Source organism: Manis javanica, chromosome 4, assembly GCF_040802235.1.
Source record: "Manis javanica isolate MJ-LG chromosome 4, MJ_LKY, whole genome shotgun sequence".
In the NCBI taxonomy this organism is placed as follows: Eukaryota; Metazoa; Chordata; class Mammalia; order Pholidota; family Manidae; genus Manis; species Manis javanica.
Genome location: NC_133159.1, coordinates 123,603,918 through 123,675,323, shown reverse-complemented (window position 1 = coordinate 123,675,323; position 71,406 = coordinate 123,603,918). Strand labels below are relative to the sequence as shown.

The 71,406-nt window shown below is 43.9% G+C and overlaps 1 protein-coding gene and 1 long non-coding RNA gene across 4 annotated transcripts; one reads left to right on the top strand and one right to left on the bottom strand.

Annotated features, from left to right (window-relative positions):
- The first annotated feature begins 31,969 nt into the window (after positions 1–31,969).
- LOC118974040 (uncharacterized) lies at positions 31,970–50,707 on the top strand. 2 transcript variants are annotated; one of them, XR_005063618.2, is made up of 5 exons: positions 31,970–32,271; positions 34,688–34,760; positions 34,873–34,974; positions 40,436–40,607; positions 50,596–50,707. It is a non-coding gene; the product is annotated as an uncharacterized lncRNA (long non-coding RNA). The 2 variants fall into 2 exon arrangements; XR_012130471.1 differs by having other exon boundaries at positions 50,546–50,651.
- On the bottom strand, positions 49,925–70,094 carry LOC108392716 (myosin-3). 2 transcript variants are annotated; one of them, XM_037027020.2, is made up of 41 exons: positions 70,002–70,094; positions 69,306–69,364; positions 68,411–68,622; positions 67,605–67,748; positions 67,097–67,253; positions 66,574–66,601; positions 66,098–66,206; positions 65,455–65,547; positions 64,646–64,709; positions 64,468–64,566; positions 63,519–63,622; positions 63,296–63,434; positions 62,755–62,873; positions 62,523–62,672; positions 61,639–61,809; positions 61,245–61,551; positions 61,068–61,138; positions 60,444–60,531; positions 60,240–60,357; positions 59,738–59,861; positions 59,519–59,655; positions 59,178–59,433; positions 58,753–58,995; positions 58,487–58,663; positions 58,231–58,376; positions 58,061–58,151; positions 57,242–57,631; positions 57,014–57,140; positions 55,841–55,959; positions 55,472–55,668; positions 54,918–55,101; positions 54,057–54,222; positions 53,647–53,771; positions 52,839–53,147; positions 52,527–52,730; positions 52,330–52,455; positions 51,319–51,489; positions 51,121–51,225; positions 50,862–50,957; positions 50,616–50,753; positions 49,925–50,068 (listed from the first exon to the last, which is right to left on the bottom strand). In XM_037027020.2, the coding sequence occupies exons 3-41, from the start codon at positions 68,612–68,614 to the stop codon at positions 50,042–50,044; spliced, it is 5,823 nt and encodes a 1,940-aa protein (XP_036882915.2). In that variant the 5' UTR covers positions 68,615–68,622; positions 69,306–69,364; positions 70,002–70,094; the 3' UTR covers positions 49,925–50,041. The 2 variants fall into 2 exon arrangements, with proteins under 2 accessions (XP_036882915.2, XP_036882914.2); XM_037027019.2 differs by having other exon boundaries at positions 63,296–63,622.
- Positions 70,095–71,406: the final 1,312 nt, after the last annotated feature.

The following is a 71,406-nucleotide window of genomic DNA, read 5'->3' as shown; positions in this document are numbered from 1 at the left end:
GAGCTGGTGAAACAAATGCGTGACTTGTTTAATCTTTACAACAACCCTGTGGGTAGGTATTGTTGTAATCTCGATTTTACAGTATTGTAAAGGAAAGCGAGACCCAGCAGATTTAGTGCCTTCCCCAAAGTCACACACCCACTGATTGGTAGTGCTGAATTTAAGCCCAGGGAGTGTGGTTCAGGGCCTGCGTCCTCATCCCCTGTGCCGCCCACTGTACACTCTCTCAAGGGAACCTGAGATGCAGACTGCCCCCGGGCGGCCTTCTGTTTTTCCCAACTCCTAGGGTGGCTTTCCTGCCTTAGGGGGCTTGGGCATTTCTTCCCAAGCTCCTTCACCTCCAGTTGTCTTCATGCAAAATGTGCACAACTTTCCTTTGGGAAACCCCATCATGTCTAGCAGGAAGAGACCCTGCCCCATATATCTTTGTCTGTTCACCACACATTATCCCAAAAGTGAGCTCTGTGAGCTCCACGCAAATAGAAAGTGATGCGTGTTAATGCCTAGGCTTTAGGAGGGGGCATTCCAGCCTCATGGATGAAGGTGGACATAGATCTCCTCCCCTCCATCTCCCCAACCAAATTTCCCTTTCATGGAGGCCTGCTAGTTCCTTTACTAAATGATTTAATAAAAGCAGACACATCTCCCAAAATTGTACATTAATTTAAAAATAAAAAATAAAACAAATTAATAATAAACTTTATTTTTAGAGAAGTTTTATATTACAGAAAACTGAGCAAGAAAGCTCAGAGTCCCCTTATGGCCTCCCCCACCCCGACCCCACAGTTTCTTCTATTTGCATTAGCATGGAACACTGATTACAACTGATGAACTAATATGAAGCCATAATATTAAATGCCAGCTGAAGTCCATAGTTTACATTAGGATTTACTTTTTGTGTTGTACAGTTCTGTGGGTTTTGACAAATGAATAATGTCATACATTCACCATTACCGTGTCGTACAGACATTAACTTCTTTTTCAGAAACAGGGTAGATTAATGCCATATTGATGAAGGAATTTTCCTTGACCACCAAGGTATCTGTCCTTGTCCCAATTTAATGGGACCCAACTGTTTTGCTGAGGAGTTCTGAATGTTCTTTCAAGGTGTTTTCAAGGTGGATTCCACTGGCATCCCTAAAGAATTACTGCATGTTACATAATGTTCCTCACAGGGCAGTAAATGTTATGTATGCTGTAAAACTTTCCTAAAATCATAAGAACACTGAATTACAAACACACCTGGCCCCACAGTTTGACAGTTCGAATTTGGAGTTGTGGACCTGTATGACCTCACAACCCCAGCAGGATTGGCAATGGCACATTGGGTCGGAATCAAGCACCTTAACATTTCTGCAGTGAAATAATCAGTGCACATAAATATTCACACTGAGTGGTAAAATAGAGACAAATATCTCTATATTGGTTTGTTTGTAACAAACGTTGTTGCAAAGTGCAGATCAGTCTGTTATCTATCATCATCTAAAAGCTTCTGTCTCTTCAATGCATTCTGGATTTCAGAACTGCAGATAAAGGATGGTGGACCTAGATACCACACAACAAAGGGGAGTGAATGCCGTGGAGGGTGCCTGAACCCCTTAGCTGAATCTGATTTCAGGGAGGAAGTGATAAGGGAATGGAGTGGGTGGATATTGACTATTTGTATAAGAAATTTCTTAAAGTATATGGATATGTTTTTCTTAAAAGTAACAGAATTTCTACCTCAAAGAAGCTGAAACAACAAATGTGTCAACTAATATATTTGCAAAAACCAGAGAGAGGAGTAGTATAAGTCAAGGCTTGATCCAGAAACTTAGTGATATTATGAAGGACTCAGGTTCTTTGGTCTCCCTGCTTTCCCGAGTTGTTTGTCCTCCAAGGTTGGCTGTCCTCATGGTTCCAAAATGGCTGCCAACAGCCTGAAAGTCTACATGTTTCTCCACTCAAGTCCAGGGGAAAGAGAAAGCCTTTCTCTCTTAGACAAGCTTAAGTCACATACTCATCTCTGGGGTCAGAGGATGGGAATGCAGAGATTGGTTTAACCTAGGTTATCTGGTTTCAAAGTAGCTATGCACATCCTTGAGGATAAATGAAGCCTTTCAAAAAGGTACACAGGCTTGGCTAGATTTAAGCAATCAATTTCCATAGATTCACTTTCCATATTCACTCTTGCCTAAAATTGATCTACCTGAGAACCTGTCTGTAGGTGAGGCACTGGGCCATTCTTTACATTCCCCATTTTGCAATCACTTCTACTCTACCAAAAAAGGGGGCATCCCTTACCCATCTATACTATGGTACATTGATCAGGGGTATAAAAACCTCTGGGGCACACTCAAAAAGGACAGTTTTGAAATGTTGCTGTTAAACAAGCTCCTTTAATCAAAGCTTTATTACTTTTCTTGTCTTACATGTATATCTGTTGAGAGTGAAGCATGACTTAGAAAGCAAGTAGTAGACCACCTTGGGCTGTTCTGAATTCAGATATAATGTAGAGTGGGATGATGAGACAATTTCCATTTAAAGCCCTCACATCTTGTCTCCAAGAAAACATCATTTAAAGAAAGCATCATTCCAGAAGGAGAAGTTCATGAGAACAAAGTAAAGGGAAATGGACAACAAAGATTAAAAATGGTGATGACTGATTTCCTGTTGCTTCTTCTAGCAGTCTAGAATTTAGAAGTGAGATGATTCCCATGAATAACATTTCTGTTTGAATTGCAAGATGAAGAGAGACTTTTCTGACAGAAAGTAAGTCTATTTGACTTTTGTCTTGACAGCAAGGTCTGGATTTGCCAACACAATCATATGACAGACATTTCTATGAATTCAGTGAGTGAAATCTACAGTTCCAAGGTTTCTATAAAGTACATTTAAAGCATGTGATAAACACTGTATTTTAGAAATATATGGGTAATATTTTTGAAATGAGCAAAATTTCTATTTCCACACCCTTTCTGGGAATAATCAGATTAAATTAAATTAAATGTCTCTTAGTGAAAGAATAATAAGTACAATAGTTATTTGTTATCTAGCTAAAACCTTTTTGATATAATTCTTCCAAACTGAAAAGAGTGAATGACTCCAACTGGGAAACAAGTCCATTTTCAAGACATGTGACTTCCAAATCTTTGTTTCCAATAAAATTAAAAAATAACCTTAACTGACTTACTAACTGATCATTAAAAATAATTTTTATGGACCAATGGACCACTGTGTGACTTTATAACTTATGTGCATAATAATTAAATATTAACTTTTTTGATAAAATTTTTTCTCATCTCTATTTATGATAATGAGGTCTCAGCACTTACATTTATGAAAAGAAAAAATAACAACAGCATTAATACTGGAAACTATTTGTCAAAATTAGTATGATTTATGTACAGATTTATAAACTAATTTAAATATAAAAGGAGCCATATCCATCTTATTAAGAAATGCTTTTCCAATACAATTTTACTACTTATGTTTGGTTATTATTTATGAAAATCTGTCATATGTTTAGATTTTTTTTAATCAAATTTTTTACTAGCAATAATTATAATAATAACTCAATGCAGAAAAAGTTAACATCTAGGACCTTATGGTCACAAGAAGTAAAAATCTCAAATAATGGACACATTTTTATTGTGCAGAGGAATAATAGCTTGCTTAATAAAAGTAAAAAGAACATCACATTATAATCAAATTTTGGGGAGGAAATAGAATGGAAATACAAGTTCTAAGTATTAAAAACGAACAATGGAAAATTTGGCCTGTTATAGAAGAGTTTGTTATTGTATTTTAGATATTGGGAACCAATTGCCATGGTATTTATATTCTGTTGTGTACATCTAAAAGAGTGAATTAACAGTTTTATTTTTTAATGTCATAAGTTACAAACACATGCAGAACAAAGCTGGGGAGATTAGGCTCCCTGACTTAAAGCTCTACTGCAAAGCTACAGTAATCAAAACAATCTACTACTGGCACAAGAACAGATCCATAGATCAGTGGAACAGAATAGAGAGCCCAGATATAAACCCACACAATAAGGGAGCCATGAATATACAGTAGAGAAAAGACAGCCTCTTTAACAACTGGTGTTGGGAAAGCTGGGCAGCCACGTGTAAGAGAATGAAACTGGATCATTGTCTAACTCTGTACACAAAAGTAAACTCAGAATTCATCAAAGACTGAGTGTAAGTCACAAAACCATAAAGCTCTTAGAAAAAAACATAGGCAAAAATCTCTTGATTTCCTGGATACATCTCCTCAGGCAAGGGAACCAAATAAAAAATGAACAATGGGACTACATCAAACTAAAAAGCTTCTGTACAGCAAAGGACACAGTCACCAGAACAAAAAGGCACCCTACAGTATGGAGAATATATTTGTAAACAATTCATCTGATAAGGGGTTGACATAAAAAATATATAAAGAACTCATATATGTCTCAAAACCCAAAAAACAAATAACCCGATTAAGAAGTGGATAGAGGACCTGAACAGACATTTCTCCAAAGAAGAAATACAAATGACCAACAGCCAAATGAAAAGATGTTCCACATTACTAATCATCAAGGAAATACAAATTAAAACCACAATGAGATATCACCTCATACCAGTTGAAATGGCCACTATCCAAAAGACAAGAAACAACAAATGCTGGTGAGGATGCAGAAAAATAGGAACCCTCTAACACTGTTGGTGGGAATGTAAAGTGGTACAATCACTGTGGAGAGCAATATGGAGGTTCCTCAAAAAGCTAAAAGTACAAATAACATTTGACCCAGTAATTCCACTTACAGGAACTTACCCAAAGAAAACAAAATCCCTGATTCAAAAAGATATATGCACCGTTATGTTTATCGCTGCACCATTTGCAATAGCCAAGACGTGGAAGTAACCTAAGTGTATCAGTAGATGAAAGGATGAAGATGTGGTACATATATACAATGGAATATTATTCAGCCTTAAAAAGAAAATAAATCCTGCCATTTGCAACAACATGGATAGATCTAGAGGGTATTATGCTCAGTGAAATAAGCCAGGTGGAGAAAGGCAAATACCATATGATTTCACTTATTTGTGGAGTATTAAAACAAAGAAAAACAGAAGGAACAAAATAGCAGTAGACTCATAGACACTGTGAAGTGACTAGTGATTACCGGGGGTGGGTGAAGAGGGATGGGGATAAATGGACACAATAATTCACAATCACAGTATAAGTTGATCATGGGGACTGTTGAATCACTGTGATGCACATTTGAAACCAACATAAGATTGTATATTAACTATACTTTAATTTAAAAAAGTTACAAACACAAGATTACTTCTTTTACAACCATTTAAAACTGATAACAAAGGATTTTAGATTTCAACCTAAAAATGTGCAAGGCACACATGGTTTTTCAAAATTCTTCTAGGTGTACACTAACAATAACAAAAAAATTGAGTGATGTGGGGACAATTTCCATTTAAAGCCCTCACATCTTGTCCCCAGCTTCAATTAAAGAAAGCATCATTAAAGCACAAATAAAAATGTGCTTCTGAGAAGACTGGGTCTCTTTCCTCTGAATCTCTGGCTTGGGACACATGCCCTATCTATCCCTGGAAGTAGCAAGGAGGGATTATCTAGATACCCAAACAGAAACTGGAGAATACTGGGAAGGGATAAAAGGGATTAGTTTAAGCAGAGACAAGCAATCAACTATAAGGCCAAAAGCCATTCAAAGGCCCATAGAGTCAAGATAAGTGCTTTACCCCCTTTGATATGGTGTAAAGGTGCTTGTTTGAAGGCAAAAGAGAGGAACCAGTGGTGAAATGGGGTCTAGAGGTTCAGTGAAGATGTCCTGGGGGATGAGGGGCGAAGAAGGAATTTAGACAGAGAGACAGTCTAAATAGGTTGTAAATAGGTTGTGGCAACTGGCTCTGACATTCCTGAACTTGAACTGTCTGATAGATGGACAGGGACATCTGGTTACTGCTGGGAGGAGTCTTGGGGAATGCTGTGGTCACAGAGCAGTTTTTCCTTCAAGGTCTAGCCACAGCCCTTCCCCCAAGCCGCCTGAGAGCAAAACCCATCTATTTAATCATAAAGGGTACTGTTCAAAGGGTGCAAGCTTCCAGTTTTAAGGTGAATAAATTATGGATCTAGTGTACTGCATAGTGATTATTATATACTTGGAATTTGCTATGAAAGTAGATCTTACATGTTCTCACCACAAAAAAGAAATGGTAATTATGTGACATGCTGGAGGTGTTAGCTAATGCTATGATGGTAATCATTTTGCAATAGTGTATCAAACCAACATGTTGTACACTTTAAATTTATACAATGTTATTTGCCAATTGTATCTCAATAAAGCTGGGGAGAAAGAAGATATTTGTTGTTGATCATGTTCAGACATAACCCCAAATAAAAATGTGCTTCTGAGCAGAAGATTGGGTCTCTAAACCTACCCTTTTGGTTTCAAGCAGCAACCATTACAGTAGTTTTAACAGACAGACTGTTGGATATGTCCGGGTCTCCTGTACCTTTATATGAAGATAGCATGTTTTTTTAAAGCTATTTGTTGAAATACAATCTAAATACAAAAAAGGTTGTTAAAAAAACAAAATCCAGCTAAGTGAATTTGAAGATCTAGTTGGCCATATTCAGTGATTCATGAGTTAGGCAGCATCCCATCCAAAGAGCAGACAAGAGCTCTGAGAAGCTGTACACAATGGAAGGCTTTTGTAGACAGAAGGGGGCAGGGACAACGAAGTCATAAACAAGAGAAAGGATTATTTAAGGCAAGGTCACCTTCCTTTGGGGGAAGGGCAGGGATCCCTCCTGCAGATTACTTAAGCAATGTTGATCAGGAAATTCCAGGCCGATTGGTTTAAAATTCCACTCCTTGGAGAGGCTAAAACTACAATTAGGGTAGGTATTGAATCCTGGTTTGCTTATGTGAGGCTTAGCTAGCATAAGGGACTCCATTTTGGTAGTGTTGTTTCCTTCTTAATAACAATTTTCCCTTTTTGATCATACTTGCAGGCTGAAAAATAACATCAAAGATTTAAGGCATATGTACCACTCTTAGCTCCTGCTTTGCATTTCTCATAGCTTTTACTGTCCTCTGTGTGACATTCAGAGGTCATGATTTTTTTTCCCTCTGAATCTCTGGTATTCACAGGTCATGACTTCAGGCTAACAGTTTTTTAGTCAGCTATTTTCTTTATTCCTTTTATAATGTTCCAGTCTTAGGGAGATCATTTGCTTGGTGACTAGCAGCTGCAAATTTACATTTCAAGCTTTTAAGAGAATATAATGCATCTGGGAGATTATTACAATTATTAGAAACAGGATAATTCTCAATGTCTGGCATGCACTTTGGAGCCTTGGTCCCCAAGACCCAAACCAATCAAAATCAGATCAAAAGCCAGAGACCCCATTGAAGGAGACCTCTTTTTAAGCCAAGTGTCTTATGTAATTGAGTTTCAGCTTCCCCAGAAGTGTTAATACAGGTGCAGCAGGTGGTGTTGGCCACAGCATAGATACCTCCTCACTCAGCTTTAAAAGATAACCAAGGAATATCTTATTATGAAGAACAACTTGGGACAGTCTAAGGATTTTTGTTGGGCAGCTACTACGTTAGCAGCAGATTCTACAGGATTTTCAAGACCTAAGGAGACGTTCCTGATGATAGATTCATCTACATTTACTCTTAAGTAGGGAAGGGAGCCCTACCAGAAGAAGTGAGTCCAGGGTCATGAGTGCCTCCTGGTAGTCCCCATTTCAATGTGTGGCTCAGGGCTGGGAAGGTAACGGGCATGGAGGCCAGTAATATTGTAAGGGTCTGTAGACCACACAGGCACTTTTACTCTGGTTACCCTTGCCTTGTGTCCATTTCTTTGCATAGAGCCTAGACACAAAGTGCCCCAAGTTTGCAGTTGTTAACCAGAGACAGGGAAACAGACTAAGGGGGGGTGGGGTGTCTAGTATCATGGGCAGATCAGAGATATCATGACAAATCTAGCAGGCTGGATTTGAAAGGTTGCCCTCCTTGGCAGTGGCTTAAGAGATACAAATGATGGCATTATCTTTCCAGTCCAATGCCAGAGTAAAGGAAAGAGTGAAAAGAAAAAAGGGTTTCATGTTTGGGTAAAGTCTTGACCTGGCATCTGGGGTGGAAGCAGTCCACAGTGATGTCAGCTACCTCTCCTTCTATTTGGAGTTATCCAGTATTTGTACTGGCCAGGTGTCCAATGCAGCCTTGTTCAGTCAGCTGTGAGACGTGCACCCAAGGTTCAAGTCCCTGAAGTTCGGTTATGACCTGGGTGGTGAGGTGGACCTGGAGTAGTCCCTCCTGAGAAGATTTAAGGGACATCTTTGTTCTTGAGAATTCCAAATATAGAAGAGTGGGAGAAAATTTGAAGGAGCTTGGTGAATCATAACCAGATTTTTGAGGAAACTAGAAGAATTCAGGATCCAATCTAATTTAGAGGTGTGCCATAAAATTATAATCATCTTCACAGTTCTTTTAGTCCCATGTCATTAAGTCTCATTATGTTTGCATCCAGTTTTTCCCTTAGTTCTGGAAATTCTTACCCAGTTCAGTTTTATGATCTTAAATTTATCAGAAACCCTACTTTTAGAGTACTTTCCATGAGTCCCCTTGGAGATGAGGCACTTTTGCAGTAACACTTTTGTGAAAAACATCAGAGTAAAACAGTAAATGACAAAGACAAACACTTCCACTGTTAAAAGTCTGGCAGGAGTTCATTATAGTGGAACTCACAAGGAAGTTTGGTTATTTTGGTGACACACAATGTGGTTGACCCTTGAAGAACATGCATTTGAACTCCAAGGTCCAGTTATATGTGGGTTTTTTTCAATAAATATATTGGAAAAAATTTTGGATATCTGCAACAATGTGAAAAAACATTTTCTTTCCATTAGCTCACTTTATTGTAAGGATATGGTATATAATATGTTTTACATACAAAATATGTATTAACTGACTGTTTATAGTATTGGTAAAGCTTCCAGTCAACAGTAGGCTACTAGTAGTTAAGTTTTTGGGGAGACAAAAGTTATATATGGATTTTTGACTGTTCAAGGGTTGGCACCCAGACAACCATGTCATTCAAAGATCAGCTGTATTTTAAAATGGTAACGGGAATTATGATGGTAGCATACATGGACACATCTCACTTTAGGAATTTCATACAATTTCTGGAACTTTTATACATATACCTATACAAATTCAACATAAAGAAGGCTTAATATTACTTCTTATGGAACAGTGCTTTCCATGTAATTTAGCATATCAAATTGGCCTAATTAGTTAAATCTCCCTCCCTCTCTCTCTCTCTCTCTCTCTCTGTCTCTCTCTCTCTCTCTCTCTCTCTCTCTTTATCTCTCTCTTTTTAAAGAAGAGAGAACAAATCTTTTGAGATGGTTTCCAAGGACCCTCTAGAAAATCCCAGTTACTTCAAGGTCAAAAAAACTTCATTTAGAACTTTGTTTTTTTCTGGTTTGTCAAAAATATCAAAAGGTTTTAAAACAGTCAAATGGGCTCATAGATCACTGTGAAACAATACTTAATATCAATTCAACTGAAGTGACAAAGACTTCACAGGCAAATATAGAAGGTTACATAGTTCTGAGCAAAACATAGCTCTTTTACTATGAAAAGTAGTAGGTTTACATAAACAGATGAAGATAGGAAACAGGAAATTATTTTGATAAAAAGATCACTTCTCTGTGGCATCTTACTACACTGATGGACAGTGACTGCAATGGGGTTTGAGGGGGGACTTGATAATATGGTGAATATAGTACCACATTGTTTTTCATGTGAAACCTTCATAACAGTGTATATCATTAATACCTTAATAAAAAAAATTTTTAATCACTTAAGAGGCAAAGAAAACCCTTTGTTTACAGTTTCTTAAAAGTGGACCAACAATCCAAGAAAACTTGTCCTTTCAGCAGATAAAAGAAAACTAAGATTTAGTTTTACATAATACACACTATATTAAAGCTTGAAAAGAAACTTTAGATTCTTTTAGCTTGACTGCACATAAAATTTCTTTCCCAAGATTTCTTTCCACAAAGCTTCTACAACTTTTATCTTTTTACATTCAAATTTGTCCTGTTTTTCCTCTTTAAACTAGTCTTAGCCCCAATGTGAATGTATGTGGAGATAGGGCCTTTTTGGAACTAAGATTAAATAAGGTCATAAGGGTAAGGCTCTGATCTCAAATAGTGACCTTATAACAAGGACAAGAGAGACCAGAGCTCTCAGGAAAGGCCCTGTGAGGACACGGCATGAAGGCAGGGCCCTGGTGTTCAAGCCCAGAGAGTTTTCACCAGAAACTCGAACTTCCATCTCCCAGAACTGTGAGAAATAGACTCTGCTACTGAAGCCACAGTGTCTATAGGATTTTGTTATGGCAGCCCTAGCTGACTCAGACAGATGGCATTTCAATAAATAAAATTTCCAGTTCAAGGCTAGTTAATAAATGATGTAATGATTTAGAAAATTATGCCTGATTCATAAAAGCTGTACGTCCAAGTAGACAATGCAGTATAGTTAACATATGTATTTTTAGCATATAATAATGTGTGTGTGATACACACACACACACATCATTATGTGACATGAGATCTACTCAGCAAATTTTTAAGTGCATAATACAGTATTGTTAACTATAGACATGATGCTATATGGCAGATATCTAGGACTTATGAATCATCTTTCAAAACTGAAACTTTCCATCTGTTGAATAGCAACTCCTCATTTCCCCCTCTCTTCAGCCCCTGGCAACCATAATTTTACTCCCTGCCTGTGTGAGCTTGACAGATTCTTTATGTAAGTGGAACTGGGCAGTATTTGTCCTCGTGTGACTGGCTTGCTTCACTTAGCATCACTAAGTCTTCAAGGCTCACCCATGCTGTTGCTTATAACAGGACTGCCTTCTTTTTTAAAGATGAATAGTTTTCCAGTGTGTGTATATGCCATGTCTTCTTTATCCACCCACTCATCTGTCAGTGGACATTGAGGATGTTTCTACATCTTGACTATTGTGAATAATGCCACAGTGATCCTGAGAATGCAAAGACCTCTCTGAGATCCTGATTTCAGTGCTTTTGGAAAGATACCCGGAAGTGGGATTGCTGGGTCATAAGGTAGTTCTATTTTCAATTTTTTGAGGGCACGCCATACTCTTTTCCATAATGACTATACCATTTGTGAATATGTGATATGTTTACTTAAGTTACTTAAGTAACTATCTCATTGCAGTGGTGCCTTGTCCACAATTTCTGCTTCCCAAGATATACCCACACCAGTGGTTGTGACATTCAAAGTGTTTACCTTTCGATAAGGAAAGAACTTGGATATAAGAAAGGAATTTGAATATTGGGGAGATCTTGCTCTTTGATTCTCACAAAATGATTTTTTTCTGTGAAAGACAGTTTAAATCTACCTTTTTCTTTTTCCTTCCCAACGTGTTTTAAATTCAACACTTCAGTTTTATTACTTTTTGCCTTCACTTAAACTCCCATTCAAAGTAACTGAAATGTAATGGATGGTCCTTGACCCTCTGCCACTCTCTGTCAAATGGACTATTGGAAATACAGCACTTCAAGGGATGAAGTTTGCGTTAGTACTCTGTAAAATAGAAACAGCAATTTGGAAGCTCAGAATTATAGGTTACTGAACATGTAGAGATCCAGAAAGTTACAAATCTGTTTCTGTTAATGGAAAAGTGTAAGGGTGACTGGTGATTGGAGACCCAGTAAAACACAGAGGGAGGAGTTAAGGCAGCTGACTGGAGAAGTTAGAGGGAAGAGGCCAGAGTAGATCTGTGGAGTGAGAACGCCTGTGGTGGGAGTGTAGGGCTTTGAGAGCTCAAGGGGGAGGAGGAGGAGGCAGGCAGGAATAAATTAGAGAGAGGACAATCAAGATGAAAAGTGGTCCCTGGAGACAAGAGGACCTCATGATACTGTAGTATGCAGGGATAGAAGAGGAGCTGCAGCCAGGGATGGCAGGATAGAGAGAAGAGGGGTAAGGGGGCAGTGACATGAGTTTCCATCAAACCCACCAGCCTGTAGAGTTACAGTCTTGAAATAGCTCCCATGGAAAGTTAGCATGTCTAGAAAAGTAATTGGATACAGAGCATCTGTCTGTTGACTGAACTCGGGAAAGGCAAGAGTTTGATTTCTTGACTTGTGAATAAACATTTACTCTACTAAGAAAAATTAAGGAACTCTGTCTCATCGCTTGTCTAAATCAGAGAACTGAATGCATGGTCTTGCTCCAAAGCAAAGTGAGTCCTTTTTTTTTTTTTTTGATCAGTTTGAAGGAGTTTTTTCATTTGTCAAGTGTTTCAGAAGTAGTACATAAGAGCATTGGTATTGTGTGTATTTTGCTTACACCTAGTAATAAATATATTAGCAACCACCTCAATAGAATACCATATCCTGTGCAGAGATTTCTTCATTAATCAAGTCACCAAAATACAAGGGTCTTAGCCAAAGACTTAAAATATAGCAGCTGAAATGTCCGCTCTGCTACCTCCCTGAAAGAATGAAACAGATTCTTATGAAAGAGAAATACCTCACTTTCAGAATGACATAGATCTGCTAATAATGAAAGGAAGATGTCCTTGTTTATTCTGGGGCTTTATGGTGTCCAGGCATGTCTGAGCACAGAAGTGCTAAGTAGAGTGTTGCCCTTGGGAGTCTCACGATCAACCTGGTGAAAGATGATTTGTGTTGAAAGACAAGCCACCTTCATCTGGAACTTTGTAAATTTGAGCTGCAGACGTATTTGTCGCATAGCAACCTTAAAGTAAACAGGATGGCTGTTCCCCTCAGAAATAGGATTTTCATTTGTGAGGGAGTTGGATTAGGTGATCTTTCTGGTCTGGGACAGCTAGAGTCTGTGGCCCATTCTGCCTTTTACATATGCCTGAGCTGAGGTATACTCAACTCATCTTGGTGGCAGCATACATGGAGGCAATATCTTTAAAAGGGCAATTTGGGACTATCGATACTTAGAATGCACAAATTCATTGCCCAAGCAGTTCTACTTCCAAAAATGTAATTTGTGCACTTAGTTGCACGGGTGCATCAATATATAACCACAAGATTCATTGTAGCAATTTCTATAATAGAACAAAAAAAGTGGGAGAAAAACCCCTATATACCCATCAATGGGTACCTAAATGAATACACATCATGAATACCCATTCAATGAAATACTAAACAATATTTAAAAGTGTGAGACAAATCTATATATGTTCATCTGTCTGTGTTCTTACCTCCATGAGTGTATATATTTGGTCTTCTTTTTTTTTCCTCCACCACTTAACACAGTACCTGAAACATAATAGGTGCGACTGCATTTTTAAGTGAATAAAGGGATGATGAATGAGCTTTTAAAATGAGTTTAAAGATGCCTATTATAAATGCCCAAGGAGCACTCTTATTTGCCAAGGCATTTCATAACTGGGTTCTTGGTCTCTCCCAGCTGCAGCCACAGGAGCTATGAATATTTTATACCACCCTGTCCTTGAAGACTAGATGGTTTTGCTAAGTAGTGATAAGCCTTAACCCCAAATCTGGATGACATCTCCTGGGGTTGTGGAGGTGGAAGTGGGGAAAGAGCCACTGAAGAGCCATTGCAAACTCTTATTCACTGCTCAGAGCATTCTACAGGCGAAGTTCATGGCTGCAGGTGGCTTTGGCTATGCTTGAAAACTGAAAAAGAAAGAAATTGCCAGCTGTTCTATTTGAAACATTTTACTTGATTCCTTGTTAGTTTTAACACAAACTCTTTAGCTCAGCAAAGTTCACTCCTTAAATGAAACAAAATATTTCAAAAGAATATGTGTTTGCAATGAGCATGACAGAGTAATACTTCTACATATCAAGGAACTTGAAGATACATACTTAGTGAAAAAAGAGTAATTTTGTTCTTTTCCTGAAAAAATAATGTAAGAGACTTAAAAATCTAACATTAAACTGATTGTTACCTGTATTTTGATAGGTTGGAAAGCATGACTCCATACCCCTTTATTTTAATTTATTATTTTATTTTATACTATATATTTTTTGCCCCATGTTTATTTATTTATTTATTTTCTTTCTGTCTATCTCAATAAAATGCCTGAGGATATACTCTTTTAGGAACTTGAAACAACCTCACACTCCCAAATCCCTTCTAGGAGAAATTGTAAAGCCTAATGAATACAAGGACACTTGTTGGTAAAAGGTACATGCTACAGAAAATAAAACTGCTGCTCATTTTCCTCTGCATGTTCATGAGAGCATTTAAGGATTTGTTTCAAAAGAACTGCTGAAAATATGGAAACTTGACATCATCATAAAACTTGCTGAGATGCTGGGTGCCGGATTTACACGTACGTCCACTCCCTCAGCACCCTCGTTGCAGTAGATAAGCCGAGTCCTGGCTGTCTGTCGTATGACTTTCATACAGTCCGACTCAGGAACTCAGCAGAGTAGATCTTCTGACCGACAACTATAGGGCTTTCAGGGCCATGGAACAAATGTTGGACAGCCTTCTTATGGTGGGGGGCAGGACTGAAAGAGGCTGGACTCTTTGTTGCTTACCGCTGGCTAGATCCCACTTCCTTCTCTATACTGTCTTAATAGACTAAAGGAGGGATGTGAAGAAAATGTGGACTTCCTCATATAAAAGAAACCAAAGGGCCTGATTGGCAGTTTTTTCTACAGCAACAGTTCCTTTTTTAAAAATGGCTTTCAATCTAACATGTTTAATTTCCTTAGCCAGACTTCATCTTTTTTTAAAGATTTAGATTTACAGAAAAACTGAGAAGATAATACAGAAAGTTTCCATACACCTGTGCTCAGTTTCTCCTATTATTAGTGTCTCATTGTAGTATGGTACACTTACTACAATTAATAAAGCAATGTTAATACATTATTATTGAAGTTCATAGTTTATTCAGATTTCCTTAGTTTTTACCTAATATTCATTTTCTGTTCTAGGATCTCATTCAGGATACTGCGTTTGGTCTGAAAGGTCCTGTCTCTTTATGCTCCTCTCGGCTATGGCAGCGTGTCAGACTACCTTTGCTTTCGATGACCTTACAGTTTTGGGGGAACACTGCTCTGGTATTTTATAGGATGCCCCTCTTCTGTCTGATGTTCTTATTGTGATTAGACTGGGGATATTGGTTTGGGGGATTAAGATCACAGAGGTAAAATATCATTTTCTGTGAATGTTGGCTTTGATCGCCTGGCTTAGGTAGTATTTGTCAGGCTTTCCACTCTGAAGTCACTCTTTTCCCCTCTTTCCATCCTGTATTCTTGGGCAGCAAGTTACTATGGGTGGCCCACTCCCAAGGAGTGGAGAGTTATGCTCCCTGTTTTTGAGGGCAGAGTATCTACTTAAATTACTTGGGATTCTTCCTCATGGGAATTTCGTCTCTTCCTCATTTGTTAATATAATCAATCATTTATTTATATCAGTATGGGTATTTGTTTTATACTTTGACTATAATCGAATACTACTTTATTTTTGCGGCTCAAATTGTTTCAGCTCTGGCCATTCAGAGCTCTTTGAGTTGAATATGGTGTCCCTTTGAATATTCCGATTTGGGGGGATAGTTTCCTTTGTGTTAGCACATCCTTATTTTCTAGCGCCACAAGATGCTCCAAGCTCATCTTCTACATTTCTTTTCCTAATCCCTCATTCAGCTACTCTGCAACAAACTCTGGTTCCTTTAGCTGATTAGAAACCAGTGTCAGCTTTCAGTGTGCTTGTTGTTACTGGAGGGTCATATCTTTTAGAACTTTTCAACTGACTGAGCAAAGAAATGAAAGAGTGAATACTCACCTGTGCATATACACATTATATGACCAACTATGTATTAAGGTAAACATGAGTGAATCCTGATGAACTTTATTCTATTACCACAAGGGTCGTTCTAGCCTCCTTCCTTTACTTCTCTGTAAACTCCCACACCAAGAATGAGAAATATGATCCCAACATTGGCCATTGACTTCATTGTCCTTTTTCAGTATACATGTGTAGCAGTATCAGAATTATACCCTATAGCCCCACAGGAAATATCTTTATCAACCAGAGTGCAGCTCTTATGTGCAGGTCCTTTTTCTCTTAGTCTTGTAACCTCTGTTTATTCCCAAGGTTATTTACATCAGCACCTTTTCTCACCCTACCACCCTTCAATGAGACTGTTCCATACATTTATAATAGTTGTATTTTTCTGTCAGAGTGGGCATTCCTTACTTGGATGGTCTGGTCTCCTAAATGATTTTTAAAATTTGTACTCATTAAGGTTCACTCTTTGTGCTGTAACTTCCATGGGTTCTGACAAATGCATAATGTAATTTATCTGTCACTAGGGTATCCTGCAGAATAGTTTTACCAGCCTAAAAATTCCCTGTGCTTCACCTCTACATTCCACCCTTTCTCCCTAAACCCCTGGCAACCGCTGATCTTTTTTACTGTGTCTATAGTCTTGCTTATTATGAAATGTCATATAAGTGGAATCAGATAGTATGCAGCCTTTTCAGACCGGTTTCATTCACTTAGCAATATGCATTAAGGTTCCTCCATGTTTTGTTTTGTTTTTTGTGTGTGTATGTGTGCTGATAGCTCATTTATTTTTTTTTGCTCAATAATATTCCATTGTATGGATGAACCACAGTTTGTTTATCCATTCATCTACTGAAGGACCTCTTGGGTGCTTCCAGTTCTGGTGGTTTCATATAGCTGTTATAAAACATTCATGCATAGGTTTTTGTGTAGACATAACTTTTCAAATCAATTCCTTTTCACTTGAAACTCAGAGAAATGTGAATGTTTTAAATCTATGATGGGGAAGGAGAAATCACTTTCCAGTGGTTTACTGTTCTATTAGTTTCCATCCAACTCTTAAAATTGCCATGTTATTAACATTTTTCCTATTCTACTCACCACCACCCTTAATCTTAACTATAAGCAGCTGTACTAAAGCATTTAGCATATGATTAGGACTGGGTAGTTTTCATTTACATCTATTTGAGTATGAGTACCTCTACTATGATTGGCATAATGATGGACACAGTGGTCCTTTCCTAGCCACGTCCTAAGCAAAACCTGCATGTTGCAAGAAGATTGAAATGTGGAATTCTCAAGCAGAAATGCAATGGCCTGTTCTCGGTTCCTAGTTAAAGGGTTGGAGGGCTGAATCCTGCCCGCATTTCAAGCTCACCACTGTAGTGTTCCTTTTCCCTGTAGTCCCCAAAGAGTGTTTTCATCATATGAACTCCCAAGCCTCTCTCTAATAACAGACTCCTGTTGTGACTAAAGAAAGAGGGGCAGTTCTTAACGTTTGTTGAATTGTGGTGTCTGCTTAATGCTGGGTATTGGAGAGGGGAGCGTTAGGGCCACCAGATCCATCTGGGGACTTTTCCTATACTCAAAGACAGGAGCCACACATAACAAGATGCCAAGAATTCAAGACAAAGAGAAAGTCACCATACAGACACCCACAGACAAGCACTTCCAAACTGGGGAGTATAGGTCACATTTGTTAAGTTCACTGTCCCTTCCTTTTCTAATATTCCTACTGTTTGTTATAACTAATGATTTGTTATGGTGATGGGGAAAGATGTAACTGGGAATGACTTGTGCAATAATGACATAGGTCATGACTTATATAAACCTCTGTCAAAGTTTACTCCTTCAGTGGGCACTTGGGACATCCCTTGCCTGTTCCCGGGATGCCAGCAGATGTTCTACTGTAAGAAAAGTTTCTGAAAATTCTGTATGTCGAGTTAATTGTGTAATCCTTGGCTGCCTTGGGAGCCAACAGGAGCCACAATTACTAAGAAAAGGTTGGAATTCCTTGTTACTATCATGAAACCCCCAAATCTCTATCAGATTATGATTTCTATTCTGCATTTATAAGCACTTCATTGTCTAATTTCCCTATTTTTAACATATGCATTTATAAAGGTATTTGAAAGCCCTTTTAAAGTGCTATGCATGCCATGAGGTACATGTTTGGTAAATACCAACATCCTTGTTCTGTAGGAAATTGCAACTGGCTCTATTTACAGATTAAATAAGACATTAACCTAAAAACAACAGAACTTCAATCTCTTACCTCCTTACAATGACACCATTTGACTTTTGGAATAATTGTTAGTGTTATGAAATATATCATATACAAGGTAATACATGTGTGGTTAAATAATAATCATAAAAGTTTTCCTCGTCCTTGGGTCATGGTCTTTCCACATGTATGGGAACCTCATCAACTTCATGCTGGTCTACAGGGGTTCCCTGACTCTCCAAGGCAACCCCGCAGCAGGACTGGCGCTTGGTTCTGCAAATCCTTGATCCAGTGGGCTTTCATGTTCACCTATGACACAATATTATATCTTCAAAAGCAAGTGTTTGACATTCATTTTGGATAAGAACCATCTTTCTTGTCAAAAGAGATACTATATTGTTATTACCTACACCTATTCTCTATTATTTTTCTATTATTTTCTATTATCGCTCTACTTGAAGATGCTAAATCAGCATCTGCATTTTGCAAGATCTCCAGCTGAGTCACATGCATGATAAAGCATGCATCCTGGTCCAATGTCCAGGATGCATAGTTACATGGTCACTCAAGTCAGTTAGGGCTCAGAAAATCATTTGCCACATTCTAGAGTCTCCTAAGGAAATAAGAGTAGAATTTTCTAGAATGCATTTATCTCTTAACATACTGTTTCTTATATATGCACAATTATTGTATCCCTTCAAATGAGTAGTCTCTGTACCTTTACCACCTTTCTACTTAGACATTTGAAACTGGAGACAAACACCAAAGAGGAAGAGTCAGTCTTGTCTCTCGCCTCTGCACGGGGGAGGGATTGATAGCCTATGAAATTGCAGATAACATCAAATAAGCTTGAGTCGACTTCATTCAGTGTCATTGTTAATGACAGTTTTGAGGACACAGTGATAAAATAAGGAAACCTTTTGAGCCAGCAGTGCAGGTTTCACAAATGAAATGCTATAGCATATAACAGAAAATATGAATCTCTTAAAGTAATTCTTATGTCTGGATTTTTGATTGCCTATCATATTTTAAACCCTGAGCTATAAATCATGAGTTGGATGGATAATGGCCTGTCAGCAGATTGAGTGGAGTAACAACTGAAATACATTTCAATTTATTTTAAACATATTTGTACAAGATGCTACTGCAGGGTAGACAAAACACCTTTGTTCTCCTTATTCCAGGATCTCAACCTCTGCCCTGACAAGGTAATTCTTTGTTGTGGGAGAAGACCTGTGCATTGTAGGATTGAGCAGCATCTCTGGCCTTTCCCCACTAGATATACCTATAGCACCTCCCCTCCTCTGAGATGTATATCCCCAGACACCACCAAATGTCCCCGAGGGGGCACAATTTCCCCCAGTTGAGAACCACTGACCCATTGCAATTTAATATTCACCAAAAAAAGGTTATGTCTGTTTCTTGGAAGTTCTGCTGAGATCATAGCCACAATGTATCAGTCAATGAGGCTTCCGCACAGTGGCTGGGAATATCTAGAAGGCTGAATTTTGAAGATGAGGTCACTTAGCTAGTGGGCTTTCTGTCTGATAACATTAGTGTTCTTGGATGTTCTGTTCTACCCTTGGCCTGAAGTTACGGTTTACATGACAACTTTTTACAGAAGATCTATGCAAGCCTTTATTGCTTTTGGAATTGGAAGACCCTGGGAGATACAGTCATGACCCATACAGAGCAGGTTGAATACACAGGGCAAATAGTTCTCAAAAAAATGGTGACTCCTCGAGAGCTTTACAAGCACGGCAACCCTTGGTCTTGTCCTGTTTGACCAGAGCCCTGTACTCCCAGTGATCCTTTTAAGAATGTCTCAGTCAGTTCAGGCTGCTATAACAAAATACCAGACAGGAAGCTCACAGACAACAGTTCTGGGAGCTGGGAAGTCCAAGATCAAGGCAGTGGCAGAGTCAGTGTCTGGTGAGAGTCCACTTCCACTTCCTGGGTGATAGACATCTTCTTGCTGTATCCTCATGAGGTAGAAGGACAGGGAGTTCCCTGGGGTCTTTTTTATAAGGCCCATTCATGAGGGCTCCACTCTTATGACCTACTCCCCTTCAAAGGCTCTTCTTCCAAATACCATCACACTGGGGAGAAGTTTCATCATGAGAACTTGGGGAGGACATAAACATTCAGCTTGCTGCAGAGAGATAGGATCAGAAAGTTAATGTGCTCTCCCAGCTGTGTTTAAGCGAAGCCCTCCTATTGGGTGCTGCAGGAAGAGGACAGTGTTAGATTGGAATTGAATCCAATCATTCTAAAATCCTCCCAACCATAAGATTCTACTTCCTACCCAAATAGTCTCTCTTCCACAGAGCTTCAAGGATGACTGATAACAGCAACAGCCCCTACAGCAATTTCTGGAAACTTAGCTGTTCTTAAACAGGGCTGCTGTGGCCCCTGGAGTTTCCTTAGGCACAGGCTCAGAGACAATTAAGGCTGTTTTCTTATCTCCAGCCCAGACTTTGAACATTTTTTTGCATGAGTGATGATGTTTAGACTTCAACTTTTCTTCTTAGACCGTAGTTGGATCACTAAGGTCCCCCCACTAGTCCCTTTGCTCCACCACGGACCCCTCCAGTTCTCCCAGGTCACAGCTATGCCCTACTTCCTTTTCCTGCTCGCTGCTTCTGTCCCTTCCCTGCCTTTCACATCCCACTCCCACTCCTTCCCAAGCTGCTCACGTGGAAGGAGACACTATGACCACCACTGCCGGAGCTGCCTGGTGTTCCGACTGTGAACGTTGACGTTATGCACTCCTTCCTAGAATTCTGTGCTTCGAGGGCGGGGACTGCTCCTAAGTGCATCTCTCCACCCTCAGCACACTGATCATCTTTCTTAATTATAGCTTTCATCATTTTAGAATAGGGAAAAAGTATATCTCTTTAGTGACTGGTGTGTACGCTGAGCCTCACTATTCAATGATTTCGTATTTTCTAATTTGCCTAGGTGCTAACATTCATTTGCAACCCCAAAATCAGTATTCAGACTCTGGTGGTCATTCATGGACGTGCTCAGAGCAGTGGACATTTTGGGTCACGTAACTTGCATGTCCGCAGCTCGGGCCTAACAAGGCGGCACTCTGCCTTCTTTTATCAGCTCTTGTGCTGTAAATAAGTGTCCTTTTCCTGGTCTGTTTGGTGCCATCCTTTTTGCATTTTTATGCTTTCTGTTTGTAATTTTGCTGTTTCAAATGGCCCCCAACACTAGTGATAACATTCTTTTTAACATTCCAAAGTGCAAGAAGGCTGTGATGTACCTTTTGAAGAAAATATGCACATTAGATAAGTTTCCTCAGGCACAAGTTACAGTGCTATTGGCCAGGAGCTCAGTGCTAATGAATCAATGGTATATATGAAATAAACAGTAAAACGCATCAAGCAATGTGGAGTATTGATAAATTGGTAAAAATATTGTGACCAGAGGCACACAGGAATTGAATCCTCTATTTCCCCTAGGAACAATAATTCAGTATATGCTAGTCTAGCATTCACAGCAGTGACTCTATTGTGCTTTTATTTTATAACTATTGAGATGAGAATCAGCTGTCTGCCTGCCTATCTATCTATCATCTACCTACCTATCACCTATCATCTAGCTATCTTTCTATTATTCCAGAGAGCAAACAAAGGAGCAGAGGAACTCGGGCGGGAGGAGACTTTTTACTATAACACCTTTGTGTTTTGTACTATATAATTAGACCCACCAAAAAAATTAAAGTAAGTTTTTTAAAAAGCAAATAATACAATGAAAAAAAATAGTTTAATCATACTTCTCTTCAATTTTGGGGAAACAAAGCAACTCTTACTAACAATCCAGTCTATCAAATGACACCAAACACCCCTACCCCAACCAGTCTTTAGGGTCTGGCACGAGCTACCCCCAGCACTCTGCCTTCTCAACTCTGCTTCTCACCAACCACCTCATGAATAGCTCAGGTTACCCACCTGGTCTCCTTACCACTCCTGAAAATCGCTATGACTTTGCTGTTGTTTACTCCGCATTTCTTGTCAGAAACACTTCTCTCCCTTCCACCTGGCAAGAGTGTGCTTTTCCTTCAAAGTATTTGAAGATTTTCCTGACAACCCCTCTCACAAAGATCTTTCTCTTTTCCTTGTTGGAGCTCCTCAGAGTTCACTGTTACCATCTCCTACCTGATTTTGTTAGTTGTCTTTAATCTGCAATTCTCCCCAAATCCATTGCAAGTTCTTGAGATGGGATTGGCAATCTTATTCATTTTGAACTCCTTCAGTGCCTTGCATGTAATAGATGCTCAATAATATTGATTGGTTGGTTGTCCTTTATCATTCGGTACCAAGACTATTTTTATTGAAGCCTTTGTTTCTAAGTAAATTCCTACCCAGTTATGTAGCATTGAAGCAGCGGGGCTGATTATGTTTCTCGAGTGCATGAGAATTTTGTTTAGAGGCCTGGGAATGACTTGCAGTTGATCTACAAGATGGATGAAAGCAGGACTGTTCCCTCTGTGAGGAGGAGATCTAGAATCAGATTTTCACCTTAAACAAGTCACAAAGTGGAAAGGGATCTGAGGGCAGTTTTGTTGAATTCTTGCTGCACTAGGCACGGTCCTTGACATCTAACATAGCTCATTTTATTTGTGTAAGCCTGTCAGGCAGCTGTACCAAAGCCCATTTCATATATGAACAAACAGTAGCTTAGTTATTACTCTGAGCATTATGTAGCTGGGAAACTGCAGAATTGGGATAAGAAATCAGGTCTGAATGTCTACCACCTTGAGATGCCCTCAAACAGAACAAAAATAAACATTGTGAACAAATGTTAGTAAAAGTATTATTTTTGCTGTAAACTTACAGAATTGAGCCTTTGGGTAAAACAAAGGGCAAGAGCATTTTGAGGTGGTCCCAGGCAAAGCATTGTGCAAATATGATATATACCCTAAGTGGGGAATAGAATGAAGGACTGTACCCTTGTATCAGCCAACAGTGGTTCTCAGTCCTGGTTGAACATCAGACTCAAATGGAGATCTTTAAAAGATACAGATGGGGAGGACATTCTGACCTAATTAGTTTGGGGTGGTACTCAGGCGCTGGTATTAGTGTAATGCTCTCCAGATGATTCTCGTGTGCACCAGGGTTGAGAAACACTGAGATCAAAGAATCGAGAGGTACAAGATGGTTTCTTGTTTACTGGTTTTAAGGTCGGGTCCTGGGACCAGCTGCATTAGCATGGGAACATGTTAGAAATGCACATTCACATTCCCTCAGTGAAACAGCAGCTCTGGGGATGGTGCCCCACCATACAGTTTTCAGTCCTCAGGATGATACTGATGGGTGTCGTAAGGTGTGACTATCACTGCTCTTCAAACAGTCCATTCATGGGAAAGGAAATACATATAGGGAACATCTGTGAGGTATTCAACCTCACAGTTAAGGAAATGGCAATGAAAATTACAAGGAAATACAGTTTTTATTGTTCAAGTTGGTAAAAGGAAAAAGATTGATGCTATGTAGTGTGGCAGGAGAGGACAGGAACCAATACCCTCGTGTGAAACTAGTGGGGAGAACAGTACAGCTGATCTTTAGAGCAGAGTTCAGCAGTCAAATTTAAAATTTTAAATATGCATATCTCATGACCAAGCAACTTCCCCTTTTAGCCTCCCTGCTAGGGAAATGCTTGTACCTGTGCATAGAGACATACAAAGATGTTGCTAGTGCTGCTGTGGGCAATGGAGGGAAACCAGAAACAACTTAAATGCCCATCAGCAGAAGAATGGCTGAGTACACCAAGTACAGCCTTAGTACGGAATCCTATGCAGCAAGGGAAAGGAGGAGATGACTCTACCTGTACACATGTGGGACTCTCCCCGAGATATTGCAGAATGCAAAGGCAAGTTGCAGAAATATATATAAAACATGGTACCAATTGAAGTTAAGAAAAACATACCCAAATGCTCTGAATTTTCTCTGTGAGTGCATAATTATGAAAATGCTTAGAAAGATAGAACAGTTATTACCTCTGTAGGGGGCAAAAGGAGAAAGATCTGGAATAGAAATGTGAAAGAGACTTCAGACTTCTCTATCATAAAAATTTCCTGTAAGATTTATGTGTTCAAGTATTCCTTGAGCAATGGAAAACCATTTTTGAGGGGGAAGAAAATGCCTATGGACAAATACTATAATAATTTGATGGTTCTTAATTATTTTTTAGTCTTGACTTCTGAGCATTTGATGAAAATTTTACCCCCTCAAATTCCACGAAGTTTTTGTTCAATACTGGATATCCTAAAGTCCACCCATACACTTCCCTGGGATTCCAGACCCCAGGTTGAGAGTTTCCCACCTGCCTCATCTTTGAGGATTCTAAGTAGCTTTGCTTTTCTACTGTGGGCTCCATGACCCTTTCTTCATCCTACGTGTCCCAGAGGAGTCAGAATGTCTGACATCTATTTTTATGAGTGTCAGCAGCGCTCCTCTGGCAGATTAAATTTCCTCAGAAGGTAGATTTTTGCTGACATCTTAATACTTGGAAAGGAGCAGATGATCCTTGAGGAGTGAATGAATAGAGCATATGGTTTGCTGAGCTGCAAACAGAAGCTGATCTGTGTCAAGGAAGCTTCAAGTGTTATGCATTTGCTGTTAGACATCATCAGGTTCTTTTTATAAGTTCTGCAGTGTCATTCTCCTTCACAGGCACACAGACCCTTTTTCACTGTTTTCCACTTGGCTGTAAGAAGAGATTTCTTTTTTTTTTATTTTTATTTTTTGCTTTTATGTTTTTAAAGAAGAAAGGGGCAAGAAAAATATCTTTTCACTCCTAAAGTTTTTAATCAATTTTCCTTCTGCTATACCAAAATGGTTGCAGAATGAAAGTGTTTATTTTTAGTCTCCTCTAAGCTGTCTCAAATGGCAAAGTCAGTCTTCATAAGAGGGAAGCTTCTTGGTAACCTACTTCTTCTTAAGTCCTTGAGCTGCCAATAGATTTATGGTCCTAAGTACGGGGTCTGATATTCAATGTGCTGTATGTTACTTTGCTATGAATGCGTTTCCCAAGCTTCCCTCAGAAGCACTTGGGACCCTCCCTCTCTCTGTGGCCACCCCAGCTCCCCGTTGCCCTTCACACCATGGCAGGTTTGGGAGAGCCCTGGAGGAGTTAGGTCTGAATGGATTTATTTATCCTTTTTCTAGCTTTCCATTGATTGACTTACATACTAAGGAGATGAGAGGTCTAAACAGTGTATAGCATTTTCTAAGAAATGTCATCCTTTCAAATAATAACAAGCCTTGGGCTTTTGTCAGAAGGGATGCAACTGCATATTCTTGAGTCCTTTCTCCTCTTGGAGAATATTTTCCACAACTGGTATGAAGCCTGTCCCCAGGCTGGTCCATCCTGTCTTTCCAGGCTCCCTGTTTGTGTCCATGAACTTTTGGGTCCAGCCACTCTAAAACCCCATCCTGCTTCCGAGTCCTTGGCTCAGGCCCTTCTAACTCACCCTCATATGGCCCCAGCCGCATGTGTCTGTTCTTTATTCCTTATAATCCAGATCCCAGGGTTAATTCTTCAAACAGAATTTGCTGATTGACCCAGTAGGCTATTTTCATTCTCCTTCGAGTGTTTACAAAACTTCATCTCTTCTACTCATAGGGTACTTCTGGGGAATGCTGCACTGTGCCTGCCCCCAAATAAACATGCACTGAGCACTTAATATATGCCAGATGCTCTTTGGGTTCTAGAGATACAAGATTCTTTTCCTGTGGAGCGTATATTCAAGTATGTGAAGCAGAATAAACAAGTACACAGGTAAATGAAATAATTTCAGAGCACAGAGAAAATTAAATAAAGGGATATGATACAGTGACTGAGGAGGAGAGAAGGATAACATTAGATAAGATGCTTGGGGAAGGATTCTGTGAGGAGAAAGCATTTAAGCTGAAATCTGTATGACAGGAGAAACTAGTCTTGTGAAAAATCAGAAAAGAGCATCAGGCAGAAGGAATAGCAAATGCAAAGGCCCTGAAGCGAGGAGTGTGGCATGTGGTGATCATAAGTTTCCTTTAAAAAAAGGATTTTAAGATGATGACTGCATTTCCTTTCCAGCATGTGGCACGTAAGAAGACAATCTGCAGCTGGACCATCGTCTCCACGAGGGATGTTCCATGCTTCTCTTGCTTTCCAGAATTAGCATAGTTATTAGCACATACTAGACACTGATGAATGCATGGAAGGATGCTCGGTGGGTAACTGAATGATTTATCTCTGGTCTGATAGCAATTTTGCAGCAGAGCCAGAATGGACAAAACAACTTTTTCATTTCCTAAGTGTTAGTCTGTGCCTAGCCAGCTCCCTTCAAATCTCTGGCGCTATTCACTCAATGTGGTAAGCACAGGCCACTCACTTCCTTGGTGAGGATCACTGTCCATGTGAAAGAGTGAGATATCCTATACGACATATTTGGAACTTTTGGAAGCTGCTCAGTGATTTCAGGCAATTCCTACAGTTAAGGCTCAGCAGGTGTGGGCCAGAAGTCACTGTATATTAAGCTTTACCCAAGCAGCAGTGGGAATCGGTGTGGCCAGTCCCTGCCCTGACCACTGTAGGATTCCAGAGCTGCCACCTCTTTTAAGCTTTTGGAATGTGAATAAAGCATTCCATCATGTTAGCGGGCACTGTTTTACCTTCCCGGCTGCTGACTTTATTGTTGTAGTAATCCCAGGACTCCCGTCTGGCCCTCTCCTGCATGCTCTCATGCAGAAGGCTGCGCTACAATCATGCACAGTAATTCCTAGTGGAGTGGTGTTTTACTGTATTGAGGGGGCTGTCCATTCAAAGAAGTAATAATGTAGTAAGATCACTTTTCAAGAGCATCCAGTCTAATAGAGAATATGATCATAAGTTTTGTTAAAATAATGAGCCTCCGCAAAACCTCCCCCTCTCAAACAGCAGTAGTTAAAACTACAGGCCTCCTTCAGCTTTCAATGGAAGCTTAAGAAACAGAAACTACTCTCACCATCTTTGAAATGGTTAAGTATAACTTATTCTTTCAGTGTTATGCTTCTTGCCAGTATTATGATTCAGGATCATAACAGAGTAGAGATTGTGGCCACTCATTCATACCAGAAAGAGGAGGAAGAGCTCTCTCTGATGTTCCTTGTCCAGGGAAACCAAAACATGCCAGTTCACCCTGCCAAGGGATCCAATTTTTTTCTAAATAAGAAAAAGTAGGCACTTTAGGAGTTTCCCAGGAAGAAATCTCAGCCTACACCTATTTCATAAACTCACTCTGCAGCCATTACCATTGCTGATGGCAGTCCAGACCTGAATATGTGTTCAGAGAGCATCCATATGCTAACAACCTGGCATGCGATCTGTGAGCCAAGCTGAACCCACAGCTAAGCTTTCCTTCTGCATTGCCACAGATAACCTGGGCTGATCATTCTTAGCACACAACCTAGTTTTTACCAGTCAACCTGAAATATCAACAGTGACCTGGGATAGGAGCCAGAGTTTATGTTGTGTGTATAATAATATATAACTGATGAAGGTCAAAGAAGAGACAGAGGATGAAATGGCAGGGTCCATATCTCCTGGCTTAGCCCCTTTCTACCACTTTGCACTTACTCTCTGGGATGCAGTTTGAGTTAGACACAGACACATGTTAGTGCTGGACCTAATGACTTCACATACCCTTTCACCAGTGGAATTGGGGGCCATCTGAGATCCCTAAGTCTTCCCTGCTTTATAAATCACACCTCTGAAGCATTGTGTAGCCTCGAGTACATAGAGGGCCTCTAACTACCCAGGACCTGTAGTCCAGACGGCTTCTAGGCTAGGCAACCAACCGCCCTGGGGTAAGCACATCGGTCCCCCTGACTGATGCAGAACCCAGTTTGGAATGACTCTTAGCAGCATGGGACACATCGTAAGGAGCTAGTAGTTGCCACATAGTTATACTAAAACCTATTTCCAGTTTGTTTCTGCTTACTATACCAGAAGGAGCAATTTCCCCTCTTTCTCAAGGAGTCCCAGAAAAGGAAAACTTAGCCATCAATAGATGAAGAAAGTCCTCTGCATCCTTCTGAATAAAAATCCCATTAGATCATTAAGTGTCACCAAATAAATCCAGTTTTCAGGATGTATTTTCCACCTTGGACTACTTGTCATGAGGACACAATTCACAGCAAGGAGGTTACAAGCTAAGACTGAGGGTTTGCTCAGTGAACTAACACTGGTTCTGATGTACCTCTTGCCTTTAATTCTTTTGTGACCCACTAATTGTGGGTCTTAGGGTCTACAAATCCAAATGCAAAACAACGATCTCTGAAGTCCCCATTATATTTTCCAATTAAACTCTTTTCATGTACTCATACAATAGATATTTTGAGCACCCAGTATGCATTTGGTGCAATAGTACTAGGATTTCCTATAAAGACAAGTAAGAAAAAGCAAGGAATGAACAACCGAGTCTAGTGGGAAGAACAGATATGAACACATATAATAAAGAGCAATATGCTAGGGATTTGTTTTGAGAGCCTAACACAATGTGGCGAGAACAGTGGGAAGAGGAAAAGTAATTCTTGCAAGACTAGGAAAAGTTTGGCTGAGGAAGGGACAGCTCTGGAATATTCTTGAAAGGCGTCTCTGCCACACAGAGAATAGAGAAAGTACGTTCCCAGCAGGGAAACCACATGGCAACAAATACCACATGGAGATACAGGAAAGCTTGATGAGTCTGGAAAAATCAAGTTGTATGCGGTGTGGCAGGGAGAGTGAGCATAGACAAGTCTGGGGAGCTGCGTAGGGGTAAAAGACAAAGGGTCTTCAGTTAGTTCAGTTCTGAACACTAGGAAACAAATGTAACCACTACTAAAGGACTCTTCTGCTCATCCTTACACCCGTAATATTACTGAGACCCAGAAAACAGGATTTAGGAAGTAAGAGTGTGGGCTTTGGTAACAGACTTGAGTTTTTTCTTGGCTTTAAAACTTGCTGTAGTTTGAGAGCTAATATCGGAATTCAGCAAAGTTGCAGGATACAAAATTAACACACAGAAATCTGTGGCTTTCCTATACACTTAAAATAAACTAATAAAAAGAGAAATCAGGAAGACAATTCCATTCACAATAGCATCAAAAAGAATAAAATACCTAGAATAAACCTAACCAAGGAAATGAAAGACCTATACCCTGAAAACTATAAGACACTCTTAAGAGAAATTAAAGAGGTCACTAACAAATGGAAACTCATCCCATGCTCCTGGCTAGGAAGAATTAATATCGTCAAAATGGCCATCCTGCCCAAAGCAATATACAGATTCAATGCAATCCCTATCAAACTACCAACAGCATTCTTCAATGAACTGGAACAAATAGTTTAAAAATTCATATGGAAACACCAAAGACCCCAAATAGCTAAAGCAATCCTGAGAAGGAAGAATAAAGTAGTGGGGGATCTCACTCCCCAACTTCAAGCTCTACTACAAAGCCACAGTAATCAAGACAATTTGGTACTGGCACAAGAACAGAGCCACGACCAATGGAACAGAATACAGACTCCACACATTAACTCAAACATATATGGTCAACTAATATTCGATAAAGGGGCCATGGACATACAATGGGGAAATGAAAGTCTCTTCAACAGATGGTGCTGGCAAAACTGGACAGCTACATGTAAGAGAATGAAACTGGATCACTGTCTAACCCCATACACAAAAGTAAATTCGAAATGGATCAAAGACTTGAATGTAAGTCATGAAACCATAAAACTCTTAGAAAAAAACATAGGCAAAAATCTCTTAGACATAAATATGAGTGACCTCTTCTTGAACATATCTCCCCGGGCAAGGGAAACAAAAGCAAAAATGAACAAATGGGACTATATCAAGCTGAAAAGCTTCTGTACAGCAAAGGACACCATCAATAGAACAAAAAGGTATCCTACAGAATGGGAGAATATATTCATAAATGACAGATCCAACAAAGGGTTGACATCCAAAATATATAAAGAGCTCACACACCTCAACAAACAAAAAGCAAATAATCCAATTAAAAAATGGGCAGAGGAGCTGAATAGATAGTTCTCTAAAGAAGAAATTCAGATGGTCAACAGACACATGAAAAGATGCTCCACATTGCTTGTCATCAGAGAAATGCAAATTAAAACCACAATGAGATATCATCTCACATCAGTAAGTATGGCTACCATCCAAAAGACAAACAACAACAAATGTTGGCGAGGTTGTGGAGAAAGGGGAACCCTCCTACACTGCTGGCGGGAATGTAAATTAGTTCAACCATTGTGGAAAGCAGTATGGAAGTTCCTCAAAATGCTCAAAATAGAAATACCATTTGACCCAGGAATTCCACTTCTAGGAATTTACCCTAAAAATGCAGCACTCCAGTTTGAAAAAGACAGATGCACCCCTATGTTTATCGCTGCACTATTTACAATAGCCAAGATATGGAAGCAACCTAAATGTCCATCAGTAGATGAATGGATAAAGAAGATGTGGTACATATACACAATGGAATATTACTCAGCTATAAGAAAAAACAGATCCTACTATTTGCAACATGGATGGAGCTAGAGGGTATTATGCTCAGTGAAATTAGTCAGGCGGAGAAAGACAAGTACCAAATGATTTCACTCATATGTGGAGTATAAGAACAAAAGAAAACTGAAGGAACAAAACAGCAGCAGAAGCACAGAACCCAAGAATGAACTAACAGTTACCAAAGGGAAAGGGACTGGGGAGGACAGGTGGGAAGGGAGGGATAAGGGCAGGAAAAAAGAAAGGGGGCATTACGATTAGCATGTATAGTGTTGGGGGGTCACGGGGAGGGCTGTGCAACACAGAGAAGACAAGCAGTGATTTTACAGCATCTTACTATGTTGATGGACAGTGACTGTGAACGGGTATGTGGGGGGGACTTGGTGAAGGGTGGAACCTAGTAAACATAATGTCCTTCATGTAATTGTAGATTAATGATACCAAAATAAAATTAATTAAAAAAAACTTGTTGTAGTTTGGTTTTTGAAAATTACTAATTCTCCCAAAACCCCAGTTTCATTAACAGTAATGAAACAGCATCTTTTTCTTAACTAGGGACACAAGGAATAGGGAAGAGAATGTAGTGGCGCAGTTAACAAATGGTGAGTAATACACAGTAAGTACTCAACAGAGGTTGAGTTGAAAATAATATATGGTGAATAATAATAACTGATGAATACCATATCATAGATAATAACATTTCCTTGGTCAGGCTCAGTACAGAGGCTCAGGGTCAGGTAGATCAATTAAGGTCAGGTAACTCCATCACTTGGTTTCTGAGAACAGCCCTGGTGGGATTTACAGCTTTGGCCCCATCTCTTGGCCAGAATGCAATGCTGGGAGGACATGCCCAGCAGGCTCATTCTGTCCTCAGATTTCTTCCCCCATGGGGATCAAGGAGAGGGAGCCCAAGCCTTGGATTATGAAGACATTCCTGCATCTCCCTGTGTAAAATGATAATGCCAAACATTCCTGGCATCAAGTAAGGGAATGTGTCCCCCATCCAAGGCTCCTTGTGCCCACACGGTTACTAGGTATCTGTTGATATTAGACCCTGGGGACTGTCTTTAAGATCCTTGTTTTTTCCCATTTGTCCTTTTGTGTTGAACATCTGAGTTATACAGGTGATGCAGGGTGCTTCCACCTCCTGGCAGTGACTGTTGCCTTAAAGGAAAGTTTCTCAGTAGACTTAATTTTTTTAGAGCAGTTTAAGGTTCAAAGCAAAATTGAGCAGAAAGTGCACAGAGTTCCCATTACTGCCAACTGCACCCTCGCCAGCTTTCTCCTCCACTATCAGCACCTCCCAGCAGAGTAACACACTTGTCACAGTTGATGAACCTACACTGACAAGTCATTATCTTCCCAGCTCCACAGTTTGCATTAGGGGTCCCTCCTGGTGTTGTACCTTCCATGGGACTTGATGTTGTACATCAGCAGTTGCCCCAGGGAAGTCTATCCAAATGAAATGGGCAAGGCTGGTGATGCTAACCTATTTCCAAATGACCTGCTTTGGAGAAGAGTGTGTAAGATTGAGGAGAAGTGCAAAAGAAAGAAGGAAAGGCAAGAAGGAAGAAAGGAGAGAGAGAAAAGAGAAAGGACTACCCCCTCGCCCCCAGTTTGTGAAGCTCTTCACAGATGGAGGTTAGTGATGGTTCTTGCCTAAAATGTCCATGCTTTCCTCCTGGTTCCTAAATCTCCTTCTGCCGTCCTGCCTCTGGGCCCTCCTCCTCCCTGAGAAATAACCACCTCTGAAACTTTCCCTTGCAGCTCCTTCTCTCCCACCCTGCATCCTCTAGGGCTACAGGATGAGGCCCCCACACTGTGATGGGGGAAAGTTTTATTTTGAAAAAAAGTCTCAGAAAGGGAGACTGGAGCAATTCTGGAGGGATTTTTTTCAGCACCCAAGACAACTTACTTTAATTGCTCTTGTTAAGTTCTTATAAGGAAATCTAAGCCAGACTCCTGCTCTGACAAATGAAGCCCGATGGGGAGCTGGCTGCCTCTGGAGAGCCCCGGGCAACGCTGAGATGTCCTTCCAAACAGGGACCCAAACAGCTGAAGGGCTCCAGTTACCCAAGAGGGGAGTGACAAGGACACTGTGCCAGTAGGAGAAAGGAAAGGAGTGGGGCTAGGGAAGTGGTAGAGAGAAGGACAGAGGAGAGAGGAGGACAAGGTAGGGGGTGGGCGAGGAATGAGTGACCCAGGATGTGTAGGATGCAATGAGCCACAGCTGTGGATCAGCCTGGGGGCAGGGAGCAGAGCATCCTGTCCCTGTCCATACCCCTTGCTGCACTTTGGGGGACTGAGATGGCACTCACTTTGAGCCTCAGCATACGATTGGTGACTTAACAGCACAAACTACACCCTGCCTGTAGTGGAAACCATTCTGGGCGACCCCCACCACCAGGGTCACTAAGGTCCTTGAATGGCAAGTGGCTCTTATAAACTAAGCTAGCCAACTGTGAGCCAGCACGTGGAGTTTGTCCTAAATCTTTGATTTAGGATTTAAATATGTATTAAGTTTTTTAAAACAGTGAATTAAATGCACGCACATTTAAACATTTTTATTTTACCTTGTTTTTGCTCATTTGCATTTTCTGAGTTTTTCCAAAATGAATATTGCTTATGTTGGCAACAATAAAAATAAATCATTTTCAATTATAAAAATTGAATTGGTTTGAAAAAATTTACAAAACAATTTTTTAAAATTTTGTAGAGAAAGGGATGAAAGGATACAAATCAAACTGTTAAACTTGGTTAACATGTGGGATGGAGGTGGAATTGGACACAAGAGATGTAAACTTGTCAACTTTTTAAACTGTCTCTACATTGTTTGACTTGTTAGAATGAATGTGTATTACCTTTGCCATTTTGAAAGTAAATTCCAGGAGGAAAGAAAAATTTTTTAAATTTTGCCATGTGTTTTTAAAAAGCAAGGCTGTTTCATTAAGTGAAACACTTTGAATTCACTAATTTCTAATTATATAAAATTTTGTTAACTGAACATTATTTTCTTAACTCTTTAGCAGATTATTTCTGCCAATTTTACTTTATGTCATCCTATCTGACCACAGGTGAATTTTGCATTTGTCCCTCGATATCAACCATACAGGTCTTTCTTTCACAAGCATATGTTTCCACCAGATAAACTCATACACGTGCATTTAATTCAGAGCTTCAATAGCTTGACTTTTCTCAACACTGAAATTTCAAGCTGACCGAAAAATCTACAAAATCATTTAACAAATATCTATGATCCACCCTCTGGATTTAACAATTGTCACTTTTCCATATTTGTTTCAGATCCTTAAAAATAATTGCAATAAATAATAATAATAATGAAATATTACATTTCTTTCTTTCCTGCCTTCATCCCAATAGCAACTGTTTCCTGAAAGTTTCCTGTCCTGTGTTTCAGATTTTTATTTTATGTGTATCCATAAACAACGTACACTGTTTAAAAATTTTTAACTGCACCAAAATAGTACAGTGCTATTATATAATTACATATATAATTACTGTTTTGCTATCTTTCAATAACTTTTTTTGGGAGATTTATCCACATTGGTATGTGTGGCTCTGGCTCATTCATTTTCATTGCTGTATATCATTCCACTGTATAATTCCACTGCAATTTACTTATCCATTCTCTTACTAATGGACATTTAAGACTTTTCTCATTTTTCTTATTGTAAAAAATGCTTTACCAAACACCCTTCTCGGTGACTTCCTGTGCTCTTGAATCAGAACCCACCCCAGGGATTGTCCCAGCGGTCCTTGAAACACCTTTTAAAGTTTAAGAGTAAGAGGAAAAAAAATGTACAAAGTTTCAGGTTTTCTTCAGGAAGTTGGGTTGTAATAAGGATTCTGGATCATTTTGTTTCACCTAAGGATGAATTTTCCACTTCCCTCTCACCACTTTCTCCCAACTTTGAAAACTGGGAAACTTCTTAATCAAAGCCCTGATTATGAAGCATTTGTTGGTCAGAATTCAAAGAACTAACTCCTCCTGAAGCAGAACTGATGAATAGGTTGCTTTTTCCCTCCTTCCTCTCAGAATATTGCATATCCATTTCACGTTAAACGACATCTCAAGATCAATGACCTTATTCAAGAAAGAAAATATCTTGGTAAGTAGAGTGACAATGAAAAATCCTGAATCCTTATGAGCCAGACTGACGGATATTCCCACGCTGTTACTTGATGAGCATCCTCTGATGATATTTTTTTCCCTCCTTCGAGGTCAATTTCAGTGTGTGTGTATCAACAGATTCCAGGTGATGGACAGGTCGCTTCATTTTGATCTTCTGTTGGTGTAGAGTGACCTTGGCCTTTCCAGAAGAGGTAAAATAAGTCCTCCTGGTGTTGCCCTCTCCTACCTCCCCTCGGCCCTGTCATATGTCTGTCTTCCCCATCTGAGGGCCACCAAGGATTGACAGAGCCCATGACGATTGGCCGCGGCCTGGGACCTGTGGTCACCTGAGCACCTGCTGCAGAAGCATGCAACACCTGCCCCAAACCTTCCCAAGGCCTCCCAGTGCTGCCCACAGCTCAGACCTGTGCCCCAAAGTGTGCTGGATGCCTAGGAATGGTATGCAGGATAGACCAAGGGGGCCCACTGCTCACAGTCTGTTGCATTTTATCAGTTACTAATTTTGAGGCATATGTCACCAATGTAATTGCTGAGGCAAGGTTAAAATGAGCATTTCAGTTTAAAAAATCATAGTTTTAAAATAAAAATATTAAGTACGGAAAGGTGCATGTGAATTTGGCAGGTATTACTCAGATCACATGGAAATGATTAGATTTGGGGCACGTTACCTGAGCCAGAGCTGCCAGGCTGAATGTACTGTACATCACCGAACTTACATGAGCAGCACACTTAGGTGGGCATGGCTTTGGGGGCCTCCCTTCATTTCTCTGAGTCTCAGTTTACCTACCTGGAAAATCCAGGAATTGGGCTAGATCAGTGATTCACAGCCCTGCCTTCACATTTAATTCACTTAGGGCAAATTATTTAAATACTGATGCCTGCCATCCTCTGCAGACCAACTCAGTGAACGTCACTGTGGGTTAGGCCAGGCATCCGTATTTCAAAAAAGCTTCTCCAGGTGATTATGTTCTGGCAGGATGGACAGGCCCTAGATACAATGAGGTCTGAGTTTCCTCCCAGATCAACGGATTTTCCTGATCCCGTAGGCAGACTACAAATGCAGAGTGGTTGTTGATTCAGTGACAGTGGAGGAGGCTCGTTGCCCCCTGTAGGCTTGGCCACAGCATGTGTGATAGTTAACTACTGTCCAGGCTTGGTCAGCACTGATCTGGAAGCTCCCTAAGGGCGGGGCCTATGTCCTTTATCTGGGTTTTGCCAGTTCTTACCCTGGTACTTAGTAGAGTGTAAGTGCTCCATAAATGTTGGATGAAATAATGAGGGTTGAAGTTCAGTAACATATTTAATCAGGACATCTAGGATTCATCAAGCGGTTGGAAATTAGTAACCAAACTCTTAAGAGACTAGTTTTTATACCGGAATTCCAGTTTGTTTCCAAAGGGAGCCCTCTGGGTCCAAGAAGTGGAACCACTCTTTGTGCCATTGCGGTCCCTTCTTGGTGAATGGATCAGGAGGTTACTTGGTGAGTACAGAACCAAAGCTGGACCTTCTTATGTACTATTCCTATTAAGTTCTGATCATCTGGTGGCCTGGCCTCCACTTCTTTAAGGCTATTTTTATGTAAAGAGTCAGGCTCAGTCATCCAGAACCAGAGCGGCTGGAGGACCTCCTGGTGACACACAGATAGATGCTCATTTTCCAACCTCCCCTTTCCAAATATCCATACAGACCACCACCCTGCCGTTTACACTTGTTACCACAACACACAGTTTCCTAAGTGTCGGATCGTTTTGCACTTGAGTTAGGAGGCTGCCTGCTAATGACATACTTGGGACAGGCACTTTAATCTCCTCAGTAAGGTCACTGCAAATCACTCTGCAAGATGGGTTACTTCAGGAAAGCTGTCCTGTAGACAGCTAATCCCATCCTTCTTGCAAGCTTGACTTACAGAAATGGCATCTGCTGACCTTATGCTTTAGGAGCCATCTTATTTTGAGGCCTGCAGTGCCTCATCCACCGTCTACAGTTACCATAACTAAAAATATTTTGGAAGGTGATGAATCTTCAAGGAGACTTTGCAACCTGAACAGTATTTCTTGTGTTTTGGTGCCATAGTCTCAAGGCACTAGCCCTCGTACTGTGCTAAGTTGTATACTACTTTCTAGACCAATATTTCATGTTATAGTTGATTAGAAGCCAATCTTGATGCTGAACCTTGTGATTATGTCACCTTTTCCCCACCAACGTGGCCAATAATCATGTTGCCTGTGTTTGCCCTCAGAGCACCATCTGCATGTAGCCCACCTTCCGTGGGCATTATTCTCACACTTCATTTTTCCCATCTGTGAGTGTCATGATGCTCCTACATGCCACCTCCATCTCCCACCCCCAGTAGCATAATCTGTGAGCTTCCACATAAGCCTGATGTCAGAGGAACAGAGATGTATTTGTGTTGCCCAGGTACTGGTATGTTTCTACATCCCTGTAAACCATTGATTCAAAGAGCCATGTGAGTGTGGCTCACGGTCACTCACCCGCCGAGTTTGCCAGTGTCTGATTTGGGGCATACATTTTTTTAGGCTCCAACACTTGCTGCCCTCCGGTTTTTAGTGTGCTTAAATAAAAGGAAGTACTTCCACCTTATAAAAATGTAAGAGTAACTCTGAGGACTTGCTCTTATATTAGGGTTGCTCTTCTTTAAGGTTCATGTATATTTTTCCTGCCACACTTACAGTCTAATTGGACCACAGAGGATGGATATACACAAGATTGTGTGTATGTATAGGTACTTGTACACGAATAGAAGATATATGGAAGGATGTACAAGAAATTAGAAACTGATTACTTTAGGAAAGGGGACTGATGAGCTAGGGTAGGAAAGAGATGTTATTTTTTATTTTAAAATCTTTTTGCTATTTTAGACTGCTCCTTCACCCGTTAAACAAGAGGTACTATCTGAATGATCGTAAGATCTTTAGAGTCCCTTTTCTAAGAGTCTATAATAATTCTCTGGAACTGAGGGTATTTCTTGTACTTTATTTCTTTAATGTCTTTATTAAATTCAACTCCGTTGGTTATATTAGAGATACCTCATTTTTCCAGCATTGCCTGAGAATGAAATTTCCCACACAGAGTTCACCAGGTCAATGAATCAAATCCCTTTATATTGTTGAAGTTTGTAATAACTTCTAATGGCATATTAACATGTTGTTTTACATACCTTCCTATCTTCTTTTTTTTTTTTTTACAGCTTTATTGAGATATATTTCACATACCTTAACATTCACCTGTAAGAGTCCGGTGGCGGTTAGTATAGTCACAGAGGTGCAGACACCACCATGATCTAATACTAGAACATTTCACCAAACCCCAAAACCTCCATCCTGTGAAGCAGGCATTCCTCTTAAACTATTTCTGTCTATGGATTTGCCTGTTCTGGGCTTGTCACCTACATGGAATCATATAACATGTGGTCTCTTGTTCTTACTCTCTGAAACAGAGTTGAGTTAATAGTATTGCATGTCCTCTTGACAATTTGGGCTTATTATTGTTGTCAGGATGCTCTTGGCAACCTCAAGAAATTCTGAGGCAGGAAGGCTCTTTGCTTCCAGATTCCATGAGCCGTGCATGACTCTGTCAGGGCTCTGTTGCTCCTTCTCGAATACCTTGCTTTATGACCCTTAACTCTCATTTTAATCATTCCTTTCCCGTCCTCTCATTTTTGCAAAGTTGGACCATTAGTACCTAAAATAGATCAGGCCTGAGGTCTCATGTCTTCCCTTACCCGGCTCTTAATGTGACTTCACTGTGGGCCTGTTTGGTGTGCTTCGCTCCTTCTCCGGGAGTGATGAAACAGGCTGAACTCCTCTTCTTTTATTGCTGTCTTCAGCATCTTGTATCATTCAGTCAGCTAAATTCTATCTTAGAGATAAATCCCCCACAAGGAGTTTATGATCTCTCTAGTTTAAGTAGTGTTAAACCCTTTGATTCCTTCTATCCTTCCTCTCGTCTTTCTTAAAATAGTCTGTGGCTCTCCTGTCAAGGACTTTATTGACTTCCCTTTCTCTAAAATTGCATAATTGTAAAAGAAGTCTTTCTTTTATTTCCCTTGAAGAGCATGCATAATCAAAACATTCTTGGATTGAACCTCCAGGCAGGCTGGGGCAGAGCAGCCCCTAGGTCAACAGGGCGCATGTCTGCCAAGTCCGAGAGCATTTCAATGTGTGGCAGGGAGAGAGGGTTTTTGACATCTAAACTGTCCTGGAAAGCAGAGTCTCTGTAAGTATTTTCTGTACGTTTTGGTAGGAATAAGGTGAAGGGGCAAGAGTCTTGGGCCCGGCTTGGGTCTGGCTCAGGCTCTTACAGGGGTTGTCTGAGGTTTGACTCAGTTTGGCAGGGAGGGAAGTGTCGCCGTCCTGTGTTTGGCTGGAGGAGCGCGGCAGGGTCTGACCAGCAGTAGGTCGCAGGAATTTGAGATTTCAGGGCTTCTCTTATGCTCATGGTCAGGAAAAGCCCAGAAGTTTGGGGCACACTTGCTGAGAGCAGCTCTGTGTGGCTGTGAATATGGAGACCCAAGAAAAGTCAGTCTCTGTCACAGAAACCAGCCCTTCACTGGGCCTGACTTGGGCAGGGAACAGACGGCTAGTAGAAGAGAGCCTGGCCCACAGCAGATGCAGTAAGTATCTGAGGGGCAGTAACACCGCATCGCTGGTGTTTCGGAGCAGTTAGGCACCGTCTGGCATGAGAAGGTGAAGAAGAGCCTGAGGCCCAGCGGGAAATGCTGTAATTTGGGGCTGATCTGCTGTGGGCGCAGGCGAGCCAGGGAGAGCAGCACAGGGCATGCGGAAGTCCTGTTGTGGGAAGTGGGAACAGATGTAAACTTGAAGATGTTGAAGTGGCCCTAAGTTACAGATGGGCTCTGGGGAAGAGTTTGGGTGCATCCATTTCAGGATGACCTGATACCAGAGGCCTCTGCTGAGCTCAGACCTGGGCAGACTAGTGGTCTAGGATGCCCCCAGGCTCAACCCCAAGTAAGCAGAACTGAGGCAGCCTCCACAGCAGCTCTGCTCCATGGGCGCGCGTTTGACTAACCAGGAAGGCATCCCTCCATTAGTGACCCAGGACTGCCCTCTGCTGGCAAATCCCATCAAAGGCACATTGACTAAAAGGATTCCTTGGGGAGCCTGTTTTTATTTACAATTTCTTAGCAGATGCCCTCAGCATTTGGCTTTCAGAGTAATATTACCAATCTACATGAACTCAATCCTGCCATGATATGAGCATAATAATCAGGAACAATAATGTACTTCATGCCTTTGTCTGATTCTGCCAACAGCCTGAGACAATTTAATTAGCCTTTAAGAACTACCACTTAGTAAACATTTAGTATATGATAGGCATTGTGCTAGAACCTTTATTTGTGCCATAACATTAATCTTTAGGAAAGGTGCTATAATTACTCACATTGCCCATAAGAAACAGGCTCAGAGAGGAAGCTTCACTCTTGCTGCAAGAATATAACATTCAGTCCTGGGTGCCACCAACCTGTTAATAACAGTACCCCCACCCCCAGCCCCACCCCAGACAGTGAGAATGAGAGGGGAATGGAGGAAGCAGAGACACTTCTATTTTATGTTTTACAGAAACATTTCCATAATGAATATATATTGCTTCTCTATGTATTTTATAATGTAGACTGCATTCTGGGTGTCACACGTGATGAAGGCATATGCCAGTCAAGCATATCCAGAAGAGGACATCCAAGAAGGAGGGGCAGGCAACAAGAACTGGGACTCTCTCGCCCTGTGAGGCATGGCTTCATAAGAATCTGGTAGCTGCTGTCTGACCCTTGATGAGCCAACAGTGGGTATATTCCATGTCTGTCTCCTGCATGCAGAGCCAGGGCCAGGGCCGTGGGTTGCTCATGGCAGATTTCAGCTGCATGTCAAAGCATTTCGCTGGTGGGACTGTCCCACCAGTGAAAATGACTTGTTGAGGTGTGACATCTTTGGACGGGCATAGATAGGAGGCTGCTGGGAAGTTTATCAGGAGAATCATTGATGGGTACAGGTAGTGGGTAGTAAGTCCTTAAAGCCTCTGATGTCGAGCCTGTGGTACCCACGCCCGCCTGTAGGTGGCAGTCTTGGCTCAGAAGGGACCCAAGCCGTTGGGTGCCGGGATTCTCACTCTTGGCCTGGTATCTTTTCACTGAGGGCATTCACTGGAGGGAAGGATTCTGATTTAATTAGTTGGGTGTGGCCTGGGCCTTGGGATTTTTATAGCTCCCCTGGGCCTAGGGGGAGGGACTGATTGAGTGCCTCCACCCTGCTACTTCTATTGGTTTAGTGCAGCTTGCGGCCGTTCTTGTCTTTCACTGAACTCTGCAGGAGTCCACAGAAAACAACTAGACGCATCAAAAGAAATATCACTAGACGCTTTAAAGAATACTAGCTCATTCAGAGAGGGAAAATAAAAGGTCCCTCCCAAAACAAGGAGAGAGAAACAAGAGCTCAAGCAATGCATGAGGGCGTGATAGGCACTGAATTCCCTCAGGGAAAGAGTCGGACCAAGCCTCACAGAGGGCAGGAGAACATTCCAGAAGGCAGGGTGATCCCTGGGCTGGGGCTGGAGAGCATGCCCCGTAATGCAGAGGCTTTGGCCTGTGGCCAGGTGGAGGCAGTTTGGGATTCAGGACTCTGGGGGTGTAGGCTGGCAGAGGCGGATTCAGGGAGGATGAGAGGCCTCCTGAGGGGAATGGGCACCTGACCGTGACAGTGAGCCGTGGGGCCTACAGCGCCGTCCCCAGGCACGGCTCTGCCTTCAGACATGCCCAGCCCAGCGTCGAGGTCTCACAGGGAGAAGCCGACACAGCTATTCCCATAAAGCTTAAGACACTGGCCACAAACCACGCGGCTCTGGAGCAGGCTGGGACTGGGGTGAGCGGAGTGAGTGCAAAATTTAAGGAGTAACAAAAACTCGGTAATTAATGAGATAATCAACATTTCAATGCAGTATTTTATCAACCAAGATTAATGTAAAAGAATCTATCATGAACAGAATGTCAACATTTTAGATTAAGAAAGGATTTGTAGTGGGTTTTCCTTTTGCCTTGGTTCCAAAATGGCACAAGCACAGCTGTGGATTTTTCTACCAAAGTGCCGGCTCAGGGTGAAGGGGAAGTCTTCTGTCCTTTTCCAGCTGCACTTCACCAGAGCCACCGGTGAGCTCTGGCACCCCGAGAGCTTCAGCACTCTAGTCCCTGGTTGGGGACTGTGGAGGCTGGCAGAGCAGGGGCGCCACCTAGTGGGAGATTCCCATGCCAAGGAGCGACAGGTGATGTCAGGGGAGCGACAGAGATGCCCGGAAGCCGTCCAGGAGATAGGTGTCCTGTGCCTGGGAGACACGATCTGGGGACATTCTCAGGTGGTAGCCGGGGACTATGTTGACAGATGGACCAGGATGTGGTGTCCTGTCACCCTATTTGTTCTGCCAGCCATGTACCCCAGGGCAGGAAGTTCCACGACAGCCTCAGCACTGCTGGGGTGACCTCACAGCAGCCACTTTCCTCCACGTCCTCACTTGGGAAGTGAGAGGGTGGGCATAGACCCTCTCTGTGACTCCCGTGCTCTCCAGGGTTCTCTGCCCAAATTTCTAACTCCGGACGGGTGTGAGAAAACCAGCTCTGGGGGAAGCAAAACGCACTCCTGTCAGGAGCTCCAGGTGACTTCTCAGGGGGCATCCCCACCTCAGCATCTCCGCCAGTCCACGGAGGGGAGGAGGAAAGGGCTCCCTGCGTGGAGGAGTGCAGCCAGTCTCAGGGTGCGGCTCGTGGTTAAAACTTCCGAGCAAATACAGTCTGTATCAAACAGTCTGGCACTATATCATGATTCTTATAACTAATCCATAGAATCTTAGTCAGAGTGGGTGACTAGGAGTTGTGAGTGCCCAAGTAGATTAACAAGAGGGAAATAAGCAAAGATTTACCCAGAGAATTTAGATAAACAGCAACAACAAAAGGCATGTAGAGCTAAAGATTCTGAGAATGCATCCAGGGCAGTGGTTCTCAAAGTGGGGTCCCTGGTCTAGCAGCATCAGGATCTCCTGGGAACTTGTTAGAAATGCAAAGTCCTTGGCTGCACCCTAGACCTGAGAATAGAAAATTGGGGGTCGGGGGGGGGGGTCAGTAATGGGAGTTTTAATAAGCCCTCCCAAGGATTCAGTGGCATGTTAATATTTAAGAACCCCCAATTTGAGCTATACTTCTCAAGCTTTAGCTGCCTACCAATCCCCTGGGGATCATTTTGGAGTCAGTTTGGATTCAGCAGTCTGGGGAAGGGCCTGAGATTCTGCATTTCTCACAGGCTCCCAGGTGGTGGTGGCATTGCTGGTCCTTGGACACTTGGACGGCAGGATCTGGGCCTGTGTTTCCCAGACCGGCTGTGTGGTAGAAATCACCTAGGTGCCTGTTAACCACCCAGGTTACCAGATCTCTCCCCTGGACATCCCTTTAGAAGATCTGGCTTGGGGCCCAGGAATCTGCTTTGCAAAGTAGCTGCTCCAAGAGCTTCCCTTTAGGAAGATCACTAGACTCACCAGGCACGCCTTTAAATGCAGATCCACAGGCTCCAACCTGACCTGCTGGATCAGACTCAAGGTGGAGTCCTAAATCCCGTACTTCTAAAAAGTACACCAGGCAGTTCTGATGTACTAGGTTTTGGAACCCTTGGGACAGCTCAGAGCTCTCATTTTTTTAGGTAAGGACTTGAAACCTGGAGAATGAGCTGCCCAAGATCATGAAACTGGAAGCAAAGTTAAGACTGGAACTCAGACTTTCTCATTCTTAGTTCAGTGTGCTTCCACTAAACTCTCTGTGTATAAGTGTGCAAATTGAAAATCTCATCCTGGATAGGAACTGGGATACAAAGTAAGATTACTGGGATACAGTAAGACCATAAGTCACTACTACTTGGGGAAAGTAGAGGGAAAAGAGATGCATCCCCAGAAATGCACACAAAGGATCAGGAGATGAGTACTAGTGGACGTGGAAGACCAAGAGAACTCACGTGTGTTCGGATTTCGTGGCTGTGGTGGGGGGAGCAAATGAGAGCCACGTCTGAGGGCAGGTGGGATGCCAGGTGAAGGGTCAGTCTCAGGCCTGTACACTCAACCAACAGGCAGAGGGGGCCGTTGATGTGTTTGGGCAGAGTGGTGACAGGGCAGAGCTGTGTTCCAAGTAGGCCCAAAGGAGGACTAAGCTGCATCAACTAATATGAACGCACTTGGCCCTGACGCTGGTTGCCCTGGACGCAGTTCACTCCTTTGGCCAAATGGCTTGTGCAGTGTGTGTGTATTTCAGATCCCCACACCTTCCTATCACCAGGCTTTAAAATCCAAAAAGGGGTTTCAGTGGAACCATGAAAGGTAGGAAAAGACCTGTGAAAATTGCTTCTTCCTTTTGTGTAATAACGAATATTCATTGTCTTTTATCTCAGCAACTCAGCAAGATTTAAAGCCCAGAACTGCTACTTATATTCCCTTACAGAGATGACGAGAGCCCGTGTTCATATTCAATCTCATGTTTCGGACAGTGAAACAAAGGCAGTAGATGGCATTACAAGACAAGAACTTTGAGGAAGTGGGGTGCCGGAACCCAGGTCCAATGAGTGTTAACCGTGTGTCGGTACCCAGCTGCCCAGGCAGCAGAAATGGACCTGGGGTCACAGCCAGAAATTTGAATCCCAGCTTGTGTTGCTGTATGGTGTTCAAAAGTTTGGGGGTCCCTGATTGCTGACAGAAGTATGCCCAAGGGTACACCAGCCCAGCTGCTGCCACTCTGACTCCTACCAAGGGAGACACAGAGGAGGGGGCAGAAACAGGAAGATACCCTCTATTTAAGGCTCCCACTGATGGCAGCAGGATTGAGGTCATAGCTGAACCTCTCAAAAGCAAGAGTGAGCCCCATCGGGCTGCACACGCTAGGCCATGTCAGATTAATGTGGCCACATCAAACCTGAGCATGTGTATTTATCCATCACTCATTACACTACATGTAAGACCCTCTTACGGTCTGGATTTGCTGTGGGACTGAAAGCATGTCGCTGATAAGGTAAAAACTCATGTCCTTCAAATCTACTTTCCAACCAGAAGACCTGCGGCCTGTGCTGCCTCCTGGGGAGGTGGTGGAAACGGCCTTGCTAGTGTGCCCTGGAAGGTGGTCTAATGCCATGTCTGGCAGTGCCCAGGCAAGTCCTCCTGTCAGGCTGCTGGCATCATTCCTTCCTCAGCGCGGTCAGGCACGGGGACTCTGAGCCCTGGTGTGGGTGGTGAGAAGGAGGCAGACTTCCCTCTGCCCTCCTGACTTGACTCTGCTCCGTGGGCTTCTCAGGAGCTGGATGTGAGTTGTGTACCCCCTCCCTCTACAGCCCAGAGAGGAGCACATGTCCCAAACCTGCCCCTTCCCAGAAACCCATGGGTCCCAGAACAAGGCTAGGGGGCTGGGAGGAGATAACCGCAGGCTGGCTGACCCACTAGGGAAATGAAAAAGGTGGATATTTGTGTTCAGCTGAGCACAGTTAATCGAAAGGCTGGCTTTTGCCCCTGAGAATGATGCCATGATACCCTCAAAATAAGCACCCGCATCTCGGGCCTGCCCTTCAGGTCCCAACACCTGTTGCCTGCGGGACAGAGACCCCAGGCCCAAAATAGGCTCAGCTGCTGCGGATGCTGATCTCACCCAGAGCTGAGGCTGAGCCTTGTTTGGAGATGTGTGTCCCTTCACCCCCACCTGCCCTCCCCATTCTGAGCCTTGGGTCCTCAGGACAAGAGTTCTCTGCCTCTCACTAATCCAGCCTTCTTAGGGACGCCTGCTCCTCCTATTCCCCATTCCTGGGCACATGGTAGGCATCAGTAAGTGATAGATGATTGAATACACATGTAGAGAAACACAGAACTGAAGCTTTTAGTGGCAAAGCTCAGGAAAGAAGAGGGTCTGGCGCTGGGGCTGGTCTTCGCACGGCCGCACCTCACCCCCCAGGGCCTCCTCTCTGATACTCAGTTCTCTCTTCAGGCTTCTGAGCTGATGTGAATTGCACACAGCTATGCCCATACACGTTGTTTCAGAAATACAAGGAAACCGAGTTCATGGTCAGGATTGCTCACAAATCTATAGAGAACCACTTCTGGGTCTCACTGTCTCTATTACTGATATGTGGAGGCTGGAAGTCAGCATAAGAATAACTCGTTTTCCCCAAGGGCACGTGGATTCCCCTCTGCTTTATTTTTCCTTCTGGAATTCAGTCCAAATATGCACTGAGCACCTGCTGTGTGCAAAGCACTGCTCATTGCTAAAGGGATGGACTTTCTCTTGGTCTCCGACTATAAAAGTATGTCACCCTGTCACCTTTCCCCACATCCCCCCTCTGTGTTTCATTTTCATCGTTACTATTTGAGTATTTGTATTTCCTTAACTGTCCTCGAGGTTTGAGATTCTGTCCTACTTATCTTTCTGTCCTTGGTCCACTGGGTAACCCTATGTGGATGACAACTGTCCACAGCTGTCCTCATCTGAGCTGCCCTTCTGTCAGCAAGCTGGTGTCAGGGTTCTTGAAGAAGGTACCCTAAGGGTGTCCATCACCCACTCCCCTAAATCTCCTCAGGGCTCCTGAACGAGGGCCATGTCCCATTTGGTAGAGGACAGAGAAGGTCCACAAAGGCCCAGGCCTTGGGGCCTCTTGCTCCTCACTGCCATGGACAGCCCGAAACATCTTAGCCAAAAATAATCATGTTGCCCTGGGGGCCTGAGTCCTGATGGCCTGCTGCCAGGGGCTTGTGAGCCTCCGGAATGTCTCAGCGTTGTTCAGGGTAACCAGATCGCCACACAGCTCCAGCAAGAAGCCTCAGAACCTCTCCACCTCAGCTGTTTTTAGTAGCGGGATTATTGGCAAGGGTGGAAATAGACCTCCGTGTTCTGGACAGCTTCCTCACCCCACATTCCTAGGCACACTTTGCTTTATTAAAGCTTTCAGCTGTCACAGTGATCCAGGCATGGAGAAAGGGAAGGCTGCCCTCACCAGCTGGTGACAGGCTGCAAATGCAACCAGTTTTCACCCCATAAGGGCATGGTACTCTTATTAGAAGCTGTGTCCCTCACATGTCCTTAAGAAGGGGGCCATCTGCCAATCATAAATCAAGATCTCATCTGTTCCAAATAAAGGAGTCTAGCGTCCTAGCTGAGGTCCCTTTATAGCTGACAGATGTTTTTTTTAGTCCTGTGCTTGAACATACGGTCCTTGTGTAATTAAAAATTATAAAAGGTAACAGAAATCTACTGCTAAGAGGTTTGAGGCTAAGTAAGGAATTTAAAAAGTCTGAGGTTTCTGGATAATAAAAGAATTACAGAATTATGGAAGAGGAAAGAAAGGCTATTGAGAAAAAAGGAAAAGTAATCAGCAGTGCCCCTTAATTTGGAGGTAGTGGGATTCCATCTACAGAAGTTAGCCAGAAGAGGAAGGGCCCTTCACCCTTCTTTGCCATCCTGTTCTGGGGATCTTGAGAAAAGAACCAGTAGCTATGACAAATAAGCTGAAGATCATCCAAGTTCCTACTGAATGGTCAAACGGCACGAGGGGAGACTGGATGGGCTGAGGGTGGGCACCAGAAGGGTTAGGTGGAGCTCCTGGAAGAAGCTAACAGAAATAATCAACAGTCGGAAAAGAAAAAGAACGTCTGCTCTGGGTTTTATCAGCACGGTTCCAACACAGCTTTGCCCACGCCCCACGTCCTCAAAGTGTTTCTCATGTCTGTGTTAACAGCTGCTCGGGTAGGCACTGCTTTGTAGTGCAAAAGAGCTCTGGGGTCTAGAGAGAATCCCAGCTCTGTCATTTTGACTTTGAGCAAGTTACTGTGCTCCAGTTTTTTCTTCATCTGTAAAGCAGAATGATGGGCCCATTATGTCATCACTGAGTTGTTACATGGATGACTTGAGGTAGTGCATGCTGACAGCTGTGGTCAGAGGTCAGTGAATAGAGTCTGGTGTCATCTTCCTCTCCGTTCCCAAAGAAGGCTCACCCCCTCTTTGCTTGTGTGGCCATCCGGTCCTCCTCTGGAATGAGACTCATGCTTTTATTTTTCTCTCTACAATAAAAGGGCTTCTATTTTCTAGAGTCATGGGCACCCTTTGCTTTATGGAATAAATTGAACAGTGGCAATGTTGGTAATAATATGAACTCTCAGAAAATTAGTTTTTCCAGTTTATTCTTCAGAAAATCAGAGCCTAATAGTCATGAATAGCTTCCAGAACCCAACTCCTCACCTTCTCCTTTGGGGGAAATACCGTGCTTTGCTGATAAGGGGACATATTAAGTCTTGCAGCCACAGAGGCTTTCGTTTGTGGTCCAGTTCTGCATAAAATGTATGAGGGACCTCTTTTATCAACTTTTTTAAGTCTGAAAGTCTGTAAAACAAGTTCACATCAAAGATGACCCATCTGTGTTTATTTCTTCCTTCCCTCCTTTCTCTTTCTTTCTTCCTTTCTGATCTGTATTTTACTATGTATTTTTCAAAGATAAGAACTATTTTAGAAAATGCAATCACAGTATCACTTTATACTTGAAGATGAATGATAATCCCATAACACTTTCAAATATTCAGTCAATATTCAAATCTTACCAATTGGAGTGTGTATGTGTGTTTGTGTCCTGACAAGGTCATACAGTGCAATTGGGGGATTGGTCTGTTAAGTCCCTTTCAATCTGAGTTCCTCCTTCTACTTCTTTTTTCTCTTCTTCCTTGAAATTTATATATTGAAAAAACTAGATTTTTTTTTCAGTTGAGTTTATTGGTTGTATCTTGAGTCTCTGTTCCCTGTATTTTCATTAAGTTGGTGGTCACATACAGAGGCATGATCAGACCCAAGTTAGGTTGTTGGGCAGGAATTCTTCCCAGGCAGTGATGTGTACATCTATTGGGAGGTATATATGTCTAGTTGTATACATTTTTGTGATACTCGTAGTTGAAACTCATGAAGGGTTCCTAATTCATATCAGAATGGTGATATTCCCATTCTTTCCCCCTGTCTTTATGTATCAGTTTGGATACTCTGCAGCAGGAAACCGCACGCGCTCTCTCTGTCACCCACCTCCCCCAGAAGGCAATCTAGAGAAGTCCTGTAAATTCTGAAAGGCTGTGGACGACTGCAGCCCTTCAGGCTGAAGCCTGGGCCTGTTCTCATGGCTGTGATTTCCTCTCGGCAACAGCCACCACCAGAAAGACGTGCCGATTTTAGTCCCCATGGTGCCTTGAAGTAAGGAGAGCAAGACAAGGAGGGATGGTCTTTGAGACAAAATTATCTGAAAACACTGATAGGCTGAATCTCCTTTCTATATAATGACAAATCCCAGAAGGTTCTGAACTTGGTGCTGGAGATTAAAGAGAACTCTGCACCTTTAATTCCCACAGTCACCTCCTAATCTTCTAGAATCAGATAAAGAAGGCAACTTGTCAACTATTTCTGATAAGTTTAATTATCAGAGCTTACAAATAATTCCAGGTTAGATGACACTCTTTCCAGTAGCAGACCAGCCAGCCAGTTATACTGACTTCCTGCCTAATACAACAACCTGCCATATTACCCAGGGTGAACCTGGGTAAAGGGTAAGATTTTCTCCTGTGTGGCTTTGAAATAGTTCAGACAGAACCAAGGACTTGATGATAGATTTAGACCGAGCTCCTAGAAGGATCTGATGCTATTTTATTCATTTGTGTATTCCTGATAGCACAATGTTTGCATGGAGGGGCTGCCCGACAGACTTCTGCTAGATCCTAGAGATACACCCCTGATCGAACTTAGAGGAGGGGAAACTGTCCCTTGCCCTATAATCCTATTCAACCTGAGGCAGGTTTTCCTGACCTGAACATTTGGGTATTTCCCTCATATCTTATTGAGGGACTGCTCTTTTGACAAACTCCCTCCCTCCCCCACTGCCAAAGCAATGGTTGACCTCAGAGTATTTTTTTCCTTCTGATCTAATCTAAAATTTAACCCAAAAGCCATCTCCGCCTGTTCCCATCACATCAAATGAATTCATCAAGCCACCTGCTTTACTGAATTCCAAATTAGGCATAAAAGTCACCAAACAATGAACTATTTCCACAAAGAGAAGAGAAAACAAATACAATGAAACAGGCCCAAATTGAAAACAAAGTTTAATGCAGGTGAAAAGCAGTCACATGGAAATTGAGCATGATAGGAATCATGAAAATATACATTTTGCATATTTTCTGTCCTGTTCAGAAGAGGATCACTCACTCTTCGCTCTCATGGACCACCATCTGCAGGGAAAGAGGGCATGGTTAGTTATGTCAGATGGCAGGGATGCATTTCTTCCTGCTCTCAGGGAGATTCTTGCTTGTATATTTCAGTAGGACACAGGATGTGTTTTGGATGTCAAGAGAAGAGACAATTGCATATGGGGAGGAAGTCACCCCACAGACTGAAAAACTGGCCCTCAGAGAGTATAAGCCCCATGGGCTGAGACTTTCAGCCTACAGTTATCTACCTGCATGTCTGTGACTGAAGCCGAGTGTGTACAGAGGGTGCTTGGAAGATCTCTGGGAGAAACTTCTTTTTCAGGATGGTGATTGGCTTATTGTGACTTACAGGACCTGGGTTCTAGTGGGACCCTTCTCAGCAAAGTGACGTTAAGCAAATCCTTCCTTTCCTGAGCCTGAGATTGAGCAGGTCTAAAGCAAAGAGTTCCCTAAGGTTCCTTCCAGTTCAAAACATTCTTCACTGTGGGTGCTTCCCAGGTTGGCTCGGGAGCCACGATGCCAGCACACATCTGCTGCTCTCCATCTAGTGCCCACGGGAACTACCTACCCTGCTGGAGGTGAAGTCTCGGGTCTTAGCACGAAGCTTATTGACTTGAGATTCTGCAATATCAGCACGTTCCTCAGCCTCCTCGAGTTCATGCTGGGCTTTTCGGAATTTGGTGAGATGAGCGTTGGCTTGTTCATCCTGAAACCGAAGAGTAAGACCGGTAAGATCAACATACACCTCCCTTGGTGCTCCCATTGAGAAGCAGAGCGGTCTGCTGTTCTAAGACCACAAACATGTCTGACTTACAGCCTCCTCAGCCTGCCTCTTGTAGGACTTGACTTTCACTTGAAGTTTATCCACCAGATCCTGTAATCTCAGCACATTCTTCCTGTCCTCTTCACTCTAAAGGTGAGAACATGGGACTGTAACTGAGCTGGGGGTGGCGTGCATGAGGTCTGGTCAGTTGTCTGGGGATAAAGCGTTTCTTCCTGTATTCTAGGGAGAGACCTAGGTTGGTGTTTGCACTTGACGGAGAAAATGCCTATCCGGTTTTCTTTCCACTTACCTGGTAAGTTAACTCCTTGACCCGCCGCTCGTATTTCCTCAGACCCTTGACAGACTCAGTGTTCTTCTTCTGCTCCCCTTCAAGCTCAAACTCCAGCTCTCGTATCTGGGGAAAATGGTTGGGGAATTGGTCTGGGGTGGGAGCAAGAATGGGGTGACCGGGAAGCTCTGCTTATGCTGGGGTTCATCCCGCAAGTACCCGTGTCTCCAGTTTCTGGATCTGCTTCTTCCCGCCCTTCAGGGCTAGCTGCTCAGCCTCATCCAGACGGAGCTGCAGGTCCTTCACCGTCTGCTCCAGGTTCTTCTTCATCCGCTCCAGGTGGGCGCTGGTGTCCTGCTCCTTCTTCAGCTCCTCGGCCATTATGGCCGCCTGAAAAGCAAATTATACCCACCAAAATGCAGACAAAGATCTAGTGCCTCGGACCTGTCAAAATCTGGCTACCCAGAGGGCCAGAGCCACTAAAGAAAAGATAACAAGTAAGGTAATGACTGAGCCCCCTTTCTGCAGAGGAAGGGGAGAAGAGCTGCACCAGGTGCATAAGAAATGGAACCTCCAAGGACTGGATGGGACATGGCTTTTCCCCTTTCTTAAAGGGGCCTCCCCAGGACCTTCCCCAGCCCCAAGGAAATTCGTTAATTGTTACCATTATCACCAATATATGTTCTCAAAGGAACCTGAGAGGCAGAGAAAATTGAGTTGTTACCTAGTGTCGCAGGTTTGGGAGAAGTTAGGTCAAGGGCTGGGAGGCCTTTACGGAAGGGAGGTATGCGGAAGGGACCGGAGAGCAAAATAGGTCATGTCCTCCCTCGGGCGGCAGGTGGCGCTGTGGGAGCCGGGGCCTCAGGGTTAGGTGAGGAGGAATTTGGTGGGACATGGACATCCGAAGACCTCGTTTTCATATTTGGAATAAGTCACAGGCTGACGGAAAGAAGAGCACACTTCTCCACGGGCATAGGAAACGGAACACAATCCCTTCCAGCCTCTTTTTCCTGTGCTCCATTACTTCGCATACGCACCTTTTAAATGTGCTGGAGGGGACACTGAGTTGGAGGAAAGGTGCGGTGCATTTTTGGAGAGAGCACACCTCCCGTGTGCCCCCAGGGGCCCCCGACCTGTCTAACGGGGACCATCTCAGGGTCGGGAGCGGGGAGGGGGCTTTAATGAAATACAGCCGTGGAGCCACGCAGGAGCAGGGAGCCAGGGCCGTACATCAGTGATGGCCTTCTTTGCTTTCTCTTCAGCATTCCTTGCGTCCCTGCTGGCGTCTTCCACCTCACTCTGGAGCTGCGTGAGATCCGTCTCCAGCTTCTTCTTGGTGTGGATGAGGCTGGTGTTCTAGGGCGAGAGGAGCGGTGTCACCCAGGGGAGTCTGGCGTGGAGGCCGCCCCACCTGGCTCGCTGCTCACCTGGGTGTGCAGCAGCTGCACCCTCTCGTTGGCGTCTAGGAGCTCCTGTTCAGCCAGTTTCCGGGCTCTCTCCGTCTGCTCCAGAGAGGCCCGCAGCTCCTCCACCTCGGCCTGCAGCAGGTTGGCTCTGCGCTCTACGATGGCCAGCTGCTCCTTGAGGTCCTCCTGGCCCCGGAGGGCGTCGTCCAGGTGCAGCTGCGTGTCCTAGCCGGAGAAGGAAGGAAGCGTCTGGTGAACCTGGGGCCTTGGGACCCTGAGCGTAGCCTCTATCTTTGAGCTTCCGAGGACAGCAGAGGCTTCCCGGTGTCAGACCTTCAGCTGGCCCTGGACGCTGCGCAGGTGTTTGAGGGTTTCTGCCGCCTGGCGGTTGGCATGGCTCAGCTGGATCTCAATTTCGTTCAGATCCCCCTCCATCTTCTTCTTGATCCTGATGGCTTCGTTCCTGCTGCGGACCTCAGCATCCAGAGCGCTCTGCATGGTCTCCACCGTTCTCTGGTAGTTCCTCTTTAGCTGCTCAATCTCTTCATCTTTCTCAGCAATCTTTCTGTCGATTTCTGATTTCACTTGTGTCAATTCAAGCTGAATTCGAAGGATCTTGGCCTCTTCATGCTCAAGGGCTGCCTTTAAAGAACAAAAACAAAATAGAAATAGTGCCAGGGAGGGTATGGAGCCTGTTACAGTACCCTTTGGGGTAATAAAGTGTGTAACTCCAACTCTACAATAGGCAGAACTCTCATTTTAAAAAATTCCTAATTTATCTTCAATGCAGGAAAAAAAGTCTGTTGCATTATTTGTTTTTGATTACACTATAAACAGTGATAACATCGAAATCACAATTTTTAGGAGCATAAAGCAATGTATGTATATTTTAAATCATCTAGCTTTTGTAAAATCTCATTTTTAGACTTAACTTTAACAGAATGATTTTCTCCAGTAAAGTCAAGATAATTCACAGTATTGTTTCATTCAAACTCACAGTTAGGCTATTTGATGGGACATTAGGACTGTGACTTTCCAGTGGCAAAACTAAAGACACAGAGTGAGGCCAGCCAGCCTCAAGGCCAGAGCTCCACCTTTATTGCCTCTCTACTTGCTGCTTCCTCCCCAGACCCCAGCTCACCTCTGCTTCCTCAAGAGCCAGCTGGATATCAGCCTTTTCCAGCTCGATCTGCTTTCTTGATTTCTCCAGTTCATGGATGGTTTTACCATTTTCAGCAATTTGTTCTGTGAGATCTGCTATCTCCTCTGCAAAGAAATTAGTTTTGATTGCATTTGAATGCCTCTGCACAGGCTTCCAGGCATGCTAAGCACCAACTAACTGCTTTTAAACTAGTTTATTATAATTCTAAGGACGCTGTTTCCTAGAGAGAAGATATCACACAGAGAGAGACTCAAAAATAACCCTTCAGATGATGTATACTTCCTGTGCATGCATTAAGGGCACGTGTGTAGGGACTTGAGTCCTGAAGTCACAGACACTCCGGCACACGCTCAGGTGATAGAAATTTCAGAGTATTTCAAACTACTTACGCTCCAAGTTCTTATTTTCTCGTTTCACTGTTTCAAGGTGATCTAAGGCTTCTTCGTAGGCATTTTTCAGTTTGAAGAGCTCGGTGCTCAAGGAGCGGGATTCCTTCAGAGATGCTTCCAGCTCCACCTGGCTCTCTTCACACTTTGTTTTCCACTCGGCTAGCACCTGGAACACCGAGATGGAAGCAGTCTCCCTTTACTAGCTCTTCTCCACCCAGGCTTCTAACTCAGTATAACCAACAAGGTAAATATTCTTAGACTTGGGGCTATCCTCAGCAGTGTTCTCTAGCCTAGTTCCTTGTTCTTGATTATTAGACTTACCAAGATTTTGTCCCATAAATTTATTCAAGATCAGTCACTGATCCAAAACAACTGCCATCTCCAAGAAGCAAATGGATCCTTTGAGAAGGAATTAGCTGGGTGGGAATAATTGTCCTTTTCCTAATATGAAAATGACCTTACATTCCTAAGTATTTCATTGAAACTTTGGTTGAAACCAATCGTACCTGCCATACTGAAAGGGGAGTTTCCAGTAAGCCCCTCAGTGGGACCTGAGTTAGATTCCCATATGTCAGCTGCCCAGACAGGCCAGCAGTAAGTGTGGGGAACAAAAGTGTTTGGGACTGAACAGCAGTATAGATATTGTACTGGTTTGTCTCCACTGACAATGCTTGAAAGGGACCTCCACCCCCATCCCATTCCCATTTTGCAGTTGAGGAAACTATAGCCCAGGAAGTTTAGGGACTTGCCCAAGGTCACACTGCTGGTGGGGGAGTCAGGCCTGGACCCCAGGCTCCTCCTCCCATGCCAACTCCCATCCTCACTTCACAGTGTTCAGCCAGCATGGGGCTGACCCTGCACCTTGTCAAAGTTCCTCTGCTTCTTGTCCAGAGCAGCGGCCAGCGAGTTGGCTCTTTCCACATCAACCATCAGATCCTCAACTTCTCCTTGCAGCCTCTGCTTGGTCTTCTCCAAGGAAGCGCATTTCGCATTCACTGCCTCAACCTGTTCCTCGGAATCTTGAAGACGCTGAGCAAGTTTTTTCCTTAAAGAATATGAAAGAGAAGCAGATGCTATTTAGGTTTCACTCCTCTTGAACATCACTGTTCATCAAGTTGGAATCACTTATCTGTGTGATTTAAATACCCATTTGCTTTCATAGCCCAGGAGAATTTCCCAACTGCTAACCATCACTGATGGATAACCTGCCTTGCCTCTAACCAGCATCACAGCGGTCTGTCTTAGAGAAAGGCACCAGGTCCTTCTAATGGCTCAGCACTGCATTGAACACAGATGAGGTGGGGAAACACCCAGTGACAAAACAAATGCATTCCCAAGTAGTTCTAAAGTCAGGGCCCTCTGTCATACGATCATTCAAGAGTTCTAGCTCTTCAAAGGCAAATGGAGTTGGGTACTTGGCCTCCTCCAGCTCCTCTGTGCGCTGGATGGCGTCCGTCTCGTATTTGGTCCTCCACTGGGCCACCTCACTGTTGGCCTTGGACAGGGCCCTCTGCAGCTCGGCCTTGGCTTCCTGCTCCTCCTCGTACTGTTCCCGCAGCAGGTCACAGTCGTGGCGGGAGGACTGCAGGGCGTGCGCCAGGGCGTTCTTGGCCTATAAAAGTCAAGACAGGAGGAGAGCTCCCAGGGGATTAATACTTCAGTGCCACGTGCATGATACAGTCTGAGTATGTTCCTGCTTCCTCACCACCAAGTAAAGTTGCCTTTCTTTCCTGGAGGTGGTACTTGAAAATTAGATCAAGGAAGGGCTCCCTCAGGCCATGTACCTTGCTCTCTTCCTCTAACTGCCTCTTGAGCTCTTCTATTTGCTGGGTAAATGCTTGCTTGCTCCTGGAAAGTTGGGAGACTATGCTTTCCTTTTCTTCCAGTTGACGACTCAGCTCTCCTGTATCCAGAAGGAAACATGTTCATTTTATTCATTCATTCACCAAATTCCTCCTGTGTGTAAGGCACTGCTCTAAGATCTGGGGAGGGAGTAAATGACAAACAACGGTCTTTTCTTGGGGGAGAAGGGCTGTGTCCCTGAAAAGGAAACTCAAAGCACAACCTGCTAAGATGCCATTGTAAATGACTAGAAGCTTGGAGTGACTTCTGTGGATGAAGCCCATGCAGAACAACTGCAAATTTAAACATTACCACCTGAAAACTCCCATTAGACCTCCCAGTGGCTGGTGTTTCCAGCTGTTTGTTGATTTGCCACGATGAGAAATATTGCTTTCTTTAGAGCTTTATATCTAGTAATTTGCAGTTAGACTCAGGCAAATATGGTAAGTTCAGGTTTATATAGAGGTAAGAGGGAAAAAAAAGATTGGGGGAGAGGCCTTATGACTCCAGAGGTGAATTCCCAAGGTATTGGACAAGTAGCAACTAAACTTATTTTCTTTGTCATCTTGGTTATGGCTGCAAGCAAAGAATCAACTCACCTGTAAAAATGGGCTGGAGGACCAGGCTGGGTGGAGCCACATTTTCTAGGTGAAGCCCTAGATCTTGTCCCCTATACTTTTATTACACACTAAGAACCCATGCAAATCGGCCCTATTTCTTTCTTTCTCATCTAAAATACTTGATTGCAGACACTGAATCTGACTTTATGTGCAGCAAGAAGTAGAAAAGCCATAGATAGAACCAGGTTTCTAGTTCTGTTTCTGCCATTCAGGTTTTTTTTCAATGCAAGGAATTAGTTTTGAAAGCTCTTGGACCAGGTGAAACTTGGGTCCCTCCTCGTTTGGGTCTACTTCTCTCTTGTTTTTACTGAGCTCTCAGTGTTTTCCTCTTTCAGGGTATTTTGAATTTTTGGTGAGTAACTCTGATGGCTCCTCTCCTGAAAGTATGCTTTCCTAGAAATTCTCACCCCAAACAAATACTGCCCTTTGGTTCTGACCAGTTGCCGCCTTTTGATGGTCTGGGATCTGTTGCCCCCTACCATTTCCACCGCTCACCAGCCTCAGTCTGAAGACGAGCCTTCTGCGTCGTCAGCTCGCCCATGTTCTTCTGAATTTCCTCATTCTTGCCCCTGGCCTCACTTAGCTGATCCTCCAGGGTCCGGCATATCTTTTCCAGATTTGCCTGAAGGATTGAGAAGGGGGAGAAAAGTAAGTTAATACTCGGATTTGAATGACCCCAGAGGTCTGTTTTACCAAGAGCCTTGGGCCCATCCTGCCCAACACCTTAGATTTCGACACGCTCTCCACGTTGCTGGCCAGGTCGTCGATCTCCAGCTTGAACTCGCTCTTCTCCTTCTCCAGCTTCTGCTTGACCCTCTGCAGGTTGTCAATCTGCTCCCCCAGCTCGGCCATGCTGTCCGCGTGCTTCTTCCTCAGTGCTGCCAGCGTGGCCTCGTGCTGCAGGGTGGCCTCCTCCAGGTCCCTGCGCAGTTTCAGGAACTCAGCCTCGCGCTTCTTGTTGAGCTCGATCTGGGTGGAGGTGACACCCCCCGCCTCCTCCAGCCGCTCACTCAGCTCCTCCAGCTCCCGGGCATAGTCACTCCGCTGTTTCTCTGTCTTTGCGCGGGTCGCCCTCTCGGCCTCAATCTCCTCTTCCAGCTCCTCGATTCGAGCCTGTGGAGGGCAGCCGTTCACCCAGCGGCAGTCTGTCCCCAGAGTGACTCATTTGGAATGTCAAGAACAGGATGGCTGCCATTCCCCACGGATGAACCCACTCGTGGACTTTTCCCAGAGAAACTGAATTGTTGCAAAATTCCTTTAATATGACTTTTTCCTGCCCTAACATGGCAATTGCCCCTCCACTAACCAACCCAGGACATTGTCCTTTCAACCAAATGTTGACCCCAGATATTTTAATTATGTATCTCACTTAAAATTATGAAAAAATTTCTCATCACTGCTGTGTCAGCCTAGCAGAGAGGAAACCAGTGAGGCAGGCAGACCCGCGGTCCTGCCCGTTGGTTCCAAATGGCTTCTGGCGGACCACTCCCAGCCCCCTGTGAGGGATGTACAGGTGAAAGAGAAACCCCAAATGCCTCCTACCTGGAGCTCTTTGATTTTCTTCTGAAACTGGAGGCCCAGAGTCTGCTCATCCTCCACTTTGCTTTGCAGTTGACTATATTCAAAATCCTTCCTGGGAAAGGAAATGTAGAATGTGTGAAGACAAAATTCCCAGCAACTTGGAGAACCAGAATCAGTACTTGAGGGCTTACTTTTTGAGCCTTTCGTCCAGCTGTTGCTTATCATTCTCCAGGTCTAATATGGACTCGTGGGCAAGCTTCAGGTCACCCTCAAGCTTCCTTTTGTTCCTTTCCAGGTCTACACGGAGCTTCTTTTCCTGTTCTAGGGAGCTTTCCAGCTGAAAAAGGCACCATTTCCTTCTGAGAATAAATGCTTTGCACCAGAGGATTCTCGGCGGCTCTCCCAGCCCTGATGTTCTAGGATTCTTGATTAGCATTATTTACTTACATCATCGACTTGCTGCTCCAGTTTGCTCTTGATTTTGCTCAAGGAATTGACTTTGTCTTCTTCAGCTTGAAGGTCATCCAGGGCCTGCTGGTGGGCCTCTTGGAGGGCTTTCTTCTCCCTGGTTAACTTTGCAATAGTCTCATCCAACCCGGCAAGTTCCTCAGTAAGGTTTTTAACCTAAGAAGAAGTCACAAGCCATCATAAGAAGAAATAACGTTTGGCTTGCAATGACTAAATCAAGCTGGAGAGACCCTTTAAGAGAATACCTTGTTCTCGGTGGCATGTTTCTCCTTCTCCACCTTGGCCAGTGTCAGCTCAAGGTCATCTATGTCCTTCTTGAGCTCTGAACATTCGTCCTCCAGCTTCCGCTTCTTGGCCGTCAGCTCGGCGTTGAGCTCCTCCTCATCCTCAGCCCTCTCAGTCACCTCCTTGATTTTGGCCTCCAGCTGGAATTTGGCTTTGATCAATTGATCACATCTTTCCTCTGCATCCAACAAGTTTTCACTTTCCTTAAAACAAGAATCATGGTTTCCTTTAATGAGGTTAGATTTGTGACATTCTAGTATTTTGTTATGTATGAAGTCCTTTACAAAGCCTCCCAACTAAAAAGCAAAACTCCCACCAAAACTCCAGTTTTTCTAAATAATGAAATCTAGAAGGAAAGCAAGGGAAAAGAATCCTAAACACATACAGCTTGTACTTGGAGCTGCAGGTCATTCTTCTCTTGGACCAGAGTCACCAATTTCTCCTCCAGTTCCTTCCTTTTTGCCTCTGACTTGGCCAGTTCATCTTTGGTTTTCTGAAACTCTTCCTTCATGGTGGCCATCTCCTTCTCGGTCTCCGCGCTCTTGAGGAGGGGCTTGATCTTGAAGAAGAGCTTCATCCAGGGCCAGTGCTTGACATTCATGAATGAACGGATGTTGTACTGGATGCAGAAGATGGACTCCCTAGAAACAAAATGTCGGTTACTTCTAATAGAGACTCCCCCACTTCCCACAAAGAGCTCATGTTTGAACAGAGACCCTGCTCGACCTTCTCTGCACCATCTTCTGGAATTCCACACGCATGAGAAACCCTCTGCACACAGCTTGTGTTCGGGTGATCAGTTTGGCCAGGCGGTCATCCCGCATTTCTTCCAGGGTTCCCAGCAAGCCAGCCTTGAAGAACACCTTAGAGGAGAGAAGAACGATGACACGAGTGGGTGTTCTAGAGCAGTCTAAAGGCCAGCATCTGTTGGAATCAATGCATTACCTTGGTATGTCCAAATTTGTACTGAGTGTGGTCAATATCAATAGATGCCAACAGCTTTTCACAAGCTTTCTTGCTGTCAATGAATTGTCCCTCAGGGATCGCACTGGCATTCAGCACTCGGTATCTGCCATTGTAGATGCAGAAACAATCATAGACTATTAGCAAAGACATAACCCTTGGAGACCAACTAGTTCAGGCCTCTCTTCTAGTAGATAAGAGGGCCAAGGTCCAGAGAGGGAAAGAAACTGCTAGATAGTGGCCTGGAATCCAGGCCTCCTGACAGTTAGGTCAGATTGTTTCCTGCCCTGTTGTCTATCAGAGAAGCTCCTGAGGAAGTGTGGAAGAAATATGTATTCGTAGGCTGAGGGGTAGGTTAATTCTTGTACTTAGAAGTCCATAACTGTTCTGTTGAAAGGGGTCTTTTTATACCAGTATTTCTCCCTCTCAGATTCCAGCATTTATGCATCTCACCAAGAAGCAATAGAATGTTTTTACTACACACCTTTGTTTAAAATCCCCATAGAGAATCCTATTTGGGAATCCCTTCCTGCAAATACGGATGCCCTCCAGGACGCCGTTACACCGCAGCTGATGGAGGACAAGGCTATGTTCCATAGCCCCTGAGAAGAGAAACAAGAAACATCAGGAACACACACAGAATGTCTTGAAACCCAAGCACCACCTACAGAGCCAGCAGGCATCTTACCAGGCGTTTTGGTTTCATTGGGGATTATACAGCGCACAAAGTGAGGGTGGGTAGTTCTTAAATTTGACATCAGCTTATTCAGGTTTTCCTAAAAGAAAAAGATTAAATTTGATTGTTAGCCTACTGCAGGCTTTTACAAGACAGAGATACATTGTAATGGAAAATGAGAAATACATTTTAAACTTACCATGAATCCTAAAGAATGATGAAATTACTCGACTGTTTCTTTTAACAGTCCTATAGAGGTGTAGGCAAATAACTGATACAATGGTCTTTTTTCTTTACCACACACTAACCAAGTACAAAATGCTCTCCAGAATCCCCTGGGAGCATGAGATCCTACTGCCTGTGTCCTTCAGCAAGTTGGGAAATTTGTGCTGGGGGCTCACCTCCCAGGCCAGCCCACCCAACTAGCTGAAGCACAAAATGATACTTAAATTCTGGTCTTACCTTTGTTAAACCTCATGTATATATTATCATAGGGCCACTGCTGCCCCTGAAGCAACAGCAATCAGATTAAGACTACATTACTCTTGTTGAAGAAACCAAGTTTAAAGTCTCTACATTGCTTATGTTGAGATGAGTTAAACCAATTACAAGCCAATAAACTTTTATTTATCTTACCCTGAAAAGGGCAGAGACAGTTTGGAAGGAAGAACCCTTCTTCTTGGCAACTTTCTTCTTTCCACTGTCAGCTGAAAGAAAGAAAAGACGTCACACGCTGTTAGCATCTGTAGAGGTTTTTCAGCCCTGTGGCCTCAATAGAGGGAGAAAGTGTGAACTCCAGGTGGAGTCTATTACCGTCTGCTGTAGCGAAGGTGGCATACAGGTGTGCCAAGAGTCTGTTGGAGGACTTCTGGTACAGCCCGACCACGGTCTCATTCAGGGGGTCCTTGTTCTTCTCCAGCCAGCCTGAGACACTGTAGTCTACGGTGCCTGCATAGTGGATCAGCGAGAAGTGGGCCTCGGCCCTGCCCTTGACCACCTTGGGCTTCTGGAAGTTGGCAGACTTGCCCAGGTGCTGGTCATACAGCTTGTTCTTGAAGGAGGTGTCTGTGGCCTTGGGGAACATGCACTCCTCTTCCAGGATGGAGAAGATGCCCATCGGCTAGATTAAGAGAAGGCATAATGCATGTGGGTAAATATGAGCTGCATGGAGGAAGAGCACTGTGTATGAGAAGATACACTAGGACACCTTCTCGATGAGCTCGATACAGGCAGCCAGGTCCATCCCGAAGTCGATGAATGTCCACTCGATGCCCTCCTTCTTGTACTCCTCCTGCTCCAGCACGAACATGTGGTGGTTGAAAAACTGTTGCAGTTTCTCGTTGGTGAAGTTGATGCACAGCTGCTCCAGGCTGTTATACTGACACCAAAACACAATGTTCACAGGCGACGTTAGACCTTTGTCAGACTCAGAGACCCATCGGCCTTCCTCCTCATTGCCGCAGGTTCTTGCCTGCTCATTTACTCTTTCATCTGCTTCAGGGCCTAGCTCAAGTAACATCTTTTCCTTGAGTCTTCTCTAACTTCCAGCTGGAAGGTATTTTTCCCTCTCCTGAGTTCCCGTGCTCCAGGCCCCTCCTGCGTGCTGCCTAATTTTGTAGTTACTCTTCTATATGTTTGTATCCTTCCCATTTTCCTCTACAGACACAAGCTCATCTTCCATTCACCAGCATGTCTTGTATCTGGCAGACACTAAGTATACACTTTGATGAATGGCCATCTGCTTCTATCCCAGAACAAATACGATATTTGTGTAAAATACTGCACAACTGGCTTATCATCAAATTCTCTATATGCCTGGCTCTCCCTAAGTCAATATTCATTTGACTGTTTTTGTTTTATTCACTTAATGATGCCTTTAAAAATTCTACTTGCCACCCATTTTCTCCTCTCTTAAAATAATACAAACCCTCCCCACATGGTACTTCTCTTCTACCTGATCCACCCTACAAGCTTTCCTACAAGATATGATGCTATGACACATGGCCCACCTTGATGTCTTCCCTATAGGGCCGTGATAACTAGTCCCTGCCTCCAAAGGCACATGAAAACATGAATACAAATAACACAAACCTCAAAGATCTCAAAGCCTGCAATGTCCAGAACACCAATGAAGTGTTGTCTTGGTAGTTTCGTGTCCAGCTGTTGGTTGATGCGAGTGACCATCCATAAGAACAGCTTTTCATACACTGATTTGGAAAGGGCATTCACAGCATGGTGAACCTGTTAGGGGAAAAGACCAGCTAATGAGTCAGAGAGCAGTGACTGTGGGAACCCGCATCCCTGACGTGAAGCAGTCGCTTACCTGATCCACAGTTTGACCTTTGGTAACATACTCATTCCCGACTTTCACTCTGGGGAAGCACAGAGCTTTCAGGAGGTCTGAAGAGTTCAGGCCCATCAGGTAGGCTGTCTTGTCAGCCACTGCCGAGAAAAGAAAACGATGACAAATGGAAAACCCCCTGATACTTGGCCAAGTAGAACCGCTTGGAAAACCACCAAGGTGTATCAAAGCTTGGCTAAGTTGCCTCAATGTATTGTACATTCTGTATCTCTAGACTGCGTATATGTGGTCAGGGAAGCTAAGTCACTCAGAAAATGCTAGAATTTATGAAAAGGCACGATTGGGTTCTAGAAAGCCCCGGTCACTTCTCATCAGTGCATCTGAAACAGAAACATTCTAGTGATTCAGCAAATAGGGCTGGTGACAGCGCCTGCAGGCCTCTGAGCCCTGAAGAGGTTCACCTCTAGGTGGAAGCAGGACTAGTTGCTTTCAGAAAAGGCACCTAAGGACCTCAGCTGAACAACTACCAGCTCTGGCCTATGGCTGGTCGTGGTGACTGTACCTTCGGTGCCATCAGGCTCTGCCTGCTCCTCTCGCTGCTTCTGCTTGAACTTCATGTTCCCATAATGCATCACGGCACCTGTCAGCTTGTAGAGTCCAGATTTCTCCTCTGGGGTGAAGCCCAGGATGTCAATGGCACTCTGGCATTCAGAGAACAGCACATCTGTCAGCTGTCCCTTGTGCTGGAGCATGTGTCCCCACACCTTCCTGTACACTGTACTCACATCTGTAGCCAAGAGCTCCTCGGCGTCGTCAATGCTGGCCACCAGGATTTCACCCTGGCTGATGAATGGGTAGTCATAAGGGTTGGTTGTTATGAGTAGCAACTCTGAAATAATAAATTCCATTTGAAATGTGAGGAGGTCACACAGATGCAAAGAAAACATCCACCCATTAGATGTGAGCTACTGTACTCTGGGCTGAGACTGACTTTGACTGCTGGAGCCCAAGTTGAATTCAGAGTTAGAAATCTCTCTTAACATCCTGGAAGTTCTCAGGGTGTAGCTGAAAGTCCAGGAAACCTCAGTGGCCTGTCCATGCAATGTAGATTAAGAACCCTGGAGAGAATATTTAAATTATCTTGCTTTGCACGTGAATGGTGCGTATCCGTGTAGTCTGGGGCAAGTTAACAGGGAAAACTGGCTGACTGTGGACAGAAGCCCACATTGAGAGGGAAGCACAGGTTTTTTGGTATAATGGTCACCTTTTCCAAAACCTGTTGAAAAGCTGCAGCCTATTTCCAGGCTTTGGGGCCAGAAGGCTGAACACACATCACCAAAGAGGCCTTTGTGTGGTGTGAAACAAAGGGCAGGGTAAATATCCTCTGGCTGGATTGTTCCTATGGCACGGGCCTCACATTTGGCGAAAGGTGGTTTCTTTGTCTGAACACTAGAGGGCACGGAAGGATGATGAAACGCTAAGTGGTTCCCAAGGTTTTAATAAACCAGTGCTGAATTCAGTAGCGGTTTGTTCTTGTTACTATACCTTAGATGTGGTTGTTCCAAACTGTCAAATGGCCACACACCGTCCAAATACTCACACTCATTTCCAAAACAAACTTCTTCCATTAGTTGTTGAGTCACCTATGCATATATAGGTACAACCCTCCTCGACCCAGGGATTTCAGAGCCAAAATGCTTGCCACAGAACCAGCCTCACTGGGGACTCCCTCACCTATGAGCTCAGGCTTCTTGTTGGAAAGAATCTGGTAGAAGATGTGGTAGCTCCTCTCAGCCTTCAGCTGGAAGGTCACTCTTGATTTTTCCAGCAGATCTATAAACACAAATGCAGGACTGTTTTCCATACTGCTCCTTGCTACCCTGAGACATTATCTAATCTGTAATCTACTTACACGTTTCAATATCTGCAGAGGCCAGTTTGCCAGTGGTACCAAAATGGATTCGGATGAACTTGCCCTGCGTGGGGAAAGGGAGAACTGTGTCTACCGTGGCTCCGAGTGTTCTCGCTAGTCCCCTGGGAAGCGTGACTAGGAGCTCTATTCCCCTATGGTTTGAAATTAAGCACATCCTCCTTCTCCCTTCTTTCCCTTCCAGTTTGATGTGCTCCTTTTTTCCATCCCCTTTGTTCCACGTTGCCTCCAAACCGCCCACCCCATCCAGTCAGCACAGTGATAAAGTGATTTTTTTTCAAGATTCAGATCAAACCGTATCATTTTCCCACTTACAAAAATCCTTCAGTCGCTTCCTGAATAAACACGACCCTCCTACGGCCTACATGCTCCTCTGTGACCAGCCCTCCTGCACCTGTTCCCTCACCTCTAGGACTCGCCTCCTTGCCCCTTGTGCTGCAGCTGCGTGGACCCTCCTGGTTCAGCCCCTTGACCGCACCAGGCCCCTCCCACCCTGGAGAGTGCGCTCTCGCCTTCTCCTTTGCCCGTCCTCATCCTGCAGATCCCAGGGTTCATAGGCCAGCCTCCTGAGAGGACTGCCCGGCCAGCCCTATCTAAGGAGATCCTGCCCCCTGGTCGTTCTATTGCATGCCCTGTTTGTTGAATTTCACGCGAAGGTATCATTATCCGAAACTGTCTTGTTGATGTTTCAGCATCTGTCCCCCACCGGACTGCAGACTCCATGAGGACAAGGACCTTGTCTATCTCGTAGGCCACAGAGAACATCCCAGCACAACTGAACTCAGACTCACAAAACGAGAAGAGTTGTCATTCCTCACGGTCTTGGCATTCCCGAAGGCCTCCAGCAGCGGGTTGGCGCTGATGATTTGGTCTTCCAGGGTCCCCTAATGCAGGAAACCAGGGCAGAAAGAAGCCACCGAAGGCAGCAGAAATTGCTCCTGAGCTCTATCACTTGAGCCCAGCCTAGCTACCTGGCAATCAGTGGTAGAGCCAGTCCCTCCCTGACTTTCTGATTTGATTATCAACCGAATCATCTGCACAACTCACTCCAAACACTTTTGCCATTTTGTAATATTTGGTTACAGTTGGGTGTCTTGACTTAAAATGCCCTTAGTGCTTCAGTTCCTTGATTCTCCAATAAGTTTGTATTTATTTCATACAGTATATTCATTTTGAGAAGTCAGTATATGTGATTCTGCTATAAAAGAACAAACTCTCTGAGCTGCTCTCAGATGATGTAAGAGACTTATTTTCTCAGAAATCACAGGATCTGGTCCTTTTAGATCAACCACACACAGGGTTGTCTGAAGTAACTGCCTGCCTGTCAAGATTTCAAATCATGGCCTGCTCTCCTTTCCTGGGAAAGGCCCCTCCTTCTGAAGTTAAGACAAAGGCTGGGGGTGGAAACAAAGCAAATGGTTTTCCTCTCCCTACCTTCATTTTGGAGTCTTTCTTCTTGGCGAGGTCTCCAGTAGCCGCAATTGTTGCAAAGTACTGAATGACCCTCTTAGTGTTCACAGTCTTTCCTGCCCCGGATTCTCCACTATTTGGAGGGATCAAAAGAGAACAAGAAAAGAAACCGGTCCTGTTAGTATAAATAGACTCCCCAAGATGTCACATAGAGGCCCAGACATACTCTGAGCCACATCAGACCCACACCTACCAAACAAATGTGGGCGGCCGTTCTGGGAGGCAGAGGCCAAGGCAAGACTCACCCCAGCTGAGCTGACCCCAGAATGGGTAATGCCAGTTTTCAGAGGCCTTAGACATACCTCTTTGGCTGTCCCCATATCTATCTTTTCATCACAGATTTTGCTCTAAGTATTTTCTTATGCGGAAGATAAATCAAGCCTTTGCACTGGGGACAAAGAGCCACAGCTATGAAACCACTCTGTGTCTCAGGTACTTACGTGATCAGAATGGACTGGTTTTCACGATCTGCCAATGGGAAAAATAAAACAGAGTTGGTGGCAATACAAAAAGAGCTTTCCAGTTCTCTTCCATTTTTCAAGCAGTCAGAGTTCAGTGTGCAAATCCTCTTCCCTGTGGTATTTCGTGTAGTCTTTGCTGGGGCCTTGAAGATCCCCCTTCTTGACCAAGAGACTCAGGTTAACTCCCTGCTTAACACCAGCCAACAGCTACTAATCGTATTAGGTAGAACCATATGAAATTGTCGTTCTTTGGTTTGGGCCCACAAAAATGTTCATTTCATGTGATTTAGCTGATTCTTGCATTAAATCCAAACTCCTCTCCAGGGCCTGCAAGGCTCTAAAGGGTCTGGCCTCCTTCTGCCTGTTTCAGCACCTGTATGCACCTCCCCTTTGTGCTGGACGTTACATTCCAGACGAGGCAGGCCCAGGACGACACAGCAGCCCTCCCAAGCCCTGTCCACTGCTGGCTTCGCCAGCCCAGGCTCCCTCCTTGGAAACCTACCAGTCAGCATGAACTGATAGGCATTGTCAGAGATGGAGAAGATGTGGGGCGGGGCCTCCTGGCGCTTTTTGCCGCGGTAGCCATCCACCACCTCGGGGTTGTACACCGGCAGCCACTTGTAGGGGTTGACGGTGACGCAGAAGAGGCCCGAGTAGGTCTGGGGAGGGTAACCAATACATGTGTATGTCTGTGTGTGTATGTGTATATACAAAACCTTTTGCTTTCCATATTATTTCAGTTTTCTTTGCAATAAAAGAAGGGAAGTTATGATTTCTCTTTATAGGTGAGGCTGCAGAGATGCAGCCAGACCGCCCCCAGCCAGTAAGTGACAATGCCAGGAGGTCCATCTCTCACTTCCTCATCTTCTGTCTTACTCTTCTTTCCCCACCATGTCCCCCTCTTTGGTGCTACTCACATGGGAATCTTCTGAAATCCCACCACCTACACAAGGCCCCCCCACCCCCGCCCCAGCACACGTCCCAGGAAAACCTCCCAAGGCCACACTGACGTAGATCATCCAGGAGGTGTAGCGGTCCTTGAGGTTGTAGAGCACAGCTGGCTCATTCAGGTGCGTCAGCATGGCCATGTCCTCGATGCGGTCGAACTTGGGGGGGTTCATTGCATACACATCCTCTGGTTTGACCACCAGGGTCTGAAAGGGAAGTGGCATGTGTTTGCCTGGCACTCCCTGGCCATCTACCCTCTGCAGACACTCTCACTGGAGGAGGCTTTGGGGTCCCATCAGACGGAGCGAGCACTGGAGAAAACACCCATGGGCAGCCAGGGAAGACAAGACTTGGGGGTGGCTCTGGGGGTGGCGACAGAATGTGAGGTGCTTGTGACTCAGGCCTCATGTTCCCGCTCCCCCCACCATGGGCCCAAAGGTGAGGAAGGATGACAGAAGTGGACACAGGGGACAGTGCAGGCACAGGAGCCAGCAGGGACCTTGCAGCTCAGTAATGCGATCAGGACCCAACCGAGCTCCAGCAGCTGAGCAGTCTTTCCAACCCACTCAGAGGACATGGCATGCCCACTGGCGCCCCGAGGCGGGGCCAGGAAGGGAAGAAGTAGGTGATGCTGGATCAGCACGGAGCCCACATTCCGAGCTCCCTGAAAGCAGCTTGTCCAGCCTCCCACATGCATCTTGCCCCTTTCAGTGCCCTGAGGTACCCTGTTTTCTCTGAGGACACCTGGGAAGCTAAGACAGTGGCACAATGTGAGGCATTCTGGTGCCGGAGCCACATCTGGAGGAGACTGGGGTTGGGGGATGCATAGACTAGGCAACTGTGAGCAGAGGGCGTGGACGAGGCTTACCCGGTTGTCCTCAGTTTCCACCGTGACCTTCCCATCCTGGGTACTTTTAATTTTCCCCTTGGCGTATTCTTCCTTTGAGTCGACCACAAAGCAGTAGGTTTTGGCATCAAAAGGCTGGTTCTGCGCCTCGATCCTTTCCTTTTCTGACTTGCGGAGGAAAGGCGCGGCTATGCCGAACACTTCCATTTCTGTGTCGCTGCTCATGGTGCTGGCTGGAAGGCAAGCCCACCAGATGAGCCCAGCTGCGTCCTGAGCTGGCCTGCAGGCCTATCTCCCATCCCTCTGCCCCCCAGCCGCCACAGGAGTCTCGGAGGCAGAGCCCCAGGGGCAAGGCTGTCCCTGGTCCCAGGAGCTCCACCCGCAGGACTTAGGTGCTGGAAAAACCAAACGGGCACATTTTCATTGAGTGGCTCTTCTGGGCAAAGCATACAGAGCATATGTAATCCCATCTCCTGGATTAGCTGAGGCCCAGGTTGGTGAAGGGCTCCCAGGAGTGGGTGCAGCACTAGGACCTCACTTTCCTTTTCTGTAAAACCCAAGTGTTGCTGAGGGAAGCTTTAAAAATAAACACCATAAAAAATAAGTGACCTTCTTCATGGAGTGTGCTAAATAGGACAAATAGCTAAGGAATGTTTGAACCATTTTGATTCAAGGTGGCTACCTCCTCACACAAGGAAACGGCCTTTGCTTCCTTCAGCTGCTGAGAATAGAAGCAGCATCTGACATCAGCATCCATTTGCAAAGTCTCCCAAAGTGCTACCTCTTGAGTTCCTCTCCAGTCTAACCTGTCTTTGCAGGGCTCTGTTACACTCTGCACCCTAAAGGCCACTGGGAGGTGGAGGAACTGGTTCCCCTGGAGACTTCTGACAGGCGAGGCCCTGACTCGATTTCTCACCTGAGAGTCACACCCGCAGGAAGACAGCAGAAGACAAGAGCAGTCTTGGGAAATCAGACCTGCAATAAATGGGCAAAAAGAACACTCAGGACATGTAGGAGAGTCTGGTTCAGTTTCGAATCAGTTCTTGATGAGTAAATAAATAAGGAAAAGGGATAAATAACTTAAAAAGAGCCTCACCCCAGAGGCAAGTTGGAGGAGCAGATGAACATGACCCACAGATAAGCCTTTAAGGCAATAAAAGCCCCCATGTCCCCAGCCCACTATGGTACCCTCCTCCTCTATCTGCCATGCCTCCCGTTTAGAATTGGGAGGTTAAGGACAAAGTCCCTGTTTAAAAAGCTTGCGGCCCCAAGTCCGGGTCAGGTGTCCTTGTCTTCTGTGGACAGGGAGGAATCTCTGGGATTGGCTCCACAGCCAGCATGGTCTTGGGAGGATGCAACATCCCCCAGGCATGTAGCCCAGGTGGGGAAGGTGAGGACCAGGGAAGGCACAGGTCCCACTGGCCCTCTGTGCGGCCTGGAGAGGCCAAGGAGAACATCAGGCTGCAGTCCGTGGGGTGTCCGGGGCGTCCCACCCAGGAGGTACTTGAAGGGGAGAGTAGGGTGCAGGAAGGAGGGCCTGAAGGAGCCCTGCTTCAGTGGGTGTTTAAGGCAGAAGATGGGTGGGCATTCGGGCTCCACATCTAAGTCTTACCAAAGCCAGGCAGGGTGGCGGTACAGAGTGCCAGGCCCCTCCGAGTTGGCGTCACACACAGGAGAGGCTCTGTGACTTACCTCCACCCCTCAGAGAGAGCAAGCTACCAGGGGGCTGCTGCCTGTCTGGGCTTTTATAGGCCCCCACCAGCCCCTGAGGCTCATTCCTTCTCTATATTTGGAAAGAGAATGGCCCACACCACAAGCTCAGAAGCAGCTCCTTCCTCACGTTTTTTTTTTTTTTGTCATTGCCAAGGGAGAAGTATATATAGAAATGAGCAGAATCCATAACCATTTTCCAACTGTAGAAAAGTTGGAAGTTTGAGATGCCCTTCTCTGAGCTTAGGGCTGGGGCCTCTTCCCTCGATGTGACGGACAGTCTGGCTGCAGGCGGGGCAAGCTCCTGCCTCTGCCGTGGAGCACATTCAATCAGTGAATTGCTTAGAAACCTCATCGTGTGGGAAAATGGATGAAACTGAGGATGAAAAGTTAGTCTCCTTGGAATTTTGAGCAAGACTTTTGTCCCCACACAAGGTTGTGACAGGACTCAGTGATTGTAAAACTCATGCCAGGAATAAATAAGAACAATGACAATAATAATAATAATAATTCTCCCTCCTCTGGCTCCCCCAGCTTTCCTTTCTCCTCTTCCTTTTACTGTGCAACTTTCGGTCTCCTTAGTACTGTTATTACCTTAATCCTTCCTTAAGCACCAGTAGGACCAACAAGTAAAATAATGACAGGGAGCTATCCCGCCAGCCAGCATTCACAGCACCAGCTGCCTGAAGACGTGTTGTTATGAAGATATATTACCAATTAGGAAAGAGCAGCTGCTGGCCTGGGTGGGGGGCTGAGGTGGGGATGGCAGAGGCCTGCAGAGAAAGGGAGGGCAAGGGGGTCTAACAAATGTGGTTGTTCCTATATCCGGATTGGGAAAACAAAGCCTCAAGAGAAGAATAAGGGTATATTTGAAGCTTTTGCCCATTCCCATTCTTCTTTTTTTTGTTATTCTTTTTCCCACTTTTTCCCCTTGGGAGCATGGCCTGCTGGGCATCTTATGTTCTACACAGAACTGCGTGCCAACCTTTCCCACCTGAGGTAAGAAGTGTCACCTCCCAGCCCTCCCGCACAAGCCCACGAGGCAACTCAAAGGCATGTGGAGTGTGCAAGGGGAAAACTGCAGTCTCCAGGACAAAGGGACAGGAATTAAACACCCACTGTATGCAGCCCCTGTACAGAGCACTTCAATGAGATGCAGAAGAGATGAAGTTGCAGCCTTTACCCTGAATCGTTTATATGATAAGCAACATGTCCATAATTTTTGAGATGTAGTTGATGTCAGATCAGAACACCACACTTATGAAGTGCCTGTTCCATGGAGGCCAGGCAAGGCAAGTGGCCTCAGG

Bases quoted from the DNA above. Each gene is read 5' to 3' on its own strand.
- LOC108392716 (XM_037027019.2), bottom strand. From the start codon at position 68,614: ATGAGCAGCGACACAGAAATGGAAGTGTTCGGCATAGCCGCGCCTTTC. The intron at 62,874-63,295 runs GTACAGTCACCA...TTTTCTCGGCAG, and splicing joins AGAGCCTGATGGCACCGAAG to TGGCTGACAAGACAGCCTAC. The intron at 50,754-50,861 runs GTAAGTCAGACA...CTTCGGTTTCAG, and splicing joins AGAGGCAGGCTGAGGAGGCT to GATGAACAAGCCAACGCTCA.